Source organism: Cibotium barometz, chromosome 5, assembly GCF_041138505.1.
Source record: "Cibotium barometz isolate CiBa-2024 chromosome 5, ASM4113850v1, whole genome shotgun sequence".
NCBI lineage: Eukaryota > Viridiplantae > Streptophyta > Polypodiopsida > Cyatheales > Cibotiaceae > Cibotium > Cibotium barometz.
Window position 1 is genome coordinate 51,517,376 of NC_141050.1, and position 72,089 is coordinate 51,589,464.

The 72,089-nt window shown below is 42.3% G+C and overlaps 2 protein-coding genes and 1 pseudogene across 2 annotated transcripts; all 3 read left to right on the forward strand.

Moving 5' to 3' along the window:
* The first annotated feature begins 16,229 nt into the window (after positions 1-16,229).
* On the forward strand, positions 16,230-17,683 carry LOC147638618 (putative nicotianamine synthase 4). Its single transcript, XM_086796061.1, has one exon. The coding sequence runs from the start codon at positions 16,267-16,269 to the stop codon at positions 17,182-17,184; it is 918 nt and encodes a 305-aa protein (XP_086652187.1). The 5' UTR covers positions 16,230-16,266; the 3' UTR covers positions 17,185-17,683.
* Positions 17,684-25,784: 8,101 nt separating this feature from the next.
* LOC147638619 (putative nicotianamine synthase 4) lies at positions 25,785-27,034 on the forward strand (annotated as a pseudogene).
* A 25,624-nt stretch (positions 27,035-52,658) lies between these two features.
* Positions 52,659-56,408, forward strand: LOC147638620 (uncharacterized). Its single transcript, XM_086798540.1, has 6 exons — positions 52,659-53,115; positions 53,882-53,925; positions 54,000-54,163; positions 54,242-54,347; positions 54,576-54,745; positions 54,840-56,408. Exons 1-6 carry the CDS (start codon positions 52,703-52,705, stop codon positions 55,233-55,235), a joined length of 1,293 nt encoding a protein of 430 aa, XP_086654666.1. The 5' UTR covers positions 52,659-52,702; the 3' UTR covers positions 55,236-56,408.
* The last annotated feature ends 15,681 nt before the right edge of the window (positions 56,409-72,089 follow it).

Consider the following 72,089-nt stretch of genomic DNA (forward strand, 5'->3'; position numbering starts at 1 on the left):
ACACGTGTCTCCTAGTCAACATGTGTAATCTCCTCCATAGTTAAGATGTGCTCTCGATAAGACTACTGATATGCCACTGGGACTAGCAGAGCACTTGCATCTCATGAGCAATATCTCCTATCTCTCTAGCCATAGAGTGAAGTTAGGATGAACATGTGTCTCCTAAACACGTTGTCGTGACGTGGGCGGTATCGCTGGGAAAGTGCGAGACTTCTGGCTGTGAGAGTAGCTTCCAAAATCCCAACAAGAAAACAAAACATTTAGCTCTTCAAGGAGCATAAGACATCTCCATTTTTGTTTACATGTACATGTGACAATTCACTTCAATACATCCCCAAATTCAGCTTGATGATTGCACATAAATTGTGTGTCAAGAGCATGACCAGCTCCAAGCATAGATCTCCTGACTCTTTTTCCAAATGCCTCAATCATATCACATGTAGGCATAACACAATTTACAAAAGATTTCCATATACATGTGACCGTTCACATCACATATATCATATACTGCCAACTCCATCATTTCAAGATGTCTCTTCATCTCATAAAAAACCTGTTTTCAGATTCCAACAACTCACAAAGCAAAAGATGGCATATGGCATATGTACAACATTTTCACGTGATTTTAGGAAATTCCATGTCTAGAAAATCCAAAATCCAACCAAGTTGCTTTTTACCAATAAAATCCAAATCCAGGAAACTTTTTGTATTTTTGATGATTTCTTATTCCAAGACTCTCAAAACCCATAAAAAACCTTTTCCCTAAAACCTTCTTGTTCTCAAAAACCTTAAAGGGTTCCTAGACTATACGATTTTCGAAATCGTAAGTAACAACAAAAATAAAATCACTTATCTTAGAGTAAAAAAAAAGTAGCGATTTTATGGATTTCGCTATTCCCATATGGCTGCTTCACTGTCGTATGCGCCAAATTCTGAATTCGTCATGTGTTGTAGGATTTTTTTTGAAGATCATATCATTCAATAGCGCTTCATTTCATCTTTAATTCAAGCCCCAGGATGCCCTATACAGTAACCTTCCTCATAATTTGTGAATCTCTGGTCGAATTCCCTCTGGTTCTCTCCACTCCCCCGTTTCTGCATATTCCCCCTCGTAATCGGATTTTTCTGGTTCTTTCCCCATTTCTTTCCCGCAAGAGAATCGGGCTCCTTCGCTTTTTGCAGCTCAAAAATCGGATTTTCCCAAATTAAAAAAAACGCTGCGCTTCCTTTTTTCCCAGCTTAATACTCGGATATTCCTTTTAAAAAAAATCCATGCAAGCCACCACCTTGCGTCATCTTCGTTCTACGTGAAGCCGCCATTTCAGACTTGACTTTTTATCCCTGCCCACATGTAGCACTAGATATCACCCCTACATCTCTCACTGCACCCGAAGCACTTCTGACTAGCAGTTTATACAGGTAGCCAGCCGTTTCAAACTGAGAAAACGGAAAAAAAAATGGTGATAGACCTTGGCCATTTTCTCTTTAGACTTTCCATCTTCAAGGCTCAATGCAGATACACTTCATTGAAAAATCACAGAACTTCCAACCACCCCCTCTAAACCTGCACATCCTCTGGTATGTGCCAAATCATCATCAAGATCCACATATATCTGGATGTCATCTTCATCTTCTACATTATCAGGGAGATCATCCTCTTCCTCTTCAACCATATCCATGCTATCACTATCAAGCCTCTCATCCTGAGTCTCCTGTGAATCAAAAGGATCACTGTCATGCCTTCTTTTAAACATCTTGATCCTTTTGCCTGCTACTACAAGATTCTTTATCTCTGTTCCATCAAGCTCACACAGGGTATACGTGGCATTTCCATGCACATGCTTGACAATGTAAGAGCCAAACCATCTTTTTGCAAACTTCCTTTGCACAGTAAACTGGTTGTCAAGACTACTATCATACATTAGGACCCAATCACCTTCTTCAATAGATTTTGGCCGGAGTCTGTGTCTTCTATCAAATCTTTCTTTATTTTTCAACCTTGCATCTTTCAAACGAGCTTTAGCAAGCTCTACATCTTCAGGCCTCCTCTCCAGCTGTCTTATTCGCAATGCAAGGAGGTCTTCTCTATTCAATTCTTCCACCCAGGGTAATACATTCCAAGTTGGAACTACTTCTTCAACTGGCATTACCAAAGCTTTAATGATTGGAGGATGTCCTCGCTCACTTTTACCATTGCCCTCAGGGTTGTAAGCACATGTTAGGGCTAATTTGATGCCAATTCTAGAGAAGAATTCCCTTGCTTCTTCAACATCTAGCTCACCTCATGCCCTTCCACCTGATTTGTCAAATCTTCTCTTGTAAGTGCTATGTACCGCATCTGCCAAATTCCCAAAGGCATTGTAACTAGATCCACTACCCATTTGTAATGCATGGCAGGTGGGTAGGTTGGTTGTAAGCCATCACGATGTCGCACATTTGAGTACATTTGACATACCATGCATGTTTCCACATACCATGCATGTTTCCACATATTGGGAAATATCCTTGTACATTCCTTTCCACCAATATCTTTCCTTTGTTTTGGTAAAGGTGGCCCACACACTTCGATGTCCAACCCAGAGACTCTCATGGAATTCTTTCATGAGCTCCCTTTGAGTCTCTTTATCACATATGACTCTCTGTGGCATAGCATTCCTCTGCTTAGGATGCTTCCACAGGTACCCATCCTTTAGAAAATACCCATATGCCTTTCTGCGGATCCTCTTAAATTCTGAGTCAGACCAATTTTCCTGTCTTGTCAAAGTACTCAAGTATTGACTAATAAGCAACCAATCTCCTTCATACATTTCCTCAGTAAAAGACTCAAGTGCATTTGATAAGCAAGTATGGTGCCCTTTTGCATATGCAGTAGTATAGAACTTTGTACCTACATCATTAATGTCACTAATCATCCCTTCTTCATCTTCATACTTGGCTCTTGATAGCATATCTGCAACTGGGTTATCTTTTCCTGCAATATGTTCAAACTCAGGATTTAGTGACTTGATATAAGCAATCCACCTAAGCATAGCGATATCTGGAGTGGTGCAGCTTGCAATCATCCCAAGGAGTGGCAAGCAATCAGTTTCCACAAGTACAGATGCCCCAATAAGATATTCCTTTTCACATTTTAGAGCAGTGACTATTCCCCATAACTCCCTCTTGATCTGCGGATATTTTCGCTGACGAATGCTTAATACCTTTGCTCCAAATCTGATTACATACCTGTGATCATCCTCATCATCTTGCCCTACTGCCCATCCTATCCCAGTAGGACTAGTATCAACTGTAACAACCCACAGGCCTGCCACACTCATAATTTGCCTTCCTTAGGGTAGGTGATGATTGGAGCAGATATTTCAGCTTCCGCATAGCTTTAGTATGTGCTGCACTCCACAAAAATTTTTGATTTTTCCTCAAAAGTTGATAAAGAGGATCTGCTACATGTGCATAATGTGGGATCCATATAACATAAAAGACACATGCACCAAGAAATCTCCTTAGCTCTGTAACATTAATGCATATCTCTTTCATTCTTTGTATTGCATCTTTCTTGGCTGGACAAGGTCGACGTCCACTAGTACTACAAAGATGCCCCACTATTAGCACTTCACCAACCCCAAACACTGATTTCGATCCAGATAAAGTAAGATTCACCTCTTCAAGCCTGGATAGAATCATATCACAATCTTTTATATGATTTGCCACAAACTTGCGGCACCCCTTTGAATCCAAATCCTCATCTTTATTTTTCTCATCACAGCCTTTTATTGGCACATCATCCAGAAAAGGCATAGTTATTTGTGGTATGAAGTCTCGCAAGACTTTATTCATTCCATTCATCATATGCGCCACTGAGTTGGTGGCTCCCTGTGGTAAGGTACACATTCTTACCAATCCCAAAGGAGTTTTCATTGTGGTCAAGTCCCTGCTTTGTATATCCAGTTGAAACTGATCATATCCCGAATACAGATCACCCATAGAGTATATAGCTTTCCCTGCAAATGCTTCTACAAACTCGTCCACAATCGGACCTGCTCCCACATTCCTGATTGTGACCTTGTTTACAGGTTGCATGTCTTGAATGAAGCGCAATGTTCCATTTTTCTTTGGCACGGTAAACCATCTGTTGGAATATGGAGCGCATGATGGCTCCAAAATTCCCATCCTGATCTTTTCTTTTAGTAATTCCATCAGCTTTGGCAAGAGAGCCTTTGGTACTGGAATTGGCCCGCAGGTTCCAGGGCACATGTGGAACAGTGAAGATCACCATTGGTGCTATTATGCTTGGATCAACACAGCCTATCTCATGCGGCTGAAAAGCAAAGGCCTTCCCATGTTTTACAAGCATCTCCTCAAAGCATTTCCTTTCAACTGGCAACAGAAAATCCTTTTCACCAATCTTCATCTCTTTTAGGGTTTCCTGTGTAAACTTATGCCCAATTTTCTTCGGATCTCTGAGATTCGGTTGCATAGAGGCTTCATCTATTTTCTCCTTGCTTCCTGGTGGCAAGGGCAAGGCAACTGGTTTCACCTTCTTTGCAACCGTTTTATACTTTGTATCAACATGAGCATCCATCTCACAATTCATGTTTTTACATTCCATCCCTTCAAATTCCCGGATTATATCATACATCCCCACAGATGACACCTCTATCATCTCATTTCCACCCTGTAAGCATACTCTTTCCATAGCAAAAAGCACATCCATAGTATCCACAAATGACACCTCATCAAGCACCCCTGAAATAAACTCATTCTTCTCCAAAAGACCACACTGCTCAAGACTTTTTTGTTCATTTTGTACATGTCGACGCATGCCACGCTTTAAATCCTTGCTTTTTACAAAGACCAGTGACCCATAACTAGAAAATCCCTGAAAATTTGCTGAAAAGTTATTTACATTGATTGAGTCCTGCGAGAACTCATTTTCCTTTGTACCATTGGAATCCCGCTTTACAATGGCACCTGGCCAAAATCCCTCATCTCCCTGTAGTTCATGAATTCTCTGTTTATCTTTGGGAGTGACTGTGCTCGAAGAGACTCACGGTTCCTTTCATGGTTAATGCAAACTGCCAAGAACTGGACAGCTTTCTTGCCATCTTTACTCCTTATTCTTGCATATGCCGAGCCATCGTCCAAAACTTTTGTTTCCATCCTCACAGCTGTAATGTAGGGTTGCCCAAGGATGAGGGGATACGATGACATCTCCTGAACAAAGAAGTTCTGATCATCTTTCACATCCCCTATAGTTACCCTTACATTTGGATAGGCTGCATAGAGCTCTCCAGATGAGTTATTAGCTGCTTTAATCATCCACCCATGATCTACATCCATTGGCCACTTACATTTGTTGTAGAGATTTTTAGCCATAAGATTTATTTCAGACCCATGATCAATTAGAGCGACATACGGCTCTTCCAAGTCACCTATCTTGACAAGGGTTTCAGTGGTTGCCCTTGCCCAATGGCTCCTGGAGTAATGACTCTTTGTAAGAACTTCTTTTTCATCATCCTCATCCACAAAGCGCACTTGTCGTGCCCCTTCAGCAGAGTGATTACATTCCACCACATTCTCTCTTTCTTCCTTTTGCTGTACCTGTACTCCATGAGTCTTGGAAGTGCTTGCCTCCCCTTGTGATGGAATAGATTCAATTATGGACTGCCTTTTCCTTCGTATAATATCAATTATCTCATCATGGAATTCTTTCTTTGCAATCCCCAAGACTTCCAGTGTAAATTCCACCCTATTGTTTAGAATCCTCTCTTCAAGCACCTTTTTGAGGTCTGTTGCGGCTTCAATATCAGATTGAAGCTTGTAGAGTGGACTTTTCCCTTTACCCTTCTCCTTCTCATGCTTCATTTTTGCTGGCACTTCTTCCATTGATACTTCCTGTGGAGGTCTGCTATGCGGTGGAGGCATATGTGATGGCCCAGGATCCTTCTTTTCACTACCACGGGTGACCCTTTTATGGCCCTCCTTCCTCATTTTCCCTCTTATGCTTTTCCTCTACTTGTGCCTCATTATTCTGGCATTTTGCAATGTAGGCATGAAAAGATAAAGAATCCACAGGCTCTTCCCAGCCAGTCTCAAGATGTATACAGTCACTTGCCTCATGCAAAGCCTGCTTAGACACCTTCTTTGACGCAATTAGTTCCATTGTTGATGGCCAAAAATCTTCATTCTCATAATCTTCATCATTCTCAGATTCCTGCTTTGATTGACCAGCCTTTAACCCATAGGTTGCTGCCTCAATCATAGAGATGGCATGGCTAGCAGCCATATCCTCAACCATAGAGATGGCATGGCTAGCAGCCATATCCTCAACCAGCTTTTTCATCCCTCCTTTCCCAAAGTTTGTACTTAATGGAAGACCAGTCTCTGTAAGGTGGATTTTCCTATCTTTGAAAAATACAAGTTGGTTTTTGAGAGCTTCCTTATAACTAGCATAGTCTTTCTTCGCATGTTTTGGGTCATCACACCATATACATCTGAATGTAAACCCTTCTTTGCTTTGAGGCCTTTGCATAGAAGCCTGCCCTAATGGTAGCCCTTTTTCCTCAATCCTGGACATCTTCAGTTTTAGGTCTCGCATGCCCTTAATAAGCTCATCCATCGGCCCTTCTACCTTTGGGATTGCAGCAGCTGGTTTTGGTAGATTCTCAGGGGTAACAGCAGTTATAGGGGTTGGCGAGCTCATCACCATTTTATCCCTCCTTCGCTGTCGCTTTGCTAGCATGGTGACCGCATCCTCGACATCATTCCAATCATTCTTTAGCCCCTGCTCTGTATTCTTATCCTCAAGGAGAATTTCCAATTTTTCTTGGAGGTCTTTCCCAGCTGCTTGTAAGAAGAGCTCTGTTTTTTCCCTGTCCAAAGTTGTGCGCTCTATCCTTGACAACTGGGCATAGCGCTTCTCAAACTCTCTTAGCAACTCTGTGGCAGAAATTCCCATTTTGGGTTGTGTGACCCATTCCAAGAAAGTTCGTTTGGTCACCCGCTCGGAATCCTCCATGAAATAATCGTCCTTCAAAGCAAGCTTGAACTCCTCCCAATTTTTGCCACCATGTGCTGCCTGTAATCCTCTTATGCGCTCTCTTATTTCAGGAACACATACCAGCTCAAAGCTTCTAACCATATCCTCCTCAGTCACCCTGTTTAGCTCCATTTCCTTTGTGTAATTGCGTAGATACTTTGTGATGTCCTTACCATCAAATTGATCCACCTTTTTCACAATTGACTGCAGTGCTTTAGTCGTGGAAATTTGCCCCCTCTCAGCAGCTTGTTGCTGTTGCATATACATAGTAAACATCTGAAACATTTGCATAACCCCGGGGTCAAAATGAACCCTCTGACCCTCAGGATTCTCAGCCATAGCTTCCCTGTATATTTCACCACACTCTCACCCCAGCAATTTCACATCGGGATCACCAAATTGCTGTCGTGACGTGGGCAATATCGCTGGGAAAGTGCGAGACTTCTGGCTGTGAGAGTAGCTTCCAAAATCCCAACAAGGAAACAAAACAGATAGCTCTTCAAGGAGCATAAGACATCTCCATTTTTGTTGACATGTACATGTGACAATTCACTTCAATACATCCCCAAATTCAGCTTGATGATTGCACATAAATTGTGTGTCAAGAGCATGACCAGCTCCAAGCATAGATCTCGTGACTCTTTTTCCAAATGCCTCAATCATATCACATGTAGGCATAACACAATTTACAAAAGATTTCCATATACATGTGATCGTTCACCACATATATCATATACTGCCAACTCCATCATTTCAAGATGTCTCTTGATCTCATAAAAAACCTGTTTTCAAATTCCAACAACTCACAAAGCAAAAGATGGCATATGGCATATGTACAACATTTTCATGTGAAGGACATTCCATGTCTAGAAAATCCAAAATCCAACCAAGTTGCTTTTTACCAATAAAATCCAAATCCAGGAAACTTTTTGTATTTTTGATGATTTCTTATTCCAAGACTCTCAAAACCCATAAAAAACCTTTTCCCTAAAACCTTCTTGTTCTCAAAAACCTTAAAGGGTTCCTAGACTATACGATTTTTGAAATCGTAAGTAACAACAAAAATAAAATCACTTATCTAAGAGTAAAAAAAAGTAGCGATTTTATGGATTTCGCTATTCCCATACGGCTGCTTCACTGTCGTATGCGCCAAATTCTGAATTCGTCATGTGTTGTAGGATTTTTTTGAAGATCATATCATTCAATAGCGCTTCATTTCATCGTTAATTCAAGCCCCAGGATGCCCTATACAGTAACCTTCCTCATAATTTGTGAATCTCTGGTCGAATTCCCTCTGGTTCTCTCCACTCCCCCGTTTCTACATATTCCCCCTCGTAATCTGATTTTTCTGGTTCTTTACCCATTTCTTTCTCGCAAGAGAATCAGGCTCCTTCGCTTTTTGCAGCTCAAAAATCGGATTTTCCCAAATTAAAAAAAACGTTGCGCTTCCTTTTTTCCCAGCTTAATACTCGGATATTCCTTTTAAAAAAAATCCACGCAAGCCACCACCTTGCGTCATCTTCGTTCTACGTGAAGCTGCCATTTCAGACTTGACTTTTTCTCCCTGCCCACATGTAGCACTAGATATCACCCCTACATCTCTCACTGCACCCGAAGCACTTCTGACTAGCAGTTTATACAGGTAGCCAGCTGTTTCAAACTGAGAAAACGGAAAAAAAACGGTGATAGACCTCGGCCATTTTCTCTTTAGACTTTCCATCTTCAAGGCTCAATGCAGATACACTTCATTGAAAAATCATAGAACTTCCAACCATTGCCTCTCGAAGCGGGCAGAATTGCGGCAGGTCAATGAGACTGCAACTAAACCGAGTAGCATGAACAACACTACTGACTTGGCTGCAAGATGTGTGTTGATGCATAACTTCACAAGATCCCCTCCTCTTCTGATGACAGAGTCTCTGCAAATGCGTATTGCGTCAGGAGCACTCAAGACCTTTGAACACCAAGGTCTGGCTATCACATACATATATGCAACACACACGCACCCGATCACCAATCCAACTTTATGGCCTTGAATTCCATATGACCACCTATGTCCAGACACCTGGGTCTCACCACAGTATGCTCATCATTGGCATATAAAAGCTGCTTCAAACTAGCCATCTATCATCTGTAGCTATTCCGGATGAAAAGTACCCACCTTGGGTGCTAAAAAGATCTCAAACTATAGCTCCTCTGCAAAAATTTCCTTCTAGGAAGTTGTTCATAGCATGTCTGACCACAACTCTTCAGTTCATCACATACCCATCAGGCACTCCCAGCTCTTGCTATCTGCCCTCCAAAATGGCTCCTTATCAGCCTGTGCACTTCACAAAAACTCACACATTTCTCCACTGTTTGCCTGGCCTTCAAGCATGCATCTGCATAGCAAAAGACTGCCCTTTTCCTCCACTAAAAACATCACACTATCCAAGTGTTAAAACACCTACTACACCCGTTATGTACACAGGCTTTGAGACCTGACTCAGTCTCAGCTCGTCTTATTGAACCTCATTTACAATATGAACATATGTACTTAGGCATCATATAATGACTCAAGTCATGGCACTTAATCCCATGCATCTGGATTTGCATTTAATGGCCTCATATGCATGGTTTCACACCATAGACGTGCCATGGCACGACAACGTGCAATCTCCTTAGTAGTTACTCGCTCTCGATAAGACTCTACTAATGTGCCACTAGGACCAACACAAGCACCTCTCCTCTAGAACAACATGTAACGAGAACTCTACCTCAATCCACTCCATCTTTTCTAGCTCCCTCGAAGCTTTTTGGGATGGTCTCAATGCCTGATTGATGAGAAATAGCCAAAAATTTCTCTCGCATCATGTGAGAGACTGGTCTCCCTATCTATGGATCAATCTATGTTATGGTAGGGAAGAGATCATTACACTCGATAGGTAGCCAAGTCAATGTCATATATGTATATATTGGGCATCTATAGCACATTGCTCCAGTTGGAGAGAGAGATGCACAAAAGGTGGAAGAAATGTCCACATCCTAGTGTGTATGCCCATGTCTTGAGCATCGGGGGGATGAAAACAAACTGAGCACTCGCCCCATATAATAGTTCATCGATGGGTTTTGTGTAGCACAAAAAGTGTAATACAATTTTATCTTAAATACGCTAATCAAAAGCTATCTGTTACATCACATAATAATTGAAGATATTATACCTACCCACTCTAAAAAGTGGTACTTAGATTGTATCTCTCCTTGGTAAGGTGAGAACATGTAGTTCTCAACAAAGTCCACCACTGCGGTAACCACACCAATGGGAACTACTCCAAGCATGCAAAAAACTAGTAATCCTACCACTTGGCATAATAATTGTGCCATATTTACTCTCTAAAAGATGAAGTTCACATCCTAGTGTGTATGCCAATGTCGGGGGGATGAAAACAAGCTGCGCACTCGCCCCCATATAATAGTTCATCTATGGGTTTTTGTGCAGCACAAAAAGTGTAATATAATTTTTGTCCATCCATTTGGCTTCAACTGCTCACTTGTCAGCGTTCTCTTAATTACTGCTCCAACCCCATCATGCTCGCCCTTGCCATGTCCTGATCCAAAATAGTTATACATCATCTCAAGACCAGTGAGTTCGAAGTACCTTGCAACAAAGTAGAACGGACGCCTTGTTTTAAATTGCGATGTTGCACCATCTGACCACACCCAATGCTGCTTTAGATTGCTGCTCTATTCTTTCAACCCCCTATTATATGCAAAAGAAAATAGTGCTGCACAAATAAAGTGTCATGGACCTTGTCTCATCAGAGATATAGAAATGGGTGGTCTTTTTGATATCGCCCATTGCCGAGCACACATAAGAGATATGAACCAAGATGGTCACTAGGTTTGAATACCAATGCATTTATAGGATCTCATTCTGCACTTTGAAAGAGTAATTTTCTGCGAAGTCCACCACTAAGACCACCACATCATGTGGGAACTTTTGTAAACAATCTTTGAATTGGTCAACCTGCTGCCACATGTAAATATAGTTATGTTTGATAAAAGTGGTTAGCTTGTCCTTGAACAAAGAAATGAAACTTTTGCACCCTACTTGCCGAACTACAAGATCCTTTTTTTTTTGTGGCTCTCTTCATCCACTTCTTGTGTCTTCACATTAGCAAAAAGCGTGTATTTGTCATCATGCTCCTCTGAAGCACACAATGCCATCCTTCCTGTACCACATTGACCACACATTCCTAACAAGCATCTCTTTGAGTGGAATGCCGAATTCTGTGGTCTTGTACATAGTAGGGACTCCCAAAGAGTTGTGAGACTGTGAAATGTGGATTTTGTTGCTGCACATATAATACCACCTATTTCAGGAACACAGATTTTACAATTGTAGTTGCAAGCCAATCCATGCTGTCCAAACCTCCCTTGTCGCATTTTAAGATACACAACCTGCACATGATACTCATAGCAGCAAGTATTTCGGTCCTTCAATTTGCACACAAAATAAGGCTTGAGACCCTCAAAGCATCTAAGGAAAATCTTCACTTCAGGATGTTTGTCTTAAAATATTTTATAAAATTCCACCTGTGCCAATACACCATGTAAATTTATAGTTAAAACAAAGAGATCACTCTACAAGAGTTGTTTGCAAACAATTGCAGTTACAACTTACATCTAAGAGCACTCCAGATATTACCTGAGAGTACCCCAGAGTGTGCTTGGGAGTACCTAGGAGTACTTGGAAGTGCTTTAGAAAGAACCTAGGAGTACTTCCAGAAAGTGCTTGGGAGTGCCTGAGCCCACTTGAAAGCACTCCAGAAAGTGCTTGGGATCTTTTGAAAGTACTTCAAAAAGTACCTAAGAGTACTCCAAAAAGTGCTTGGGAGTTTGTGAGAGTACTTGGAAGCACTTTAGAAAAGAGTATTTGTAAGTACTCTAGAAAGAACCTAACAGTACTTGAAAGTACTTTAGAAAGTCCCTAAGAGTACTCCAGAAAGTGCTTGTCTGGGAGTTCTTGAGAGTACATGGATATAGTTTAGAAAGTACCTAAGAGTACTTGGAAGTTCTTTAGAAAGTATCTAAGAGTACTTGTGAGTAGTTGGGAGTATTTTAGAAAGTATCTAAGAGTACTTGTGAGTACCTGTGTGAGTAGTTGGGAGTACTTTAGAAAATACTTAAGAGTACTTCACAAAGTGCTTGGGAGTGCCTGATAGCACTCCAAAAAGTGCTTGGGAGTGGCTGATAGCACTCCAAAAAGTGCCTATGAGTACTCTAGATGGTGCCTGATAGCACTCCAAAAAGTGCCTATGAGTACTCTAGATAGTGCCTGATAGCACTCCAAAAAGTGCCTATGAGTACTCTAGATAGTGCCTGATAGCACTCCAAAAAGTGCTTGGGAGCGGCTGAGACCACTCCAAAGTAGTCCAAAAAAGTGCCTATGAGTACTCTAGATAGTGCCTGATAGCACTCCAAAAAGTGCCTATGAGTACTCTAGATAGTGCCTGATAGCACTCCAAAAAGTGCCTATGAGTACTCTAGATAGTGCCTGATAGCACTCCAAAAAAGTGCTTGGAAGTGGCTGAGACCACTCCCAAGCAGTCCAAAAAGTGCCTATGAGTACTCTAGATAGTGGTTGGGAGTGTTTGAGAGTACTTAGAAGGACATTAGACATTGATTGAGGGTTCTTAGGGGTACTAGGTAGGACTTTAGGAAGTACATAGAAGTCCTTCAAACTTAGAGCACTCTCAGGAAAGTTCTTTGAAGTGTGTTAGAGTACTTGTAAAGACTCCAAAAAGTACTTGAGAGCTACTAAGTGTACTTGAGACCTCCCACGCATGCTTAAAAGAACTCCAAAAAGTACTTAAGTACTTAAATGGGAGAAAAAAGTGGATAAGAAAGCTGTACGAGCTTTGCAAAGTGCAAAGTAAAACACAATGCCACCTCAGCAAAGTGTTTGAGAGGATTTCAGAGGTAACTGAGAGCACATTCAAGGATAGATTGCCTACCTGAGGCAAGTCAAGTAGATGCACTGGATGCATCACAAAAGCCTTTCTACCAATCCTCTTTCGACATATATCTTTTTTGTTTGGGGAGACACGGGTCTCTATTGCCTAGAATCTAATACAAGGTCTTTAATATCTGACATGATGCTGGTAGTACGATGCACCTGTCGTCGTTGGCATGTAAACAAGGGGAAGAGTCCATTGTCATCCTCACACTGCAAGCGTGAATTGGTAGAAATGATGTTCCTCCTATGTATACCCAATGCAACTCATTACTCGAGTGAGGCACCTTCACTTCAGACAAGGTTTTGCGAATGTTGGAAAAAATTGCTCTCTCCAGTTCCATTGTTGGTGGTCGTAGCCCACGAAATGTTGGAAGTAGGAAGAGTTGCCCAAGAATCTCTGTTTTAATTTTGTCTATCAATCCTTGTGTTTCCTTGCCCCAGCACTTGGCCACAGCTCTACAACTCTTCTTTCTTTGGATTTCATCAACCTAGTCATTTTCTCTCATCGTTTTGACATCCTTTGCACTGCTTCTGTGTTCTCTCCTCTTTGCAGCCCAGTAATCTCCATTCTTGGTATGAGTTCTTGTGGAATTTGTGCTGCAATGCTCACACGTGGACCCACGATGGTGAAACCTACAGAAAACAACCATCCATTAATGGCATGAAGCAATCATGACTCAAATGCAAAATTAAGGCTATTGACATCTCATCAGCTAAGTACCCAGCTCAGTCTGTAGCTGCAATGTGTTTACGTATGTACACCTCAGTATCCTAGAATCAATGTCTCTCCATTCTATTGAAACCTCTTAACTTTGTGACTCCGTGCACTGGGCTAAGTCCTTCGTACAGTGTAATAAAAGGATGTCACTAATCGCAACTCAAAGACTCTTAGTACTAGGAACTAGCTGAATATTTGGAGCTTGGGCTACGATAGACAATTGATGCCTTGTTCAAGAGTCAGGCCAATAATAATGAATGGCATCTAGGCATCGAGTTGTTCTACATGGGATACAGATGCATAAGGTAGGAAGATGACTGTTTGTCTTGACTCTACACAAGAGAGAGAGAGAGAGAGAGAGAGAGAGAGAGACGTATGACGATGGAATCTGTCTTGCCTCTGTGTGTGTGTGTGTGTGTGTGTGTGTGTGTGTGTGTGTGTGTGTGTGTGTGTGCGTGTGTGTGTGTGAGAGAGAGAGAGAGAGAGAGAGAGAGAGAGGGAGGGAGGGAGAGTGAAGGATGGTCGTTTACCAACAAGGAGGTCATGGGCACGAAGTTGCAATTATTTGAAGGCAACACTTTTTCCTTTTCTTTATGTCCATTGTTTCCCCCCAAATTCACTACGTGAAAAGGAATCTCCAAGACACCGCTTTTGGTAGCACCAATACATGCTTTGACCCCTATCTACACTCACCAATCCTAGCAACAATAACCCTACACTTGACTAGGTCATTGATGATCAAAGGGATGCGAGAACAATGGATTATTGTGACAAGGGTGTGAGATCCTTAAGAAAGGTGCAAATGAACCTAGACACATGACACTGTATGGCTAGCTTGCCCTTGCATCCACATTCTCACTAGAAGGAGGAGGAGGAGGAGGAGGAGGAGGAGGAGGAGGCTCAGCAAGTGTGGTGGAATTTCTCAATGCAATGAGCTATAGTGGAAACCACATGTTGTCCACAAAAGGAGTAACCGGGTATTTTGGGAAATCAAGGTTGGTGATGTACATTGGGATTGCATGCGTGTGAGTGGATCACAATCTTTGCATTGTGTGAATGGTTACTCAAGTATAGATAGGCATGCATTGAGATGTAGAAACTTGCCTTGTTTTTGTGATGCTTGTGTGCACGGTCAGTGGAGGAGATGCCAAAACCAGATGCCTTAAGTTTCCCTTGTATCTTGTGGAGGGTGAGCCAAATGTATACAGATTAACTAGTGAGGTATACGAGGACATATACAATAGCATGCCTTTTGAAGACATGCCATAGATGTAATCTACCTTCTAGTTGTGTAAGGGAGCAGATAATTAATTGCATGTGCCTATCAAGTTTACTTGTCATCGATGCAGTGGAATCATTTGTATTGTGGGCAGTATGCTTACTTGTCATCACAACATAGTAAGTTTACCTATCATCAGTGGTGCAGAAAGTTTACTACAAAATCAATTGTATCGTAATTCAAGGGGAGCTTAAGAAGCAAACAACAAGATCCACCCACTGAAGAGATCTTAACCATGTCTGGAAGTTAGTAAAGAAAACAAATGCGAGGACTGCGTGTAGCATCCATGTACAAAGAATACTATAAAGGAGAACCATTTTTTGACTTGCACCGAGACTACAAAGGAAAACCAGTAATATGCTGCACAAAAAGTACTACATCCATGTAAACAATTTACATATGTTCAGTGAAAAAGTGATGTAAAGCACTACATCCATGACAACAAAAGTATTCAGTGACTAAGATTTGGTGTAAACATGTTTTGATTAGTAGGTGTAAGTCTACATGGCAAGACACTGTTTTGAAAATAGGTATTTGCAACTTGTTTATAACTTTTAAGTATTTGACTTATAAAAGAGGCCCTAATAATACAACCTTGATTTGTGCGTACTTGTAGGAGGTTATATTTATATTTTCAAAGACTATTGATGAATGCAATAATTATTCTCAAAGGATAGATCATGGAGATTTGAAAAACAAAGTGTGGGAAACACATTGCTTGTCTCACTTTTTAAATCTAATCACACCAATTCCCTTAGAAAAGAATTAAATTTGAAGAGTCTACAAACAAGACAAGCATGTTGTCACACTCTATTTTGTGGTTAGATTTTTTTTAAATAAAGAAAGAAGCATTGATGATAGGTCCAAAGTGCCAAGTGTAGCACACTCCATCTTACTAGCTTTTTTTTAATAAAAAAAGTCAACTTTAGAGATAGAGAGAGAGAGGGGGGCAATTCGTTTCAACATGAACATCACCCATTATTGTATAGGACCCAGCTTGTGGAAGGCGTGTGGAGGAGGCGTGTATGAGAAACGGTATGCGGGCGTGTATGAGAAACGGTGGGCGTGTTTGAGAAACGGTCATAAGAAACGGTGGGCGTGTATGAGAAACGGTCATATGCGCAAATGTATGCCTCGAATGGCCACGATTATGCCACGCATGCCCTAGGGCTCCTGTTTCCCTTTATATGGGCGTGTGCTGCCGCACGCTCTCCACAAGCTGAATTACAATCACCATGATCATGGCAATAGAGAAACAAGAAGAGTTCTTGCTGTCGAAAGGAGAGGAGGAATCAGGGACTGGGGGACCGAAGAGCATTTCTCGTGAGCAGCTCGTGGAGCGCATCGTGGAACTCCACGGGCAGATTGCCAAGCTCGAGACCTTCAGTCCTTGTGAGCGGGTGAACACCCTCTTCTCGCAGCTGGTGGCGCTCTGCTTGCTTCCTTGCGACATTGACGTGAACCAGCACCTAGCACCGCACTTGCAGCAAGTGCGCCACAATCTGATCCAGATATGCGGCGAAGCCGAGGGCCTGCTGGAGCGCCACTATGCAGAGATGCTGGTGCGCCTCCCGCAGCCGCATACGCAGCTGCACCTCTTCCCCTACTACAGCAACTACAGGAAGCTGGCCCTGCTAGAGTTCAACCTGCTGGTGCAGGCAGCAGGAGAAACGGCCCCTAAGCGAGTGGCCTTCGTTGGATCCGGCCCAATGCCGTTAACGTCAATTGTGTTGGCGGCACACCACATGCAGTGGGTGGCCTTTGACAACTACGACCTGGACGGCCAAGCAAACGAGCTGGCGGCAGGGCTGATTGGCGGCCACGCGGATCTGGCCGCCCGCATGGCCTTCCACACGTGTAATATCCTGGACGTGGAGGAGAGCCTGGCGAGCTACGACGTGGTGTTTCTGGCAGCCCTGGTGGGGATGGACCGGTCGGCCAAGGCGCACATTCTGAAGCACCTCGCCCGCCACATGCGAGCCGGCGCTGCGCTCGTGCTCAGAAGCGCCCACGGAGCTCGCGCTTTCCTCTACCACGTGGTGGAACCTGACATGCTGCGTGACGCCGGCTTTGATGTTCTCTCCGTTTTCCACCCGTCCGACGACGTTGTGAATTCCGTCATTGTCGCCAGGAAGCGCATCCTCAATTCCTAGTGTCAACCCAATCCAAAACTTAGGTATTTTATTCCTCATTTCCCATTACATTATATACTCCTTTTGCTTGAGGTGCACTCTTCTCATACACCAATGAGGTATTTTAGTCCTTATTCCATTATGTGGATCCTACAATATATACTCCATTTACTTGAGGAGCACTCTTCTCATACACCACCTACTATCCATCTCCCCCGTTTTGCTTAGAGAGGAGTCTATGCCAAAGACCTCCATTGAAGCTACCCTACGGACTTCTTATTGCATGGAAGTGATCATTCAATGCATTGAAAACTATTGGTAGTTTCTTGTAAGAAGATAAATCCTAACAAAAGACACAAGTAATTATGCTCTTGGAAACATTTCTTTAATGGGATCTCTCGGATGTGTAAAAAAAAAACCTGTGCACAATTTCAAAAACACATCAAAATAGCTTGCTATGAAGTTCTTTTATTTTCTCATGAATGCTTCCATGTGTAGGATGGTAAATCCATCCACTCAACTAGTCCCAATAATAGCTTGAGCAAACTCAATTATCATGGTGCAAGTCCTTATGTATCCATATTAATGACGATCTCCTTCAAAGTGGATATGGAGGGGCACTCCTAAAGCATTATCTTGCAATGCAATGGTTGGCCCATTTGCAAGAATCATGGCCTACATACACCTAAAGCTCTTCTCTCTCTCTCTCTCTCTCTCTCTCTCTCTCTCTCTCTCTCTCTCTCTCTCTCTCTCTCTCTCTTTTGTGCACACGCCTCTTTCTAGAGGCAAATTTGACACAAGCTATTATTCCCACTAGACATTAATGCACATGATGCAAGATAAGTTTTTATTATCCAAGACAAGAATCTTGGGGTCTTTTTATATAGTCACATCTAGTGAGATGCATGGGGATTGATAGAAAGCATGATCAATACTTTAAAATACAATCTTGAGATTGCTTATTGACTAAATAAGCCACCAACAAATTGCATAAAAGAATTCTTTAAGATTTTTCCTATAACAAATAGTACAAGCATTAACTAATCTTGGCTAGAAACATATTCTATAAGAGAATATAATATATAATGTGTAAAAACTAGGATGATCCACAATGGACAACTTTAACTTCGGTGAGATGGAAGACAATACTATATTACTAATGTAATGCAATAAATGGTTGTAAGCTCCATACACATATGTTTTGATGCAGGGAGATTTCATGGATGATCTAGAATTGTAAAGATAAAGGCCATATTGTAGAGAAAGCTAAGCCTATACAATGAAGGGGGATAATGAGAGTGAATATGGGCTATAGCCACTCTCTAATAGCCTTTGTAGATCATGCCCAATCCTAGGAGTTCTATGTAGGTACTGTGTGGTAGAAGAAGACTCGAGCAATATCATTGTTTGATATCCACTAGCTAACATCAAGAGTGCTAACAAAATTGCATTTATAGTGAAACTTTCGGGCCAATTTAAAACCATCTGGATGCCTATTCAAACCCAAACATGTAAGGATGGAGTGTCCTTAGATAGTAAAGTCCACTCATCCCATGTATGGATCAATATGGGGGTATCAATCTCACAAAGTCAACTAATCCCATGTATGGATCAATATGAGGATATCAATCTACACAAATCACATAGCCTATTTTGTAGTGTGCTAGAGTTGCATAGATCATCTTTAACGATGTGGTCCCAAATGCCCTATGTAGTCTCCTAAAAAGCCATCCCCTAGGTGTCATGCTTACAACATGGCTTGTAGGATGCTCAACCATATTTTTTCCTCATAGTATAATCATTAGAATATATGAAAGTTGAGAATTGAAATCTAGCATCCCTTTCAATGTCCACTCAAATCTAGTGCCAACACCCCTTTTCCCCTTTTAATGTCCACCCAAAGATGAAATTCTTATGTGTTCCCATGCCAAGACTATTGATGAAAATGGCAATACATTTGATCTAACTAAGAGATGTTTGCACATGCCAGACTATTGATGAAAATGGCAATACATCTGATCTAACTAAGAGATGTTTGCACACTATTCACTATTGAGTAACTAGATCATAATGACCTCTTTGAATATGATCAGCTCTGCTCATACCTAAAGTGATTCATGTGAAAATGATTTTTTCTCATTGCTGGGTTATGTATTTTTTAGCGAGTTCTTGACTTAATTGTAATCATTGCACCATTTTCTATTTTTCCAAAATCTTGAGATGTTTGCTTCAAAGAATGCACTCACAGTTTCCTATTATAATCATGAAATAAAGAGAAATGATGAAAGAAAGGAGGCTACTCAAAGCATGGATTAGGCCAATGAAAGGAAGGGAGGGAGAAGAGACTCATTTACATGGAGTCTAGAGACATGTAGACATTGTTTACATGGAGTCTACGACATGGGAGAAGGTCTCCATAGAAGCTTGAAAGCTCCAAGTTAGATGTGTATTATCATCAAATGATAAAAGGGTAAAAGATATCAAAAGGTATTGTGAAAGTTACTGTAATAGCCTAGACCATAGTCACTTAGATAGTGTTTGGTCATTTCACGCTAGCTAATAATATGCCCATGCTCAAATCTATGCCCAAGAGACCCAACGCAATCCATCCCCTCCTACAATGATTTAGTCCTCAAAATTGAAGGGTGGGTGTGCATAAAAAGAGACATACACAAAGGCTATATACAAAAGCCAACAAGCACATCCGTGATTAAATGTTGATGTCTTCACCAAGGTGCCATGATCCCTCTCAGATCAAATGGAAAGGAATGTAGAGCAACACTGATGATGAGGCTAAAAATGCATCCTCTCGGATTGAACGTGAAACTAAGGAGTCACCTAATCATAACCATAAATCTCATGCCACCTGCATCAAAAGGGTAAGTCGTATCACCCCAAGTCACGAGCATGCAACCACCTAGATCAAATGTGAAATAATGCCACCCCACCATGAAAAGGTGGTTACCAAGGATGCCCAGATCAAATGGAAATCCACAAGATATGCTACTAAGATCATGGCCTAAATATCCGCCAAGGTTGAAGATGAATGTACTGTCATGATGGCGTGCCATATCAATAAGCACAAGGCTCTCAAGATGATATCTAGTAGGACAAAAAGTGAATGCCGAATAAATTGGATCCATATCAATGCATAGCCATGGCCCATCATGAAAGAATGCCTCATAGTCCAAGTCAAGGCCTGGACCAAAAGATGATGTATCATCACAAGTATGGTATGCCTGCATCAAAGGTGCCTCCATAATCACTAGATCTATGAGAATGCCTAAGTCAAATGCAAAGCTATCAGGATCCATGTGATATGTGTGTATAATCATGCCTCTCCTATGAGGTCTCACCTCAATGAAGTCATCACTATCCTCATGCACTATGCCTGACTAGTCAAACACAAGAACTATATCTAAATGAACACTACAAGGTATGCTATGAGAGCTAGGAGTAGTGGTCAAACCATATATATCCCCATATAAGAAAAGTCTAGAGGAATAGCCCAACACATCTAACACAAGAACCTTAGTCCTATGCTCATCACGGCCCAGCCTATGCTCATGGGTATCCTGCAGAGTATCTCTAACCCTGTGTGCAATGGATGCATCACTAATCAAATACTCAAGATCCTCTAATCGGCCCTCACGATCATCTAATGCATCACAGTCTATGATCTTTAGAGAATTAGGACCTAGACATACTAGACATATTATCATATATGATGATGGTCGATGTGCTAGATGTCATGCCTCTTCCCTCGAGATCATGTCCACACATATCAATACCACATATATCATCATCATGTGCATATGTGTCAACATCATCACCATGTGTATATGTGATAATATCATCATGTGCATGAGTATCATCATGCGCGCGTGTATCAATATCATCATGTGCATGGTGTGCATGATACATCATCATCATTTTTCACATCATAATACAATGAATGGGTCAGTCTAGGAGAATGGAAATCAATGCGACGATGGCTAGTAGATGTCATAGAAGCTATCAAGGCCCATGCAAACTCCACTGCTCTACGAAAGCAGTATATGTGTAAGCATGCTTGACAAGTGTCCTCAAAGGATCCAATCCTCTCGTTCCATGACTCGTAAAATGCCTCCCATGAAAGACCATCATGAACATCATCTGCCATGTAGCCATGTGTATCATCAATACCAAAATCATGACCATGCATGATCCAACCATCTCGAAACTTCTTATAGGTCATCATGCCTGTGGAATGCATATGGCAACGTCATCCACATCCTAAAGCAATTATAGGATGCCTCCATGTCCACCAATATGGACACTATGTATATGCCATATAAGACAACTCCAGGATGCCTCCAGGGTTCTCTTTTTTAAACTCTGCGCTGCTATGTTGCGCTTGCTTCCTGTTATGCTGCTATGTGTTGTGCACATAGTTATGTGTTGCTCTTGCTTCCTGTAACCATGGCCCATACTAAGCAGATCCCCCGCAAGCCCACTGGTGGGAAAAGGCTTCCCGTTAGTAGCTGTGACCACCAAAGCGTATGCTCTCTTTCCAAACAGGCTACTCATTGCTTTCAACAATGACCTTTGAAGGCATCGTGCTCTGAGCTGGTCGAGCAGTGATGATGAAGGTAACGAATAATGATATGCAGCAAGAAACAGATAAGCCCGGGAAGATGAATAAGCAGCATGCATCAGAATAGACCGAGAAGACAGTATCTGATGATGGAAACAACGCAAAGCTTCCCTTGCAAACCAAGGGTGTTGTTCCTATCATCTCGAAGGGAGGTCTGCCTTTTGGTCTGATGCCAAAAGCAGATGATGAAAATAAATCAACAGACTGACTAACCAGGGTAAAAAATAAGACACCAATAAAATAGTATGGATAACTAAAATTTTAGACAACTTGGGCAAATCTTTGAATTTTTTTATCTTATATGGTAGTATGTAGTAACTTTTGGCAAATTCGTCTCTAAAACCCATCAAAAACTAGAACTATTTGGGTAATTTTTCTTAAAAAAAGTTTTTGGTGAAATAGCCCAACAATATCAAACATCTTTTTAAAATAGCCCCTAATTTTTCCTTAGTTGCTAACAATCTTGTGAAGTCATTTGTTCATTAGAAGCTTGCCAAGAGGACCAAGGATTCTAACCCTTCTCCTCCTAGAAGGGGACCCTTTACATCATTTATCGTAGTGCATCACACGGAAGCTTGTGCAGTAGGAGTCTTGGAACCAAGGCCTCGTTTTTTTGCTCATGATTAGGTGGTTCCATGAATGCATTTTGAAGATCCAGAATCAATCCTTATAGAAGCTTTTGATGAGTTGCCTTTAACATAAGACAAAGATGCAAATGTTGAGCCTCCAGCTTTTGATGAGTTGCCTTTAACACAAGTAAGACACCAATAAGGGATCCCCACAAGTAGTTGTGCGTTCATACATAGAGGTGCATCCATAATCTAATAAATATAATGAGATTGATCCTCCACATGGCATTGACTAGATTGGTATGGTCCATTATATAAAGAAGGCCCTTAGTTAGAAGTTTTGTAATTGAATTGTATACATCAAAAAATAGGCTCCACGGATGATTGAGGTCAAAATTGTAGCCAAGGATTCATAAGGTTCTTTTCAAGATGATAAACGCATCAACACCTATCAAAAGAAACTAGAGGGGGGTACCACAAACCCAATAGTATAAGTAGATATATGGCATTAGACCCTATAATAGCTATCATTCTTCAAGAAAGGTTTCCTCTAGAATGGCGGGGGTACCACAAACCCCAATAGTATAAGTAGATATGGGAGTGCAACCATTCTAGAGGAAACCTTTCCTGAAGAATGATAGCTATTACAAGGTCTAATGCCATATATCTACTTATACTATTGGGTTTGTGGGGTGCCACAAACCCAATAGTATAAGTAGTTATGGGAGTGCAACCATCCTTGAGGAAACCTTTCCTTAATAATGATCGCTATTAGAGGGTCTAATGCCATATGCACGAAAGTATGTGCACATCAACCCATGTTTATGCCATACATCCAAGTATACACATTAACCCACATTTATACCCATGGTAAGGTGATGGATCTAGGTGTTTGATGAAATAAGGGAGAAACACCTAGTGTGTATTCAATTTTCCATATTTCCACAATCCTCAAGTGATGAAAGAGCACAAGATGCTATAATAAATGGCTAACCCTATCTCCAACTTTAAGCTTATATGGAATCATGTTGTCTAGGACTTTCTCCACACGTGATTGCTTATTTCTACAAGTTAAGGTTCTTGTACTTGATAACCTTTGAGTGTTGACAGAGACATGCTTCTATCCATATCTCTTTTACTTCAAGTAAGTGTTACACAAGTTTCTTATCTACCAACCCTCTACCACTACTCAATTCCAAGGACAAAATCTACATTAGTGAGGGGGGATGGTTAATCACTACGGCTAAAGTGTCTCTACGTATTGGTCAAGCAACCTTTATAAGTATGGTTGCATGATGAAATATTTTTTGCATTAACGCCTTTAAAATTTGTCATGATGATGGTGGGTACATATGATATATCAATGAGACAAAACCACTTTTTAAATGAATTTGAGACCATGGAAATGATAATAAGACACTTAGTCTTAGTAGGTGGTCACTTGTGTAAACATGGTCTTGTATATAATGTACTTTTTACTAATGGCTGGGCAAAATCCCATTATCCAATCTTGATTCTACTCTTCCCTATTCGCCTCTTGTATTTGCATGTGTGATGTTTGCTTGTTCAGTGTGGTAATGTGTGACTAGGATTGGAGGCTAGAGTGGGAGACTAGAGTGGGAGGCTACAGTGTGATCTTGTAGCATGGTAATGTGTGACTAGAGTGGGAGGCTAGAGTGTGATCTTGTAGCATGGTAATGTGTGACTAGATTAAGAGGCTAGAGTGTGTGACTAGAGTGGGAGGCTAGAGCTATGTGACAAGAGTGGGAGACTAGAGTGGTGACTAGAATGTATGACTAGAGTGGGAGGCTAGAGTAGTGACTAGAGTGGAAGGCTAAAGTATGAGGCTAGACTAGTGGCTAGGGTGGTGGTTAGGGTGGTGACTAGAGTGGGAGACTAGAGTGGGCGATGAAGAGTGGGAGACTAGAGTGGTGGTTAGGGTGGGAGACTAGAGTGGGCGATGAAGAGTGGTGACTAGAGTGGGAGACTAGTGTGTGACTAGAGCGGTGACTAGGGTGGGAGACTAGTGTGTGACTAGAGCCGTGACTAGGGTGAGAGACAAGTGGGAGGCTAGAGTGGTGACTAAAGTGGGAGGCTAGAATGGTGACTAGAGTGGGAGATTAGAGTGGTAACTAGAATGTGTGGCTAGAGTGGTGACTAGAGTGTTGTCTTCTTGTTCTAGTGTGGTAATGTGGTGACTAGAGTGGGATTTCTTGCATGCATCTCCATTTCTTTAGTTTTTAGGACCTATAGAAGAGTGACTCTCTAGCATAAGGGTTGCTAAAGGGGGTCTTTAGTAGGGTTGCATAAGGGTTGCTAAAGGGGATCTTTAGTAGGGCATACAAGATTTTAAGGGGTTTTCACTAGCTAGTTTTATAGGCAAATTTGTTTCCTCCCCATGGGTTGTTTTCCTTAGATCTTCGAGAAGTTTTTAGTGATAATGGTGACACTAATACTACCATCTAAAATACTTGTGACCTCTTGGTTCTTGAGCAGCGCTGTATTGGTTTCAACACTGTCTCATAGTAATACCCCAATTTATTGACCTCTTAGTTCTTGAGCACCACTATATTAGTTTCATCACTCTCACTAATACCCCAAATTTATTGACAAGCACTTTAGGTAAGTTCCCTTTATCTTAGTTACTAGCCTTGTTTCCTCGCTTTCTCTATAATTAGATGTAGATTACCTTCTATCCAAACCTTTAAATCCCTCCATAAGTTTGCATCACATTTGTTTCCTCTATCATTGGGTAGTTTTCCCTAGATTTCCAAAAAATGTTTAATGATAATTGTGGCAGCATTACCACCATTTAACATGGTTGTGACCTCTTGGTTCTTGTGCACCACTAGTATTTTATTGGTTTCATAACTCTCATAGTAATTCCCCAATTTGTTGACATGTACATTAGCTAGCTTCCCTTTTTTGTCACTAGGAGGAGTTTTATCTTTTGTAATTCCCCAATTTGTTGACATGTACATTAGCTACCTTCCCTTTTTTGTCAGTAGTATAGGAAGAGTTTTATTTTTTGTTCTTTTGTCTTTATTTAGAGGCCTTGGGTCGATGGTTTTCTCTATATGTACATCTCCATAATTTCACATTACACTAAAGTAGAGTAAAACTTCGAACTTAAGACCTCCATTAATAAGAATGTTGCAAGTCCATGCCCAATCTGACTTGTTGGTAGGACCGGGCTAGGTCGACCTTGTTCGTTTCAACACGAACATCACCCATTATTATATATAGGTTGTATAGGACCGGGCACGTGTGGAGGGCGCGTGTATGAGGAACGGTCATTTGCGCAAACGTATGCCTACGATGTTGTCACATGTATGCCACGCATGCCCTAGGGCTCCTGTGATCCTTTATATGGGCGTGTGCTGCCGCATCCTCTCCACAAGCCATAGCCCTCTAAACCCTACAATCACTATGCTCATGGAAATACAGAAACAAGAAGAGTTCTTGTTGTCGAAAGGAGAAGAGGAGAGCATTTCTCGTGAGCAGCTCGCGGAGGGCATTGTGGAACTCCACGGGCAGATTGCCAAGCTCGAGACCTTCAGTCCTTGTGAACGGGTGAACACCCTCTTCTCGCAGCTGGTGGCACTCTGCTTGCGTCCTTGCGACATCGACGTAAGCCAGCACCTAGCACCGCACTTGCAGGAAGTGCGCCACAATCTGATCCAGCTATCCGGCGAAGCCGAGGGCCTGCTGGAGCGCCACTATGCGGAGATGCTGCTGCGGCTCCCGCAGCCGCATACCCAACTGCACCTCTTCCCCTACTACAGCAACTACAGGAAGCTGGCCCTGCTAGAGTTCAAGCTGCTGTTGCAGGCAGCAGGAGAAACGGCCCCTAAGCGAGTGGCCTTCGTTGGATCCGGCCCAATGCCGTTAACATCAATTGTGTTGGCGGCGCACCACATGGAGTGGGCGGCCTTCGACAACTACGACCTGGACGGCCAAGCAAACGAGCTGGCGGCAGGGCTGATCGGCGGCCATGCGGATCTGGCCGCCCGCATGGCCTTCCACACGGTTAATATCCTGGACGTGGAGGAGAGCCTGGCGAGCTACGACGTGGTGTTTCTGGCAGCCCTGGTGGAGATGGACCGGTCGGCCAAGGCGCACATCCTGCAGCACCTCGCCCGCCACATGCGAGCGGCGCTGCGCTCGCGCTCAGAAGCGCCCACGGACCTCGCGCTTTCCTCTACCACGTGGTGGAACCTGACATGCTGCGTGACGCCGGCTTTGATGTTCTCTCTATTTTCCACCCGTCCGACGACGACGTGAATTCCGTCATTGTCGCCAGGAAGCGCATCCTCAATTCCTAGAGTCAACCCAATGTTATTCCTCATTTCCCATTTATGTGGATCGTACAATATATACTCCTTTTGGTTAAGGTGCACTCTCAATGCAACACTTAGGTATTTTATTCCTTATTCCATTATGTGGATCCTACAATATATACTCCATTTACTTGAGGAGCACTCTTCTCATACACCACCTACTATCCATCTCATTCTCCTGTTTTGCTTAGAGAGGAGTCTATGCCAAGGACCTCGATTGAAGCTACCCTAAGGACTTCTTATCGCAAGGAAGTGATCGAAAACTGTTGGTAGTTTCTGATAATAAGAAGATAAATCCTCTTAAATAAAAGACACAATTAATTATGCTCTTGGAAACATTTCTTTAATGGGATCTCTCGGATGTGTAAAAAAACCTTGCGCATCATAATGACCTCTTTGGATATGACCACCTCGGCTCATATTTGAAGTGATTCATGTGAAAATGAATTTTCCTCCTTGGTGGGTTACGTAATTTTTTAATCTAGTTCTTGTCTTAATTGTAATCATTGCTCCATTTTCTACATTTCCAAAATCTTGAGATGTTGGCTTCAAAAAATGCACTCAAAGTTAATCATAAAATAAAGAGAAACAATAAAAGAAAGGAGGCTACTCACAGCATGGAGTAGGCCAATGAAAGGAAGGGAGGGAGAAGAGACTCATTTACATGGAGTCTAGAGACATGTAGACATCGTTTACATGGAGTCTAAGACATGGGACGTCTCCATAGAAGCTTGAAAGCTCCAAGGTAGATGTGTAATATCATCAAATGATAAAGGGTAAAAGATATCAAAAGGTATTAAAAGGTCCTGTAATAGCCTAGACCAAAGTCACTTATATAGTGCTTGTCCATTTCACACTAGCTAATAATATGCCCATGCCCAAATCTATGCCCAAGAGACCCAAGGTCCATGTGCCTAGGCCTAATAAACCCATACATGTGCATGTGCATATAAAATTGCTTCATTACAAACCATTGTTGGGTTTCATAGTCTGCCCTTTATGTGTGTGTATGTGTTCCAAATAAATAACCCTCGTATAGCCCTAATCTTATGAGTAAGTGTGTATACATGGGAACACCCTCTTAAGCCTTTAGTTAAGTAGTGATGTCAGCACCTTTGAGGTAGATATTATCTCCTGTGATTTAGGCCTTTAATTTAGCCAAAGGCTTAGACAAGCCTATAAAAAGAAGTACTTGTGCCAATCATTGTTGTGTTTTTACTCTCACACACACACTCTGAGTCACTATCACACTCTCCACAGTCTTCTACTCCTGCGCACCATGTGAGCTCCAAGACTTCAACATGGTATCGAATCCCGAGGCTCCTCCTCTACCCACCAAAACTCCTCCTCTACCCCCCAAGGCTACGCATATACATTTTTCTCTACCTGCTTGTGTCACCTTCCCGTCTACGGCACATTGGTGTTAATTAGCACCTGCATGGTCTAGGCCTGTGCAGCCTACTCCACCCGATTGCGCCACCCACCAGACCAACTTCACGCGTTTGCCCCTCAACAGTCGTGCACCTTGCCAACTTCACCAACTTTTTTGGTCGGGTACATTTACTTTCTTGGTCGGGTTTCCTTTCTTTGAATTAACTGTCAGAATCAGCTCGAAGCTTGCTTATCAGAATCAGATGTTGCTATGGGCTACTGCACCTCCCAAGAAAAGAAACTCCACACAACCGCAAAAGAGAGAGACAACAAACACAACAATCGTTGGGTACTTACCAATGCTTTGAGCTCACGTCCCTTGAGGCTCACTTTGGAAGCTCCACCCCTCCAAACTCCACCTCCACACTATCACCACGAAGTCGCTTGTACCACGAATGCAAGGCAATCAACCTCTCACTCTCTGACACACATGCATGCATGGAAGAGGCACACACACGCATGCATGGAAGAGGCACGTGTACTCGAGCTCTCTCTTTCTCTCTCTCTCTCTCTCTCTCTCTCTCTCTCTCTCTCTCTCTCTCTCTCTCAAGACAAAGAGCAAGAGTTTTCATAGCATAAAGGGGGATTGTATCATTTCATTATGAGAATTGCCTTTAATACAACTGGCCCTTATTCACACTTTGGGTGCCCAAAACTTACTAGCTAAGGCCTTGGGTGGCCAATATCTCAATACAACTTTTATAGTGCCTTTACATGACACTTAGCTAGTAAGTTTTGGGTGCCCAAAACTTACTAGCTAAGGCCTTGGGTGGCCAATATCTCAATACAACTTTTATAGTGCCTTTACATGACACTTATTAATGTCCTCAATTGGAGGAGCATCTTTGTTAATCCAAAATGGGATTAACATCCCCCCTACGTGATGTAGGTTCTGTCCCCCTCAGAACCTGTTATCGAGGTTGAAAGACTTGGTCGTCGAACTCGTGTCTATAGAAGTTTTGGCATGATTGAATCTTTTTTAGGGTTCTTCTGAATGCTGAGTGGGATGTCTAGAACCCAGTTTCCACCATGTCTTCAAACGTGATGTGCATGTAGCTGGGAAGACACCGTAGGGCAATGATAATATAGCATCATGTCTCTTTCATTGGGCCCTGTGTTCATGTCAAAGCGAAGTTGTTCTGCTTCAAATCCATCATACCTTTCCCTTGGTTGATCAATAAGGGCTACGATTAACTTTAGGAATTTGACAACCAGCCACAATGTCTGGATCAAGAATTTGGCAGGCCAAGGTCTTATCCATGTGAGCATTTGTTGTCTTTGGCTTGTAATATCTGGGAAGGTAGATGGCAAGAAATGTGAAAAATTATAGCAAACATGAGAATCTCTTCGCTTTACATCATAAAGTTGTAGCGGGGTGAGCCTTCGCTTGATAGACATGTAGAGTGGATCCACCCTGTGATGAGTTGGCGGAGAACACTAGTGGTACTGATGACTATACTATGGGATCATCAGGTATTCTTTTTGCCAATGCGGTTGTAGACCAAAATCCTCGATGCGAGGATTGGTATCAGCTGTTGTGATGGCTATGTAGCCTCCCCTTGTATGAACCGGTTGTGCCTTGCACCACCTATGGAAATAGTAACCAATCATGAAGGTTGTTATGTGGATTTCCAGCAAGTCGGCTAGATGGGGGTTTGCTAGCTTGGTGTGCTTTGCCACGTTCTCCCATAATGTACCTTCACCCCCAGTTGTTGCGCCACCTACGAAAATAGTAACCAATCATGAAGGTAACAATCTGGATTTCCAGCAAGTCAGCTAGATGGGGGTTTGCTAGCTTGGTATGCTTTGCCACGTTCTCCCATAATGTACCTTCACCCCCACGTTCTCCCATAATGTACCTTCACCCCCAGTTGGTGGAGAACACTAGTGGTACTGATGACTATACTATGGGATCATCGGGTATTCTTTTCGCCAATCCGGTTGTAGACCAAAATCTTCGATGCGAGGATTGGTATTAGCTGTTGTGATGGCTATGTAGCCTCCCCTTGTATGAACCGGTTGTGCCTTGCATCACCTACGAAAATAGTAACCAATCATGAAGGTAACAATCTGGATTTCCAGCAAGTCGGCTAGATGGGGGTTTGCTAGCTTGTGCTTTGCCACGTTCTCCCATAATGTACCTTTACCCCCACTTGGTAACAGCTCCTCTAGATCTGGCATTGGTGCATGGAGAGGGTAAGGCACATAAGGCTGCCTTCTTGATTCCACTACAGAGAGGAAGCATCGGGCATGAGTTCAAATGGTGTGATTTGCATTAACACCTTGAACATGAGCTTTGGCTTTAAGAGTGGGTTTCCTACTCTGATGAACCCCTCATATTCTGCAACAGCTGTTAAGGACTCAAGGATAGTCATGTCAGTAAAATCTTCAATGTTATCTTGAGGTTGGATATTACGTACCTCATCAAGTGGTCATGTTGGAGACAGGTTGGGTGCCGGCATCTCCTCGGGGGCTAGAGGGTTAGTGGGAATATTGATAGGGATAGAAGGTACGCAAGAGAGTGTATTTTGCCTCAGATTGGTTAGTAGGAGCTACCCTTGGAAAGGGGTTTAATAATTTACTTGCTATTGAAGAGAACACGGGATAAGTAGCTGAGATAGAGGAGCCTTCCTAAACTAGGGGGTGGGTGGGTTGGCTTGTTACTTTTCATAAATTCCTGGAGTTCAGTTATATCTTATGGGGTTATATCAAGATATGCAATATGTTGTTTATTAAAATTATAAACCATAGTGAGCATAGAATCTAAATTTTTATGGATATTTTGATAAAGCTTTATAATACCAAAAGGATGATATAAAGAAGATTCTGAAAGATTTAGATGTTGATGGGTATTATAATACCAAAAGCTTTATAATACCAAAAGGATGATATAAAGAAGATTCTGAAAGATTTAGATGTTGATGGGTATTATATACTTCCACCCAACCATGGCTTATGACCCATTGATAACTTCTTGCAACAACCTCGTAGTTGGCCGATGTTGTTGGGATATCATCTAGCATGAACAAGTTGAGTTTATCACTGTTATCCAAGATGTCTGATTGTTGTAGCACATGGCACCAACTATGAAGATTGAGCACTATGGGATGTAAGGGGTAGAAAAAGATATTAGCTGGGTTAGTTAGTACTATATCCACCCGAAAGATTCCCATGATGATGGTGGGGTCGGCATCTCTTTCTATATTCTGATGGATAAGTGTAAGGTTTCCTAGGATGAGATTAATCTCATATTGAAGGAGAGAGAGTGTTAGTGTAGATAAGTGTAAGGTTTCCTAGGATGAGTTTGTATGTGAGGTTAATCTCATATTGAAGGAGAGAGAGTGTTAGTGTAGATAAGAACAATGTTAGTGTTTGAGGAGGGGCACGAGGAGTTACCAGCAAAACGAACCTATCTCTAGCGCTCGTTCGATGAGGAGTCATAATTCGTCAGTTGTTTCCATCCTCTGAGCCCTTTGTTACATGGTGAGTTGGCATTCTAGTTCTTGTATCCTTGAGTCATTTGTGGAAAGGAGGTTGGAAATGGTAGCTTCTTAGACCTCTCTAGCAACGGCCAACTCATCATATCTTCTTGTGGCTTCTTCTTGTTCCCTTCTTGCAGTTGTGGCCTGTGCATGAGCATCTTCAATCTGCTTCAGCCTTTCAGCTGTGCTAAACTCTAGCTACTGCTTGAGCATCTTCAATCTGCTTCAACCTTTCTGCTGCTAAACTCTAGCTGCTGATGTACATGTTCAAGCACTTGCTGGTGGCTAGCCGGTATATGATCACTTTCCAAAGTCTTTGCTTGGATTACCTCATTTAAGGATTTTAGTTTGTCAGCCTGGGCTTTGTTTATTTGCTCCCTTTCAGTTTGAAGGATGACCACTCTTTGTTTGGCTGCAGCAATGGCTTCATTTAACTTAGTGCTTAGCCCCGTAAACCCTTCTTGGCTGTGAACCTTTGGTGGGGGAAACTGTAGAGCGTCACGTATCAGCTCCTCTGTGATGAGGACATGCTCAATTGTGCCATCTGACTTTGTTATTGTACCCCTCTTGATAGATTTGTCATAAGTCTTCAAATACTCCACACATAAGTTTGTGTTGATAGTGTGGGGGATGATTTCTGCCATTAGGCTGAGGCCCATCGGCCGAGGCCCACCTTTTCTAGCTTGTCTTTGACCTCTGTATCCTCTAATATCTGTAAGAACTCTAAGTTGTGGTACTGGAGAAAAATCTTTCCGTGTGCTATTTGTATATCTGTGCTGATTACAGAGCCCTCAAACTTCTGCACATATGGCCCAAGATAGCTGAGTTTAGTGCCTCATGATGCTCTCTTTCTTCTGTCCACTAGTGATCCCGTTGTACTGGCCTAAGTGACGACTAGATTTCCTTCTACTTCACGGTCTGACGTAGCGGAGGAAGCCATCTGGAACATTGAAAAGAGTGTCAGTTGTAATGACTGGTAGGAGCTCGTGTTCCTCCCTTTTTTGGGGTGTGTGTGTGTTTGTGTACTGATGTAAAGAGTGTTAGTGGGGTGAGCAATAAAGGGTGTGTGTGGGAATAAGCTTTAATTCATCACAGGTGCATGTCATAAAATAGCAGTGCTGCGTGAGGCGTTAAACCGTGAGATGCTTAAGTCATGAAATGGTTTAAGATGTACGATGCTTCAGCCCACCGTGAAGAGCTTAGCACGCGAGATGCTTGAGCTATGAAATGGTTAAGATGTGAGATGCTTAAGCCATGAAGGGCTTAAGATCCAAGATGCTTAAGCCATGAAGGGCTTAGCGATTCAATATGTACCCATAATGATTTATTCATACAAATGAAACAAACGAAGGTGGATAACGCGCTCCTACCTGAGAGTGACGGTCGCAAGCAAGGAGGAAGTGACGCACACCGACACAGACGCAATTCAACAGGCGATGAAGAGAGATGAAGATCGAATGCAGCAAGTTCACACGAAGGAGGTCGAAGAAGAATGCACAAAAAAAGGGAAGAAGCAATATTTATGATTCAGCCGGTCCCTTTCATGACCCTTTGTTCTACCACATCCCCCCCCATTCCACGAACTTTTGTGGCGGCAGCCTACTTAAATGGGAATGCCACATGTCTGCTTGTGATAGGTGGAGGGCTTGTGACCATTTCATGGCATCAAGTGCTAGAGTCGATTCACAACGTGAACCATTTTGAAGTGTCTCACGGCGTGAAATAGTTCTGAGTGTTTGACGGCGTGAACTAACCCAGACCAGTTCATGGCATGAAACTGTCTGATCCCTTATTCATGTAAATTTTGATACCCTATGGCTTCCTATATGATCAAACACTCAAGGCCACACAAAATGCATTCAAAGAAGAAGAATAGTACATGCGAAACGAATGAACATGTTTAACAACATGAAAGGCATACTCTTTTACCTTGTACCCACTTGCTTTTACCTTGTACCCACTTGCTTGGGGATGGGTACCTATTATGATCCTTCTCCATTTATATTGCCACGTAAACCAATGGGGTACTTTGGAACCTATGGCTATTTGTTGTTGCAATCGCTTCAGTTCAGAGTGAGAGCTTCGGATTTTTCCCTCCATCCAATTGAGGATTGCATCCACTGAATCCTAGTGAACTTGTTCTGTTTCTTGTGCATGTGTAATGGCAAAGGTCATTGCCTATTTTCCTTTATTTAATGGACTCCGTAATGGCACAGTGATGGTGTCCTTGCCATCATTGAGTTACGCTACCCGTTCTTCCCATTGGATGTGATAATTACTGGCACAAATCCAAGATCGTCTAAGAATCATCTCTTCCTCCATGGATCCTGTAGGCATGGCAAATACCTTTCCAACCAAGGGATTATTTCTGATAGAAATATTAACATTCTAAAATCCCACGATTTTTGTAGTTAACAAATGCACACTAGGAACTTGTGCATTAGAGCCTCGAGGTGAGGTTTTCCTACAACTTCCCATGTTTCATAGGAGATCCAGTCATGACTTGATCCCGTATCAATTAATGCAATGCTTTTAGTGTGGCTCTTTTTCATAGAAACTCGTACACTAAGATGTGCATGCTCAATGTCTAGGTCTTCCTCATCAAGCAAGGTGAGTGAAGCCATGTTCACATGTAGAATTTTTCCCTAGATTCTCTACTTTGCCTTGGCTTCTTCTAGAGCTTGTTTGATTTTTTCTTTGGCTAGCTCCTTCTTTGGTTTCAAAAGATGCTCTTGTGCGAGCATTTCTTGGGTTAGGGTTCCGTAATACTTTATGAGTTTGCTCCCATTAATGTAACCTTCCATTTATACTCCCTCGATGGTTGAGGGGTGATCTCAGACACTCTAAAAGGTCCTAACCCTCTGTATTTGAGTTTCTTTTTCTTGGTGCCTCAACTCCATATAGGAGGATGAGGTCTCCCATTTTTAGTTCCTTGTGTTTTAGGTTATCGTCAAACCAATGTTTTCTTTGTAATTTCTCGACCATAACCTCATGTGATGCAATCAACCCGGTTTCATCAAGTTTTTCCAAATCAACCAATCTCTTGGCTAGTGCATTTTCAATAAGCCTTTCCTGTATTGCAATTCACAGGGTTGGAACTAAAAACTCCATTAGCATCGCAGCATCAATGCCATAAGCTAGGCAGAAGGGAGTATACCCCATCACTACCTTATACGATGTACGATAAGCCCATAGAGCCATAGTCAGCTTGTGTTCCCAATCCGTGCAATTGGCTTCTAAGGTTTTCATCAGAATAGCACATAGAATATTGTTGGTACTCTCTGCTTAACCATTTTCTTGTGGATAATAAGGCGATGATTTGCGATGTACTACAAGGAATCCTATAAGTAAGTGTTCAATCACCTCATTAATGAAATGTAAACCTTGGTCACTGACTATTTCAAGAGGGCAACCAAATCTAGAAATGATCTATTCGTATATAAGTACTTGGCTGTGGTTCCAGCATCGGCTCGTTTAGAGACCCTCGCCTCTGTCCACTTTGTGAAATAATCTGTGGCCATGATCACATATCGGGCTTGTGTGATGAATGTGCTGCTGGACTAATGGATCCAACAAAATCAATCCCCCATTTCTCAAAGGGTTATCTTACAATTACCGGGGTGAGTGGCATCCTGTCTTTTTGTTGTAGAATAGCAAATCTTTGACATTCCTTGCATCTTTTCACAAACTCTATGGTGTCCCCGAATAACGTAGTCCACCATAGTCCCACTTGAAGCACTTTGAGAGCTATAGCTTCTCCAGCGAAATGTCCTCCGGCTATTCCTGAGTGTGCTTCTTCTAATATCATGACAAATTCATCTTCTCGCATTAAGATATCATCTTTGCCTAGCTTATATAATTCTCTAGCAATCAATTAATAAGGTGCAGCCAACTTAATGAGCCGATGCATTTTATCCTTGTTCAAAGGTTGATCTTTTGGAAAACCATGAGCTAGATAGTTCAAAATTTCCTCGCTCCACTTAGGCACCATGTCAAGTTTGAACAAACGAGCATGAGGGAGATCATTATCAATGCTAATTACAGATTCTCCATTTGGAATTCTGGACATATGGTTAGCCAACGCATGTTGTGTTCCTTGTTTTACAATAACCGTAAAGTCGAATTCCGAGAGTAGAAGTAACCAGCGTGTGATTCTTCTTATGGTGTAAGGTTTGTTCACCAAATATAATATAGGGCCTGAGTCCACAAAGAATACAAACTTGTTGGCCAGTAGTAGGTAATGTCAATATTTCTTTACAGCATAAACCATGGCCAACCCTTCACACTCCGTAGTGGTGTAGTTCATCTCTACATCGTTTAGTTGATGTTATGGGCTACCACACCTCCAAGAGGGAATTTAACGCATTCACCTAGGGAAGAGCAATAGAACACAACCGTCATAGGGAACTTACCAATGCTTCGAATTTGTGTCCCTTGAGGTCTCCAAGCTCACTTGAGAAGCTCCAATCCTCCAAGCTCCACCTCTACGTTGTCACCGTAGAGTCGCTCACACCATCACACAAGGCAATCACTCTCTCTCAGTCCTCAATACAAGCATGCAAGTTACAAGTACTCACCCACACATTCAACACAATTTTTTGCAATTTCTTCTCTACCATTCAAACCTTATCTACACAGTTTCTTCACCTTGCACCTTCCAAATGCAAAGGAAATGGTGAATCTTACATAGTGGGAGCTGAAGCTCTAAGAGGAGGGGGGAAGAAACAAAGGTGTTTCCCCGGCAGCGGCACCAAAAATGTTATGGGCTACCGAGGAACTCCACACAACGGCACAAATGAGAGAAGCAACAGACACAACAATCATTGGGTACTTCCCAATGCTTCGAGCTCACGTCCCTTGAGGCTCCCTAAGCTCATTTGGAAGCTCCACCCCTCTAAACTCCACCTCCATGCTAATGTAAGGCAATCAACCTCTCACTCTCTCACACACATGCATGCATGAAAGAAGCACATGTACTAGAGCTCTCTCTCTCTCTCTCTCTCTCTCTCTCTCTCTCTCTCTCTCTCTCTCTCTCTCCAAAGCACAAGAGTTCTCATATCATAAAGGAACATTATGAGAATTTTCTTTTATACAACTGGCCCTTATTCACACTTGGGCACCCAAAACTTACTAAGGCCTTGGGTGGCCAGTATCTCAATACAATTTTTATAGTGTCTTTACATGACACTTATTAATGTCCTCAATTGCAGGAGCATCTTTGTTAATCCAAAATGGGATTAACAGATGTCGGAGTTAACTGTATGAATTAGCTATCAAAATCAACTATATCAGAGTGAGATCAGAGTCAGCTCTATCAGAATCAGATATCAGAGTCAGTTGAGAATCAACTACTGTCAAAATTCACTATCGGAGCCTGCTAGAATCAGTTGTCTCAAAGTCAGTTGTTGGAATCAATTGTCGGAGTCAGCTATCGGATCCACTTGTAGTAGGTGAATGCACTTACATTATTTGTTTAGAAGGCTTGAAGAAGTCTGCAGGTCATTTTGAAGAACACATACCAGAGCTGCAACTATATATCCATCACTTATAGAGCAAGAGCAGTATAGTCCATCCTATCCATTAAGCACTCATGGATTCTTTCAAAGCTTTGGAAAATCTTCTTTCTCTCACTACACCAGAATGAAGGTCTAGAGGCAGCGAAAATAGCAACGCTTTTCTAACTACAAGGATACGGAGATGTCAAGCCTATTTTGCTGCTAGACATGCTGCTATTTTTACTCTACAAATGGGATCACTACTCAGCAAACGAATTTTTTCTACTCAGTAGCAATATTTCGCTGTTATTTTTTATCGCTGCCAAAATCAGTGTGTGCAAAAAAAATCAGTGTGTGCAAAAAAAAAAAGATGGGGTAGACTATGGACTCAGCCTACCCCAACTCTTTTTTTTATACAAATAGTTTTTTGATACAAACAAAAACTTGAAAAGAAATTAAAACTGGGAAGAATGCAAATGAACAAAATATATATTATATTTCTTGATTAGTAAGGCCTTTGGCCATATACAAAAAAAATCAAGGAAGAGGAGGAAAATCGAAATCTTCATCAGATTCCTGTGGCTCATTTGTGTCTTCACTTGCTTCACCCACTTCATGCTCGTCAGTCAAGATCTTCCTCTTCCTCTTTCTCTTTATCCTACATACATGCAAACAAGAGTAATATAAGTATAAAATAATAAAAGACAATTACATATAGATAAGAGAAGGGCTTGGCAGCTATTACCTCGTCAGCTTGAGTCCCCAAAATGGACTCGTTCAAGTGTACACCTTGCATACGTATCCAAGCCCACAATTGTGGACTGAGTGCTCTATATATATAATCGTACTCTTATTTTGTTGGGTCATACCCAACACCCTTCCTCTAAAAAATAAAAAATGAAAAATGAAAAACAAGATACAATTAGCTAAAGGAAATAATATAGTTTTAAATGAAATGAAAAAGGAGAAGGAAAATTTTAAAAAAAAGATATAATTAGTTAAAGGAAATAATATAGTTTTAAATGAAATGAAAAGAAGAAGGAAAATAGTAAAATAGATACTTACAAAGTGAGCAATGAAGGAGCATTTTCCTCCCGAGCCAAAGTGTGACGCTCCTCACTTCCGTAGGTTGTGAAGCACTTGCCGCCGCCGCCGCTTGTTGTTGAAAAGCACTTAGATGCTTCCTCACAAAGCTCTGTGCATGCCTCCACTCCTCTTGTGAGCAAACGCTTGGCTTCTCTATGTTGTTCTTAGCCACTCTGTTAATGTTTTCTCTCCAATTAGAGAGCAAAAGCTTTATCCTCAATTTCATCCAGTCCTCCAAGAAGGCGAGACCCGCATGTGGAACAGCAAACTCAACCTTGAGTATATCGATATCATATTATTAAGCTCATCCTATGCTTTCCACTTCTTAAAGGAGTTTGTCAACTCCAGGTTAGCAAGTACAAGCATCTAGTTGATGACTTGCTTCCCTCTAGAATCCATCATGAGGGCCCTATTGACATCCACATTATATGGTAGGGTTCGTGGATCAAATGGTGGGATGGCTCTCCCTCGGGGGTGGCTCAAAATGAGCAGATGATGAACCCCCCCATTGGGAAGATGACTTGGGAGACCTAGTGTTGCTTTTACCAAAGCAAAAACACCCTACTCCGCCCTACTCACTACTACATCTACTAGAACTCCCAGACTCTCTATGACTTTATGGTGAAGATGGACATGAGGGAGCAAGGATGAGTATAGTTCACGTTGGCAGTGTAGGCTGCGCCTATCAATGGACTGGACTATCCCCATGGAGACAACTGGCCATATGGAGTAGATTGCCCATATGGAGTCGATTGGCCTGATGATATGTTGGCCTTGGCATATAAGATTAAATGAATTGACCTACAAAATGCATAAAGGATAAACTCTATGTACGTGAAAAGGGATGTCAAAACATACATACCTATATCTATGAGAACTGAGCCCATGCCTGCTACCCATATCGTTGGTTGATGATATTGAGCAAGTTCAAGATATCTGGGTCCTGTTATGGGTCGATCAACATTCCCTATACATATAACCCAAACCAAATACATGTATGAGACTCAATTGCTCAATTGCTCAAAGCATAAAATACATGTATAAGACTCAATTGCTCAAAGCATAAAACACTCATAAATAACTATGCGTAAAGGCTTTATGCATAGAGCCTATGCATAAAGCTTTGCATAGAGCCTACACATCAAGCTATGCATAGAGCCTATGCATAGATCTTTATGCATAAGAGTCTATGCATAGAGCCTACACATAGTGCCTACACATAGGCTCTTATGCATAAAGCTCTATGCATAGGCTCTATGCTCTATGCATAGAGTCTATGAATAAAGCGCTATGCATAGGCTCTATGCATAAGCTTGCATACGTGCTATGCATAGAGCCTATACATAAAGCTATGCATAGAGCCTATGCATAGGCTCTTATGCATAAAGCTCTATGCATATAGCATAAATCGATATGCATAAGCTTGCATACACGCTATGCATAGAGCCTATGCATAGGCTCTTATACATAAAGCGCTATGCATAGAGCCTACGCATAAAGCGCTATATGCATAAGCTTGAATATGCAAAGCCTATGCATAAGCTCTATGCAAGCCTATGCATAGGCTTGCATAAAGCTTCTTGCATAGAGCCTACACATAGAGCCTACACATAGAGCCTATGCATAGGCTTGCACATAAAGCTTCTTGCATAGAGCCTACACATAGAGCTTATGCATAAAGCTTACAATCCTATGCATAAATCCTATGAGCCTATGCGTAGGCTTTATGCATAGAGCTTGCAATCCTATGCATAAGCTTGCAAGCCTATATATAGAGCTTTATGCAAGCCTAAACTAAACCTAAACCTATCACCCAGGGGAACAATAAATGTAGAACTTGCATAAACAATTAAAAGAAAAAGAGGACTTACCTCTTTTTTATGAAGCCGAAGGAGAGGATTATGCATGTAGAAGTCCTGATCTTGCATATTTCCCAGAGAAGATGATTTACTCCCGACATTCATATCCTTAGTGATAAAAGGGATATAATATCCTCGAAGTTTGGGAAGTTTTCACGAGTTTGGATGTCCAAAATTGGTCATACTCTTTGGCCAAGCCCATTCAATGTGACTATCGACACCAAGTTGTTTGTCATCCACAAGAGCTCTAATAGACTTAAGGGTATCTGTAAGCCCATACTCTTTGGCCAAGCCCATTCAATGTGACTATTGACACCAAGTTCTTGCATCCATAGAAGCTCTAATAGACTCAAGGGTATCTGTAAGCCCTTTTACGTTCAATGAGTAATCACTTATGCTTATCTTATTCTTGTACACATTATGTAGCTTTTGCTTCAAATGCATCTTTCTGTCTTCCAATCTACAATCTTCAACATAGAGAAGCCATAAACTTGGTTATGTTATAGCTATATATCCACCAACAACTTGCAAATCTTATATTCTTTGCACAAAGTGTCTTACAACCAAATTTTTACTGCAACTTTGCACTAAAGTAGAAATTGGGCATACATAATCAAAATTGACACTTTCATCGTGTGCCTGTGAGAAAACTTGTAGAGTTAAAAAAACGGGGCTAGAAACGCATTGAAACACTCAAAAACTTAGTTAATTGAACATAATAGGGTTTTCTTCCTTCACCCCAGGAGGATGCCATAATCTAAGATAGTGACTTCCCATTGTATCTATAGCTCTCATAGGTACCCAAAGTTGTTGCTCCAAAATCAAAGAGGGAAAGAGATGGAATTACCCTTACCCATGTACCGCTTCCTTACTTGCCTCTTGAGCTCTTCACACAAACTAGAGCTCTAATACCATGAGAAGAATGTGGGGGAGAGGATGAGGGTTATGGTGGCTTACCCAAATCCCCTTCAAAACATATCCAATAAGAAGATTACCTCGCGAACCGCAACTACCATGGGGATCTTTCCATTGGCAGAGCTCATAACCCTTGAGGTCTCCAAGCCCCACAACTCCTTGAGAAGCAATTCCACCACGCCTCCCACAAGCATTGTTTGAGGTCTCCAAGATCCACAACTCCTTGAGAAGCAATTCCACCGTGTCTTCCATGTTGAGCGTTGTCACACCACCATGTTGCACTATGTGTACTCGTCCCTCCTCTTACTGCACTTCACTTATACACACTCACTAGCATGGATTAGAGAGAGATTAGCAAGAGCAAGACTCTATTGCACAATGGGAGAGTTCTTTGTATTATGAGAGATTTTCACTTATATATATGGCCATAAGTGTTCACACTCACTTAAATTGTGGCCGGTTGAGCACTTTAGGCTCATAGGCCTAATACTATTACAATGACTACCCTCATAATATATCCATGAAGTACTACCACACGCTCTTAAATCAAAAATCACAATAAGCATTCCGTCGGACCGTTACGGGTGCCTGCCAAGTTGTGGATTTGGACACCATTGCTTTATATCTTGAATGTATGACCTTTTGGTGTATCTACCTTGACTCCTTGATTTAAGATAAAGGTAGTAGCTCTTGTTAACCCTAGAAATGGGTTAACATTCCCCCCTTCCTAATGTCGATCGCATCCTCATAATCGTGTTGAAGACCTTTGTGTGGGGAGAATTGACAAGCTTTGTTGATGGCTTTTGATGTTGAGTGGCGTTCAATGGTCCTTGTTCCTCTGGAAGAAATGAGAAAGGAAAGTTAATAAATGAAAAGGTTAGAGATTAACGGGAATTCCTAATGGGGTGGGGGTGGTGGGGGGTTTTCAAGTGATTGCATTGTTATATTTTTGTGAGTATTTTTTGGGTATATTTTTTGCTCACTTTGTTTTTGGCAATCACAAACAAAGTTATATATTATTGGTGTTAGTGGGGAATCTAAGAGATGTTAATAATGGGGGAGAATAAGGAAAGATCCAGAGGAGGAACGTAGACAAAATCATCAGAAAGAGATTGTGATTCTCAGTTCCTCATTTGATGTCCCTTTGTGTGGCAAGATTCTTGTCAAATGTTGTTGAGTAGGACTTGTTCCTGTAGGCTTCTTCCCATGTGCTTTTTATGCTTTTATGTATATTTAAGTATTCTATGAAGTAGATAATCATGAAGTATATTAAATGAGTCAAATAGACTCTTATTGAGCTGCTACTTATTGAAGTAGCCACTTATTGGCCAGGTATGAAAGAATTGTGTACCCTTGCGAGGCTAATATAGACATCTTTACTAAGGATTAGAGATAAATGTGTTGTGAAGACTCTAGCCTCATTTGGAGAGGTTTGGCGAGGTATGAAATAATTGATACCCTTGCGAGGCTAATAAAGACATCTTCACTAAGGATTAGAGATCAATGTGTTGTGAGAAGAATCTAGCTTCATTTAGAGAGGTTTGTGATTTGAAGGAAAATTCCAGGCGATGGGTTGTACCATTGACCAGGCTTTTGTCCCCCATCCAGAGATATACCTGGAAAGTTGTCGATGTGAGGTTCTGGTACAAATGTCTTCAAGTGCATGAGTATGGATATATACTCATGGAACATCTACTACATTAATTTAGCCAAAAGAATAGTAATCTATAAGCATAACAAAAATGTATTGGTGGCTATTGAAGATCGTTGGGAGTTGCTTGTGATATTCTACCATTTTTAGGTAGGCCATTTGTGTCTCTCTTGTGTTTTTGTCTTTTCTTTTCTTTTTTTCTTTTTTTCTTTTTTGGGTTATGGATACTCTCCTTTTGAGAGAATAGGTTCTTATATCTGCCGCGTAGCTTCTATACTCATGTTTCTCATCCATAGGGGTGAAAAGAGCATTGTGAGTTTGTCCTTGATGCGTGCATAAGTTTCCATTAACAGACATGGGGATTGATTCTTGAATTTATGTCTCAAGTATTATCGAGGTGGTAGATACATCCTCTGGTTGGTTGCCATTAGTGTTAATTGAACATGCAAGCTCTTGTGTATGTGTTGTATGCACGAGATGGGTGGAGTCTCGATGGAGTGGCTTGCTTGGTGTTGCTTAGGCCTCTATTCTTGTCGAACTTTAGGTGAAGTTTTTGGAATTAAAGTCGGTGGTAAGGCTTTCTTCACTGTATTTGATCCCAGTAACCATATGATGGGATTTCCATCATAAAAATATCCTTGTTCTTGAAGCACGTGCACAAGCATCCATCTTTGATGAAAATTATAAATTGGTCGCTCATGCTTTTGGTTTTGAGGTTTCTTTCTTTGTGTAGGCTTAGGGGACTTCTTGATGCGCTTAGCAATCCAAGCTTTGGTATTACCTTGGTAGTACCCTTGAGCTTGCAGTAATCTTTTTAGTACCCACACTTGTTAAGTGGCCGGAGTTGTTTGAGGGACTTACATGGGTTTTTATGGACAATGTCATGGAGTACTTTTATTTTTCTTTGGCCTTTGAGTTTTTTGTTTGAGGATGAGACTTTGTTTGTCTATTATGGCTCACCCTAACCCCCTTGAAACACATCTAACAAGAGATTACCTGCAACTGTCGTTAAGGATCTTTCCAATGGTCGAGGTAGTAACCCTTGAGGTCTCCAAGCTTTACAACTCCTTGTTGAGAAGCAATTCCAGCGTGCCTCTCACGAGCGTTATCACACCGTCGTATTGCACTACGAGTACTCGTCCTTCCTCTCACCTCACTTCACTCACACACGCTCACTAGCATGCATTAGGGAGAGAGATTAGCAAGAAGATTAGCAAGAGTCTAACTCTATTGCACAATGGGAGAGTATCCTTGTATTATGAGAGATATTCACTTATATACATGGCCATAAGTGTTCACACTCACTTAAACTGTGGCCAGTCGAGCACTTTATGAAAAGATGCAAGACACTTTAGGCTTATAAGAGGCCTAATACTATTACAATCACTACTCTCATAATATATCCATGAAGTACATTACTTTTAGGACTTCATCCTAACTTACTACCACGTGCTCTTGAAGTGGGAATCGCCTTAAGTATTCTATCGGACCATTACGGGCGCCCATCCAAGTTGTAGTTTTGGACACCATCACTTCATATCTTGAATGTTTGACCTTTTGGTGTATCTACCTTGACTCCTTGATATAAGATAATGGAGGTAGATCTTGTTAACCCTAGAAATGGGTTAACATTCCCCCCTTCCTGATGCCAATCACATCCTCATGATTACGTTGAAGAACTTTGTGTGGGGAGAACTGACAAATTTGTATATGGCTTTGATGTTGAGTGACGTTCAATGGTCTTTGTTCTTCCGAAAGGAATAAGAAGGGATAGTTAGTAAATGAAAAGGAATAAGAAGGGATAGTTAGTAAATGAAAAGGTTATTAGTTTATTGGGAATTTCTAACGGGTGCGTGGGTAGGGTTTTTTTGCGAATGATTACATTTTTTATATTTTGTGTGAGCATGTTTTTTTTTGTCTTTTTTGGAAAGCATAAGCAAGGTTACATGTGATTTGTCTTAGTGGGGACGCGAAGAGATGTTAATAATGGGAGAGAAGATAGGGAAGGATCTGGAGGAACATAGAAATAATCATCAGAACAAGATGGTGATTCTCAATTTCTCATTTGATTCATTGAAGCGACATTCATCATTTGAAGAAATGGCCTTCGATGATGTCCCTTTGTGTGGCAGGATTTTTGTCAAATGTTGTTGAGTAGGACATGTTCCTACATGCTTCTTCCCATGTGCTTTTTATGCTTTTATGTATATTTAAGTGCTCTAATGAAGAAGATATACGAAGTACAAGAATTGAGTCAAATAGACTCTTATTAAGATGTTGCTTGTTGATGTGGCCACTTGTTGGTGAGGCATGAAAGAATTACGTCGACTTGCAAAGTTAAGATTTCTTCACTAAGGATTTGAGATCATTGTGTTATGAAGATTTTTGTTTCGAGAGGTTTGCAATTTGAAAGAATATTCCAGGCGATGGGTTGTACCATTGAGTAGGCTTTTGCCCACCATGCCCCCCCCATCCAGAGATGTACCTGGAAAGCTATTGATGGTGAGGCTTTGGTGCAAATGTCCTCCAGTGCATGAGTATGGATATGTACTCATGGAGGAGCTGCTACATTAACTTAGCCAAAAGAATAGTAAGCTATAAGCTTAACAAAAATGGAATGGCTATTTAAGATCCTTGGGAGTTGTTTGTGATATTCTACCACTTGTAGGTAGGCCATATGTGTGACTCCCTTGTGTTTATGTTTTTTTTCTTTTCTTTTCTTTTCTCTCTTTTTTTTCTCGCTCTCTTCTATATTTTTTTTTGCTACCACCTTGCGTTTCTTCCCTATTTTAGAGAATAGGTACTTATGTTTTCCGCTGCATGGAGCTTCTACACTTATGCTTCACATCCCAGAGAGGTGAAAAGAGCATTGTGAGTTTGTCTTTGATGCACTCGTAAGTCTCTGTTTACAAACGTGGAAATTGAATCTTGAACTTTTGGCGCAAGTGTTGTCCAAGCGGTAGGTACAACTTCTGGTTGGTTGCCATTCGGTTTGAATGAACACACAAGCTCTTGTTTATTTATTGAATGGCAAAAGAAAACACTTCGAAATGTGGGTAGAGGAGCATGTTTTAAACTAGAAACAAAAAGAGGAAACAAAACCAACTAAACCCAAGAAAAATAAGGGTAATCCAACTGTCAAATCCAAGGTTGAAATAAAAGACGAGAAGGAGCCTGTGGTGGTCCTAACCACAAAAGAGCCAAAAGATACACATAATGCAGAAGCATCCACCTCAAAAGGCTACCACACAAACCACAACACTCACATGTGCGACACAGGATATAAAAGCCCGAAAAAAAATTTGTTCTCGTCGCATGGACAAACATAATGAAGACCTGACAATCCAGAGAAAGTCAGAAGATAAAACAAGTTCTAGTACGTCACTAAGTGAGGATGAACCAAGTTCTGATTCGTCACTAGATACACCTCATAGATCAAGAAACTAGCACCCGCCCAACCACCCCGACTTGAAAATCATGATCATAGGACATATACGTAATGCAAAAAGCAAGCTCAGGAGAGCATGCTTAGTATTGTTGAATGTCATACAAGATCACTGGTTATGATTCAACCTTATAAAGTCAAACCTGAAAAAGCAACCAAAATACAAGAACTGGAGGAGTATTGCTTCCCCTTTCAAGAAGACGTACTCTCTACATAAGAGTCATTAGAGGCAAATTGCACGAATTATGCGATTGAAAAAGCACGTGAGGAATTTGATGAATGTCTTACAAAATTTGGAGGAGTCAAATCCTCATTTGGAGGAGTCAAATCCTCATTTGGAGGAGTACTCTTCTCTCGTGGGCGAAGCCAGAATAGCATCAGCACTTACAACTTTAAAGGCTAAACATGAGTTATACCAAGACATCAAGAGCTACATAGAACAGGATTGTGAGGATTCACAAGTTTCCAAACAGGCCTCACTTAAACTTGTCAAAGGATCGAGTGTGCCATTGTACACATTAGGTACTATTGAAAAAGCTGAAAGCCAAGAAGAGGATGAAAGTGAATGGGAATATGAAACCGAAATAGGATCTGAAGCTGAAACAAAAACTGAAACATCCATGGTTCCTCTTGAAGATTCTATCATGGTATGGTTAGATTTCCCTATGGGCATTGATGTTAAGCACAAAATCGTATTAATTAGCCCTCGAGCTAGTCATTACATCATTCACAATAGACACTTGGGTGTCATTGGGACAACCTAAAATCATCCCTAAAGATAATGGTCTTACAAAACAACAAGAGGTGCCAATGGACAAAACATTGAGGTTCCAAGTTACTTTAGCTATGCTACTCAAACAATCAATGGAAATGTGGAATTTAGATTCCATGTTACACCAGATCCCCTTGAGTATAATGTCATCCTTGGTGGAACTTAGATATGTGACTCGTTGTATTCAATTGATGAATCCATGCAAACAATCACCTTGAACTCTCCTGCAAGCATTGTGCAATTGCTATTATGGGAGGAAGAGACCTTGGAGGAGCTGGAACTTCCAACACATCTTACTGAGAATATACCAAGAATTATGGTTGGGTTAGAACTTTCCACTAGACTCACCACAATTCAAGCACAACTTTATCCACAACAACGAGAGCAAAATCTCATGACCCTCAAGTTATGGAATTTGTTAGGTCAACTAACACTCACGGCTCATCCTGAAAGAATTCAATTTACACGACTTGAACATGCCATGTTTGGGGTACTTTGAATATATAATGTATATTGAAACTAACCCCCTTACTTGCAAGTTTTTTGTGGGGTTATGTGTTGGAAGAAGATTTGATCTTGGGGCATAAATGGAGTATTACTGCCCAAGCACCACTATGCGTTGCTAGCGATAGGGTCATCATGATGGTTAACGACACAAAGTTGACAAGCATGGAAGAGGATCTAATCCTAAAAGATTTCTATGATGTTGAATGTAAAAATTACAAACCTCTTCCACGGAAGCTCCTCTACACAATGACCTACCATCTGCATCAATGACCGACTTCAATAAAGCATTTACCCTCCATTTACCCCTTCAGCTCCATCCTCTCCAACAAAGTCCAATACCACAACCTCGCATCAATCAGCAGCTATTCTTGAAAAAGTTCCCCAAGCGCAACCATCTATCTCTAAAAAGGAACTCAAAGAAAAATCCTCGACCTCGACAATTCCTTGTTCACCACCCTCACCACAGGAGACAGCTGCATGCTCAAAGGCCTCATCATCGACAGCCACTCCACAAGAGACTCTAGCCTCATCGTCGTCAGCCACTCCCATGAGTCTCAAACCCGTAACCTCAGTGCAAGAAGGGCCCAAAACCTTCCACTTTAACCAAAAAGAAAACTCCACCAAGATAACCAAAATCAAGGTATCTTAATGGTATCAAAATGTGGGTGGAAAAGCAGTTACTTGTAGCTCAAGGCTACTATGAAGGTGCATGCCAATCAAGGTATCTTAATGGTATCAAAATGTGGGTGGAAAAGCAGTTACTTATAGCTCAAGGCTACTATGAAGGTGCATGCCAATCCAATTTAGGTGCCTCGGCAATCAAATCCTCTTCCTCAACGCAAAACTCAGAGGCCAAGGAAGAATAAAAGTATTGCATAACATTGTCCACAAAAGACTAAGCGAGTTCCTCAAAGAACTTTGGCAACTCAACAAGTGTGGGTACCAAAAAGATTACTACAAGCACAAGGACACTACCAAGGTAATACCAAAGCTTGGATTCCCAAGTGCATCAAAACGTCCCCTAAGCCTGCACAAAGAAAGAAACCTCAACACCATAAGCATCAGCCCCACCAATTCATAATGTTCATCAAAGATGGGTGCATGTGCACATGCTCTAAGAACAAGGGTATTATGATGGTAATACCTTCATATGGTTGCCAAAATCGAACAAAGTGAAGACACCTTCACCACCGACTTCAACCCCAATAGCCTCACCTAAAGTTTAGCAAGAATGGAGACCCATGCAACACAAAGCAAGTGCCACTCAACCCATCTCGTGCATACAGCACCTACACAAAAGCTTATATGTTCAGTCAACCCCAATGGCAACCAACCAAAAGCCTTACGTACCACCTCGACAACAATTGAGCCACAAATTCAAGAATCAATACCCACGTCTGTAACAAAGACTTATGAGTGCATCAAAGACAAACTCACAATGCTCTTGTCACCCCTCTGAATGAGAAGCTTGAGTAAACAAGCTACGCAATAGACATAAGTACCTATTCTCTCAAAAAGGAGATTAGACACAAGAGCCTATTGCTCGCAAGGTGGTAACCCAAAAAAAAACACTTCACGGGTTAATCCCTTCACGGCTTAAGCCCGTCATGCCTTAGCACTCCATGAATTAACACTTCAAGCCTTAAGCCTTTCACGACTTAAGCCCTTCACACACTAACACTTCATGGCTTAAGCCCTTCACGCCTCAAGCCTTCATGGCTTAAGGCGTGAAGGGCTTAAGCCTTTCATGGCTTAAGTGCTTCACATCTTAACAATTCACAAACTAACCTTTCACGTCTTGCTACTTCATGCCCTGCTACTTCACGGATTAGGACTAATTCCCAACAAACACTAATTCACACACATCCCTTCTTGATTCATTGCTCACCACACTAACACTCTTCCCATCCAACACCCATGCAAATCACATATAATTACATTAAAAAAAACAAAACAAAACAAAAAGGAGTCATAGTATTGCCTAACTCAAAATGGTAGAATATCACAAGAAACTCTTTTCACTAGCCAATATATTTTTGTTAATTTATAGCTTACTATTCTTTTGGCAAGTTAATGTAGCAGCTGTTTTATGAGTACATATCCATACTCATACATTGGAGGACATTTGCACCAAGTCCTTATCATCAACAACTTTCCAAGTACATCTCTAGATGGGGGGGCATGGTGGGCAAAAGCTTGGTCAATGGTACAACCCATCACCTAGAACTTTCCTTCAAATTGCAAACCTCTCCAAACACAAGTATTCACAACACATGGATCTCTAATCCTTAGTGAAGATATCTATATTAGCCTCACAAGAGTCGACGTAATTATTTTATGACTCACCAACAAGTGGCTACTTTAATAATAGTAGCTCAATAAGAGTCCATTTGAGTCATGTATCTCTGCTTCATAGAGCACTTAAATATACATAAAAGCATAATCAACACATGGGAAGAAGCATGCAAGAACAAGTCATACTCAACAATATTTAACAAGAATCTTGCTACAAAAAGGGACATCATCGAAGGCCAATTCCTTCAAATGATGAATGTATCTTTAATGAATCAAATGAGGAACTGAGAAACACAATCTTGTTCTGATGATTTTGTCGAACCTCCGGATCCTTTCTTCTCTCTCCCCCATCATTAGTATCCCTTGTTTTCCCAACTAACATAAATCACATGTAACTTTGCTTATGATTGCCAAAAACAACGTGAGCAAAAGAAAAAATAAATTTAAATATGCTCACAAAAATAAAAATGCAATCACTCACTCTCCCCACCCCATTCGAAATTTTCACTAATTTCTAACCTTTTTATTTACTAACTAGCCTTTCATATTCCTTCTAGAGGAACAATGAACATTGAAAGCCATCAATAGAGCTTGTCAATTCTCCCCACACAAAGGCCTTCAACGCGATCACGAGGACATGATCGGCATTAGGAAGGGAGAAATGTTTAACCCATTCTTAGGGTTAACAAGATCTACCGCCATTATCTTACATCAAGGAATCAAGGTAGATACACCAAAAGGTCATACATTCAAGATATGAAGCAATGGTGTCCAAATCAAGGTAGATACACCAAAAGGTCATACATTCAAGATATGAAGCAATGGTGTCCAAATCTACAACTTGGACGGGCGCCCGTCATGGTCCAACGAAACACTTATGGCGATTCCCACTTCAAGAGAATGTGGTAGTAAGTTAGGATAAAGTCCCAAGTGATGTATTTCATGGATATATTATAAGAGTAGTCATTGTAATAGCATTAGGCCTCCTATGAGCCTAAAGTGCCCGACCGGCCATAGTTTAAGTAAGTGTGAACACTTATGGCCATGTATATAAGTAAATATCTCTCATAATACAAAGAACTCTCCCATTGTGCGATAAAGTCTTGTTCTTACTAATCCTCTTACTAATCTCTCTCTCTAATGCATGCTAGTGAGTGTGTGTGAGTGAAGTGAGGTGAGAGGAGGGAAGAGTACACGTAATGGAATGTGACAACGCTCGCGGGAGGCGCGGTGGAATTGCTTCTCAAGGAGTTGTAGAGCTTGGAGACCTCAAGGGTTACGAGCTCACCCATTGGAAAGATCCTCGATAGTTGCAATTTACTAGGTAATCTCTTGTTGGATGTGTTTCAAGGGGGGTTTGGGTGAGCCATAATAGGGAAATAGCTTCAAAGATCTTGTTTGAATCACTTTCAACGGTTACAACGTCATCCTTCACAAATGATCATGCATTGGATTTTTGCATGCTCTTTGGGATCTTCTTCTTTTGAATCTCTAGTTCTAGGGCTACCACAACCTTTGGTAGGGCTTGGGCCTCATGCTCTTTTGTTGCTTGCTTCAAAGTCACATCTTGGACTTTTTGCTTATTAGACTACTTGGATCTTCCCTTCACATTGCACAAGGCGTTCTTGACCTCGATAATCCAACGATTTCATGGACGAACACATCATCCGCTATGTTGACCAAGAAAGATTTTTCCTCATCATACCTAGCTAGCATTCTCGTGTTGAATATTGAGCACAACGCCATCGCTAAAAATTACAAGATCAATGTATCCATGCCACATTTGTCACACATCAAAAGCATGCATACTTGCAATCAGTACATTTTTAGCAATGGGTTTGAGGTTTGAGGAGGGGTAGGCTTCTACTCGTCAAGGATGGGTGAAGTTACTAGCCATTCTAGAAAGGAAGGGCGCAACCTTAACCTTAACCACCTGCTATTATTCTCACCTGAAGATTTATTTTGTAATATAACGTTAAGACTTGCCTTTGAAGGTATTTTTTTAAAACAACCTTGCATTAAAGAGTATATATATATATATATATATATATATATATATATATATATGTAGTTTCTTATTCAGTCTTTTTATTAGTGTTGCTTTGATTAATGCCCGCTATGCGTGGGGATTAATCAAAGCAACCTTAATTCCTTAAAGTCCTCCTCCGTATGCGACCATGGTTGCCCCTCCTATACGCCTCCCACTGCCCCTCGCATTAGCACAGGTACCCTCATCGCCATAACCATGAAATCAGCCATGTTACCCTTAGCACCATGAAGGCTTATTCACAAACACTTAACGCTCTTTAATTAGCTTCACAGATAGAACGGGCACAGAACTGCTCTTCAGTGTGAGTTCTCGATATCTCTTTCCCACCTTTGTTTGCCTCCTTTTTGTAGAGAGAGAGAGGGGTTTATAGCCAAGGAAATTGACGTGGGCGAGCAAGGTGAGGATCCGATATACCTTGAGGAAAAAAAAGCAAAACTGCTAAACCTTAGAGACGAGCTAAATTGCAAACAATTCTCACTAAACTAATTATTTTCACCCACCAAAACGTTGTGGGTGCATATTTGGTATACTATATTAATTAATTAATGGGGCTCTTACGAGCCCCATTAATTAATTAATGTATTAAGGTTCAAACTAGTAAGAGCCCCATTAATTAATTAATGTATTAAGGTTCAAACTAAGGTTTGAACCTTAATACATCTGCCCACCAACCTCCGAGGAGGAGTAGAGCAAGAGGGAGACGAGAGGCGAGACAATCATCAGGGTAGAGAACTTGAGAGATACTTGCGCCAAGAGTAGAAGAAAAGAAATACTTGCAAAAAGAAGAGACGAGAAGAGAAAAGAAGCGGCGCGAAAACTCCAAAACCAGCCCCACGTGGCATATCCACATTAATTAATTAATTAAGATTCTCCCACAAATTTCCTCTTTTCTAACTAATTAATTAATGTGAATGAGAATTTTGGTTCCATATTTGGGCGGACAATCTGTTCGCCTTCTGAATTCAGCCTACTCAGTCTTCCGTGACTTTCCATATTGCCAGCTGCCATGGCCCCCGCTGCGCTTAAGGGCAAGAAGGCCTCGGTTGCTGATGCCAAAAAAGAGGAGCCTGTGCTGCATCAGCTGCAGCAGCAGCAAGAAGAAGAGGTTGTCATGAAAGAGGCCGAGGAGCAGAAACAAGAAGAAGAAAGGGGGGAGGAAGAGAAGGAAGAAGCAGTAGCTGAAGCAGGAGGTGAAGATGAGGACGAAGCAGCAGCAGAGGAGGTGGTTGCAGAAGATCTAGAAGAAGAGGAAGAGGAAGACTTAGATGAAGAAGAAGCGGCAGATATTTCGCACAAAGACCAACCAGGTGAAGAAGATGTGGCGATGCAGAACGGACATGCGGCGTCCCATGGCGACGACTCAAAGGAAGCAGTTGCCACAGCAAAGGATTCATCGGACGGCAATGACAGGGCTTCCGGGTTAGTTTTTACCCTACTTTTCCTCTATGCACACATGGTTTGTTTTTCCCCTTGTCTGTTCAAGTCCTTTGCACCTAACCTCTAAATTGTTCAAGTCCTGTGCACCAGAATCAGTGTCACCCCATTTTTGTGAAGTCCTGTGCAGCAGAGTTTATACAACCCTAGGTTTGGCTCACGTGCCTAGTTATTGGGCCTGTTTCTGTGGCACATATTGTGTTTTTTTCCTGTTAGGGTCAGGTTTGCCCTAATTATTACCTGTGCTCTGTGTATTACAGAGCTAGTTGTTTTTGTATTTTAGAGCTAGTTTTACCGTAATTTTTAAGTTTAGGCTCACAGGATAATTTTGCCCAAGTTTCAGCGTGTACATTTCTCTTAGCCCTGTGCTTAACCTTACTTCGTCTGGTTAGCAGTGTCTACAGAGTTAGGGTTGCCTAGTCCTGTGCTTAACCTTATGTGGGCTGGTTAGCAGTGTCTACAGAGTTAGGGTTGCCTAGTTTTGGTTCGTTTGTTACCCCTCTCTTCCTTCTCATACCAAGCTTGACGGCTCAATTCCTACTATGCCCTCTCACAGAGTCAGGTTTATCTTGTGTTTTGTGTGCTTATAACATGTCTTGTATAGCGGCCTCATGTGTCTCAGTGCTAGTTCCCCCTTAATACTGGCCTGTTTACTATGCCTTCTTTGAGAGCGCCACCCTTGTAACTGGGCTAGATTTTCCCTACCTTTGCACTTTCGAGCTGAATTTGTGTTTGTGCTATGTCTATGCAGAGGCAAGATTTTTATTGGTGGTCTGACAAGAGAGACAACCACAGGTAGGTATTTCTTCTCCTTCTCTCTTTCTCTTTATTGAGACTCTTCAGCTTGACTTTTGTCCCTGTTTGTCCAGAAATGCTGACTGGCCATTTCAAGAAGTACGGAGAGATAACGGATTCTGTCATCATGAAAAATCGAAGTACTGGACATCCTCGAGGCTTTGGTTTTGTCACTTTTGCCAAACCTTCCGTTGTAGATTCGGTTCTGCAGGACACTCATATTCTGGATGGGAAGATGGTAAGTTTTGTTTTGAAGTGGGGGACACTTCTATATGTGTGAGTATGCCTTGATGAAAGAACTTTTCTTACATTTCAGGTCGAGGCTAAGCGGACTGTACCTCGTGAAAACATGTCTGCACCAAGCAAAGGACCAAAGACAAAGAAGATTTTTGTTGGGGGCCTTAAGACCTCCACTACAGAAGGCAAGCCTAACATCACAGTAGTCACCTTTCCAATGTTGTTAGGCTCTTGTTCTTCATGGCCACCCCTAGAAATTAGGGATGGAAGACACATGACCCTTATGAGGGGGGTGGTTTTAGTGTGGAGGTCAAAAGCAACTGCTATTCAATTTAAAGGCCTGTGGCATTGAGGGTTTCACTTTTTTCAAGGTCAAGGTCTAGTCTCTACTTATCATTCATCATGTGATGCAGAAGAATTCAAATTGTTTTTTGAGAAGTTCGGTAAAATCGCTGAATACCAAATAATGCAAGATCACAGCACTGGGAGGTCTCGTGGATTTGGCTTTGTTACTTTCGAGAGTGAGCAAGTAGTAGAGGAGATTTTGGCGCACGGCAAGATGCATGAACTTGATGGAAAGCAGGTAAAACAATGTTCAGAAGGCAGTGTTTGCATGCGTCTGCGTTGAAGCTTTACTTTACTAAATACATTGTATGTACTGGTTGGCCTTTTATTAGGTTGAGATTAAGAAAGCAGAACCAAAGAGAGCGGAAGAACCTCCTTCAGGCCATGATAGGGGTGGTCATTTCGGAGGCAGAGGTAGTGGTGGATATGGCGCAAACACAGAGTTCTACGGAGCCTTCAATGGAGGTGCTGCTCCTTATTATGGAGGAGAAGATGGCAATTACAACAGGGGTGGAGGAAGGCATGGAGGCCACCTGTATAGTGGTGCATATGGGTATGCAGGTTTTTATGGCTCTGGTGATGTTGACGATGTTTATGGTGGGATGGCCTACAATTATCCAGGCTATGGGTCTGGATCTGTATCTGGATCTGGATCTGGTTATGGCTACAATTATGGTGGTAGTAGCCGCGGTTATGGTAATGGGCGCTACCACCCTTACAATAGGTGATTTAAAAAAAAAACAATGTAGAGAGATTAGAAAGACCCAGCTTATTGTGACTGGCCTTTACTTTGCAGAGACACATAGATACTGAAACTGGCTTAAAGTGTCTGGTGGTTTGAGCAGGGTCTTAATATACACTGTCGGTATGCTGGCCATTTGCTGGAAGTACACTTATGCATTAGGTTGCCTCATGCAAGGTCTTTTTATCTTAGATTGGATCCCCCTGGATTGGATGTAGTGTAAGCCAATGCTTCAGAAGGGTTGGAGGATTTCTACCTGTAGGACTATCCTTGTTTTTGGTAGTATAATCTATAATCTTTGTCTACAAAGAATTTCAGTACCGCTTTTTCTTAGCTAGTAGCATCCCTACTAAATGCGAGTCCACGTGGATAACCATGTTAGAATAGTCTATCTTTTTTGAGGCCATTGCATTTACTTTTGGAATGGTGGCTCTTGATTACTGTTTTTGATGATTTTGCATGCTTCTGATAGTCTTTTGTTTCCAAGGCAATGATGATCCCTTACTATACAAACAGCCCTTCCAATGTCTAGTGGTTCCTGTCGTGACTACAATGTGCCATGAGTCTGCTCAAGCCAGGACTTCGATTCTTGGTAAAGCCAATTTTTGAGTACAACTTTTGGTGGAGGAGAGCTGGGTTATATTTTGCGGTAAGGTTGGGTTTTCGTCTTCATTCCCGTCACTTACGGTGAGTATGATTAATAACTCACTAAGGTTTTTCCACTTGAAGTGATGGTTAATGGCTTCACAGATTTTTCTTGTGACTTGTCAAACCTTGCAGATGGCAGTGACATTAAGAAATTTGAATCATATATTTTGTTAAGTTGATCTCACCATCTTAATTGTATTGCAGAAGGCAGTAATTATGGAGGATGGGAATGGAGGCATCAGCATAAATTTGAAGGACTTCGATGCTTTTATGAGCTTTAGATGTTTTAGGAGTGGCACTCTTGTATGACTTGTGATTTGCTTTCCTGGCAATCAACTAAGGCTATCCAACTAAGATCCCCTCCACGCTCCACTACCTTTATATACGTAGTAAGTACATACGCATGCATGGATATAGATATGTAGACATCTAAATATGTAAATTGTTTTTGCGCTTGCTGTTTACATTACTATTAATTAATGCAAGTTGAACCTTTGGGTTTTTCCTGGTTTGTTTGCTGTCTCAGACATTCTTTCAGTTGTTTTTTTTGTATATGTTCTGGAAGTGGACTGCATGTTAAAATGTAATCAATGTATGGCAATCTTTTCTCACCAATCAACATGTGACTCATCTTGGCCCTCATTTTCAAGGATCTAGCCTATGTTTGCAGCTCTGGACCAATTTATCCTTAGTTAAGGTTGCTCAGCCGTTAATGCATCGTGGAAGTTGGTGATTAGGTGTGCGTTTAATTGCAGCGCTTCACTTTACTTAAATTCAACACTTTGAAGATAAGAGATAAAAGGAGGAGATTGCATGGACACAGTATGGGGCCCCAATAATCCATTTTTGGGCTCCCGACTCTTGAAGTAGAATCACCTTCTTCTTACTGGGTTTGCACAGCGAGAAAATTCCTGGTTGAGGTGTCTGGATTAGCTAAGGGACTCCTATGCAGCAGCAAAGTGCTTGTTTGTAGCAAACGTTTGGGGGAGTAGCAAACACAGTTGAAAGGGGGAGCATGATTAATTAACGTTGATTTTTGCACAGGTGTAGATGGAGCAGGAAAGCAATCTGAGGTTGGCTGATTGAGAGTGAGAGCTGGGTTTTCAGGGTCGCAGGAAGATGAACGCACAGGGCTTTAGCTTGTGTTTTGCAACATAGGGGTGCACACATGAGACTCATGGTATGCTGGGATTGCTCAGCACCTTTGTATTGCAGGTACCCCCTAAATTTAAGTAAGGCACCAAAACGTTTTTTTTGACGCATTACACAATTAATCAGCACGAAGGTATCTTGTACTTTAGTTTTGTTGAACTTAAACTAAGTTTTAGAACTTTGAGAAACCTGAAAAAGTATATTTCCTTTTTCAAAAGATCTTGCATGTATTGTGTCTCCCTCTCTGCATTTCTCTTTATGTCTCTCCCTCTCTCATGGTTACAGGTTATGTAAGCTTTGCCTTGCCTCTGTCATATATTTCAAGTTAATTGCATTTGGTCCTTGGATATTTTGCACTCTTCAAATTATGTGGGTTACTATTGGTGCGGGAGTCGGGACTACGCTCGGGTGCACAATGCGAGACTTCACATGGGTTGCTGACTGACCAACCATGGTCCTCAGAGAGAGCAATTTTCGACGACTCCTTAGACTAGGTGGCAGAACATGCACAACTCCCATCTCTAACTCAACTGTCAATCATGCTAAGTGCCACCCCGGTCCCCAAGTTGTTGCATGGCGTCCAAGCAGTCTGTCAACAATGTTGGGTACACTTGAAAGAATTCCGCATCAAGCCAAGCTCCTTCGTGTGTACCGTGGTCCTTGAATGTGTTGAGATACTAACGTTTTTTGTATACTGCGGTTCTCGAATGTGGTGATATACACAGGTGCTGTTGGTGACTTGTGCCATGCTTGAAATGGTGAGGATCATCACTGTGTTATCAATACTTAGGCCTTGTTTATGACTTTGCATTGGGGCTCATCTGGAACAACTGTAGGAGGTGTTCCCACGTATGGCTTCAACCTTCTAACATGGAAGATGCTATGTACGGTCTATTTCAGCAGAAGACGGAGGGCTTATCTGGAACAGCTGTAGGAGGTGTTCTCAGGTATGGCTTCAACCAGCTAACATAAAAGGGGCTGCGCACTGTCTAATTCCGGTAGAAGATGGAGCTTCTTTGGGACGTAATTGATTTTTGACAATGGGAAAGCTGTGGAAAGATAATTTTGGGCAACATCTTCCCATTAGTTTTAACCTGCACTTTATTATTAAAGGGAAACCTAATCACCCCCGGCATACTTGATGTCCTTTAATAATTCTAAGGTAAACCTTGACATCAAGTATGCCGACAGTGATTAGGTTTACCATAGAATTTGCAATGTTTAATGGTATGTGCAATGTAGGCCGCCTCATGTCATAATTCTAAGGTAAACCTAATTATTTGATGTCCTTACAATGCTCTATGCCACCACAGGTGTGTCAGGGTCAGTCGTGCTACTCCCGCACACAGATGCAACCCTCTTGAATGATGTATTAGTGTCCCGCACGCTTCTTAGACCCATTGGTTGGGTAGGTTTACCTGTTAGTGTCAAATGTCTAGGTCCAGGGAGCCCTAGTGTGCGAGAACCCATATGAGGTATGAAAACCAGCAACACCAAGTGAGGATCAAGGCTGAGGGGCTATGAGCTGTTTAAAGCTCATTGGCCAGCCCAATTGGGAGGGCAGAGGGTCAAGGAAGGCGCCTAGGCTTCGGCGTCCAGCATTGGAGGGTCTGTGCGACAACCTGCCCAAAATGGCCATCTATAAACAGCCCAAGAAGGCCCTCATTAAAAAGGTTTTTCTGACCAGGTTGGCCAGGCTGGCCGATTGGGCCAGCCCACCTGGTCGGGTGGGGGACCAGCACTATATAATACTTGCATGCTATGCTGTCCCTCTTCATCAGCACATATGATCAACACTGAAACCGATCCCGTCAAGTGGGAAGACAATGTTGGACACCCACACGCGTAATAGCACAACTTTAAAACCACAGTTTGAAATGGACAACTTAATACAACTTGAAATTGAAATGAAATGAAATGGAAAGATGGACACCAGCACTGGGGCCGGAACAGGCCGACCCCCCCTCAATATATGATATATTTATTGGAAGTATTTAACAAATACAATGCTCCATGGGTTCCAAGAACCAGATGATGTCCATGTACATCTGAAAAACAGTACCAAACAAATAGGCTCGAAGTCGACGTTCGAAGCAGATACTCGAAGCAGAACGACCACTAGCGTGGTCCAGTCTCTACGGTCCTGTGCTTTCACTGGACTCCGCGGAGAGCGCCTCACTGGTGTTCCGAGACCACGCACAAATATGCGCTTTCGTACTAACGCCTGGCTCTCCCGATCTCAGCACCTTTGGACCGAGGTTCTCCAATAGAGCTTGGACTACCCGGCACTGAACGGGTGTTGGCCGTATAGGGAGTCAGGAATCCTTTATCAGATTTAACACAAAATACTTTTACTTAAATCTGAAATTTACTAGAGGACCAATACCCGTGGTATTTGTGTAGAAGATGTAGCCACCCAGGAAATGTGAAGTCCTCTCGTAGTTGCCAGTGGAGAAGACGTGCAACCTTGTTGAGATGGCACAGCCGTCTCATAGAGAACTTAGCGCAGCCACCAAGATAAGTACAACCGCAAAGACCATAGCCGCCTGCTGTGAGAGAAGGAGTACCCTCTTGCAAGGGAGGAGATGCATGGCTGCAGCGTGGAGGCACCGGCTGATTTGAAGAGGCAGCCGCCTTTAGAGAGTGGGCAGTCCTGTTGGAAGACAAGCGCTGCACGTAAGGTTTGCAGCTGCCAGTAGATGGTGGGCAGCTGCTTATAGATGGTGGGAAGCCTTAGTGAAGACAGGCGCAGCACGTGAGCACACAGGCGCCCACAAGAGCAGCACCATCTGGCGGCAGCCTGCTGGGAATATAACGCAGCCTGTATAGAAGGGGAGATGACTGGCTGTAGAAGTGCACACAGCCGCATGTATGAAGAGGCAGGCGCAACAATTCTTGAAGTGGAGGCGGCGGCGCACCCGAAGTGTCTATTGTAGACAGGCGCAGCCTGATGTGCAGTCGCTTGAGAGCATTAGCGCAGTCTTCAGCAGAGATGGAGCGCAGCAGTACCAAAAGTGATGTAGGCGCACCAAATTCGTGTACGTGCGCAGCCTGAAGAGATGGTCGCCGGTTGTCTTACGTAAGGTGGTGAAAGCGGATCGCCGGATTGTTCTACGCTAGAGGTAAAAGCTTTTTTTATAAAAAAATAAGGTGGAGTTAACACATGGTACTTGGCTGGCTCCCCACGATTGCATGTGGGTGGCCAGTTCCAAGGTGGGTTGGGTAGGTGCCCATGCACCCACCCCCACACACACTTAAGTGGGACTCCCCACCTTGGTCCCTAAGTGGGTGCCCAAAGGCGGTTGAATGGGAGAATTAGGGTTTCATGTGAGAGACAAACACACAGAGAAGGGAGGGAGAGCGAGAGAGAGAGTTGTGGGGATAAGTCAACTCATCAAGTGTATGAGTGTGTGACTCCCCTATCACACATGTATATTTGCACTAGTACACATAGTGCACTTAGTACATTAAAAGTATTAAGTGTACTATGTACTATAACTTATGGGCTAGTACACACTATAAGGGTGGGCATAATGCCTTTACCCCAACAACCTCCCACTTAAAGGCAAAGTGCCCTTAAATGAAGGAAAAGAAAAATCAGCATGTACATGATAATATACAAGGCCATATCAAGGCTGAAACTGGCCTCATCCAATGCCCATCAAGTGTCTGCAGTGAGCAAACCGCTCTAAGGGCAAACTCTTTGTCAACAGATCAGCCGGGTTGTCATCCGTATGAATCTTGACAAGCTGAATTTGCTTGTTCTCTATCACCTCTCTGATGAAGTGATACTTCACATCCACATGCTTCGTCTTTGCATGAAAGACAGGGTTCTTTGCCAACTGGATGGTACTTTGACTGTCACAATGCAACAATGGAATATCCCCTGTATAACCCAAATCAACCACTAACCGAGATAGCCATAATGCCTCCTCGCAAGCCTCTGTGGTTGCAATATACTCGGCCTCTGTAGTAGATAAGGCAACTGCCATCCAAAGCTTTCTTGGTGTATAAGCAGTGATCTATGTCACTTCTCCTGAAATCCTGGGATTTCATGAATGTATCAAATTTATGATACCATTCCCTTGGTGCCTGTTTGAGCCCATAAAGACTCTTTTTCAGCTTGCATACAAGCTTCTCCTTTCCATTCACTGCATAACCCTTTGGTTGTTGCATATATATCTCCTCATGGAGATCACCGTGAAGAAAAGCAGTCTTCACATCCATCTGAATCAAATCGAGATCATCATGAGCAACCAAAGCTAATACAGTTGTAAGTGTGGTCATTTGGATCACTGGAGAGAAGATCTCATCAAAGTCCACACCATATTCTTGCTTGAAGCCCTTAGCCACTAACTTGGTTTTGTATCTTGGCTTTGCATCAGGTGCAACTTTGAGCCTGTAAACCCACTTGCATGGGAAAACCTTCTTGCCTGTAGGCAAATGCATCAATTTCCATGTTCCATTTTTCTGCAGAGAATCCATCTCTGACTTCATAGCACGTTCCCAAAGAGCCTTGTCTGCCCTCTATAAAGCCTCCTTATAACATGAGGGCTCCCCACAGTCAGTGAGCATCAAGTAGTCAACCCCTGGAACAAACCTGTCAGGGGCTCTGGAGGGTCTTGTGGACCTCCGTACCCAATGACCATCATTTGCAGGTTGCTGTCCAGCCTGCATATCACCTATTGGTGGCTCCTGTTCCATGCCATAAGGTTGAAAGATCATGGCTGGTATTTCCTCTAACTGTGGGATATCCATAGGGATATCTTCTGCCATCTCAGGCTGTCCATTTGGACCATTTTCAGCACCATTTAAGGGCTGGTTTTGCTGCTGTAATGGCTGATTTATAGCCCTTGGTTGTTGTCCATGATGTCCATCATCATCAAAGATGACTCTGCCAGGCTCCTGTTGCCTTGCAGGCTCCTTATACATGCATGTTTCATAAAAAATGACATCATTGCTGCGTATAATCTTTCTATTTGATGGGAAGAAACCTGAATTAGGGTTAGGTTAGAGTTCATTCATGGGAGACATACATAGAGAAGCAAGGGAGAGAGAGAGAGAGAGAGTTGTGGGGATAAGTCAACTCATGAAAAGCATGAGTGTGTGACTCCCCTATCACACATGTATATTGCACTAGTACACATAGTGCACTTAGTACATTAAAAGTACTAAGTGTACTATGTACTATAACTTATGGGCTTGTACACACTATAAGGGTGGGCATTATGCCTTTACCCCAACAACCTCCCACTTAAAGGCAAAGTGCCCTTAAGTAAAGGAAAAGAAAAAATCAGCATGTACATGATAATATACAAGACCATATCAAGGCTGAAAATGGCCTCATCCAATGCCCATCAAGTGTCTGCAATGAGCAAACCGCTCCGGAGGCAAACTCTTCGTCAACAGACCAGCCGGGTTGTCATCCGTATGAATCTTAACAAGCTGAATTTGCTTGTTCTCTATCACCTCTCTGATGAAGTGATACTTCACATCCACATGCTTCGTCTTTGCATGAAAGACAGGGTTCTTTGCCAACTGGATGGCACTCTGACTGTCACAATGCAACAATGGAATATCCCCTGTATAGCCCAAATCAACCACTAACCGAGATAGCCATAATGCCTCCTTGCAAGCCTCTGTGGCTGCAATATACTCGGCCTCTGTAGTAGATAAGGCAGTGCACTTCTGCATCCTGGATATCCATGACACAGCACCTCCTGTGAATGTAAAGACATAACCGGTAGTAGACTTCCGGTTATCTGGATGACCGGCATAATCCGAATCCGTGTAACCATGCACTAATGCATCCTGTTTGGCAAAGCAAATGCACAAATCCTGTGTGCCCTTCAGGTATCTCATGACACCTTTCACTGCTTCCCAATGCTTCTTGCCAGGGTTGGCCATGTATCTAGAAACCACTCCCACTGCAAATGCAATGTCCGGCCTAGTAGCAACCATGGCATACATGAGACTGCCACAAGCTGAAGCATACGGAATTTTGGCCATATCAGCCCTGTCTCTATCTGACTGTGGGCTGTCCATAGCACTGAGTTTCACATATGGAGGCAAAGGAGTACTAGCTTTCTTCCCCCCGTCCATATTGAACCTCTGCAAGACTTTGCCAATGTATTCCTTCTGAGACAAATACAACACATGCTGATTTCTGTCCCGAAGTATCCGCATACCCAAGATGTGATTAGCATCATCCAAATCCTTCATATCAAAGGTTTGATGCAGCCTCTGCTTCAAAGCATCCATCTCTTTACGAGATTTCTCGGCAATCAACATATCATCAACATACAAAATGAGAATCAATAGACTGCCATCCAAAGCTTTCTTGGTGTACAAGCAGTGATCTATGTCACTTCTCCTGAATTCTGAGATTTCATGAATGTATCAAATTTATGATACCATTCCCTTGGTGCCTGTTTGAGCCCATAAAGACTCTTTTTCAGCTTGCATACAAGCTTTTCCTTCCCACTTATTGCATAACCCTCTGGCTGCTGCATATATATCTCCTCATGGAGATCACCGTGAAGAAAAGCAGTCTTCACATCCATCTGAATCAAGTCCAGATCATCATGCGCAACCAAAGCCAACACAGCTCTAAGTGTGGTCATTTTGACCACTGGAGAGAAGATCTCATCAAAGTCCACACCATATTCCTGCTTGAAGCCCTTAGCCACTAACCTGGCTTTGTATCTTGGCTTTGCATCAGGTGCAACTTTGAGCCTGTATACCCACTTGCATGGCAAAACCTTCTTGCCTGCAGGCAAAGACACCAACTTCCATGTTCCATTTTTATGCAGAGAATCCATCTCTGACTTCATGGCACGCTCCCATAGAGCCTTGTCTGCCCTCTGTAAAGCCTCTTTGTAACATGAGGGCTCCCCACAGTCAGTGAGCATCAAGTAGTCAACCCCTGGAACAAACCTGTCAGGGGCTCTGGAGGGTCTTGTGGACCTCCGTACCCAATGACCATCATTTGCAGGTTGCTGTCCAGCCTGCATATCACCCATTGGTGGCTCCTGTTCCATGCCATAAGGCTGAAATATCATGCCCGGTATCTCCTCCAACTGTGGTATATCCATAGGGATATCTTCTGCCATATCTGGCTGTCCATTTGGACCATTTTCAGCACCATTTAAGGGCTGGTTTTCCTGCTGTAATGGCTGATTTACAGCCCTTTGATGTTGTCCATGATGTCCATCATCATCAAAGATGACTCTGCCAGGCTCCTGTTGCCTTGCAGGCTCCTTATACATGCATGTTTCATCAAAAATGACATCATTGCTGCGTATGATCTTTCTATTCATGGGATCCCAAAGTCTATACCCCATTTCACCTCTGTCACCATATCCTAGGGACGGAGGCTTCCCTGTCCATACTTCCTCTGGCGCTTTCCCACCAAGCCTTGTGTTAGGTGACCTGTTTATAAGATGAACAACTGTCATAACAGCTTCAGTCCAAAAACCATGAGGTAACGCAGCATGTGACAACGTAGAACGGACCTTCTCCTGAATGGTCCTGTTCATCCTCTGCTGTCCCGTTTTGTGGAGGATCATAAGGAGTAGAGAGCTCTCTCTTGATGCCTTTAGCATCACAAAAGTCCTGAAACTGTTTGGACATATACTCTCCACCATTGTCGGAACGCAAAGCCTTTAGTTTTTTGCCAGTTTGATCCTCAACAAGAGCAACAAACTTCTTAAACACTGAGAATGTATCACTCTTCAAACGAAGAGGATAAACCCACACCTTGCGTGTGGCATCGTCAATAAAAGACAAAATATTTTGCCCCTCCCAAAGAAAGCTGAGGCATCTCACATACATCTATATGCACAAGCTCTAACTGAGCATCTTTCTGTCCAAGAGCTTTCTTGTGGGGGCACTGGAGTTGCCTGCCATATATACAATGCTCACAAAACTGAAAACTTGAGAACTTTAGAGAAGGCAAGTAACCAAAACGAGACAATTGCTCCATTCCTTTGACACATGTGTCTCAACCGGCTATGCCACATAGAGATTTTCGGCAACTCGGTTGCATTTACATTAGCATGGTGACAAACACCAGCATGCATGAAGTAAAGAGTGTCCACCTTAGAGCCTCTGGCAACAACCAGTGAGCCCTTACTAATCTTCCACTTTCCACGACCAAATGTGGTAACATAATCAGCATCATCAAGTTGTCCAGTAGAAAGCAGGTTCTTCTTGATCTCAGGCACATGCCTGATATCATGGAGCATAAGCTGTGAGCCATCTGAAAACACAAGCCTCACATCACCTCTGCCAAGAATCTTGCATGCATGGTTGTCACCCAAATATACTACTCCTTCATTGCCAGCAGTATACCCGACAAACAAGTCTCTGCAACCTGTGACATGAAAGGAGGCACCTGAATCAATGATCCATGAGTGTATACCATGACCATCTCTTGCAAGAATTGAATGGGCATCAAGTGAAGACGTGAATAGGACTTCATCCTCACTGTCTCACCTGCATGTGACACATTGACTTCTTCAATCTTGACTCCACTTTTGCTCTTTGGCTTTGCATCTTTGGCTTCATCTTTGTCTTTGTCTTTGCCTTTGCCCTTTTCCTTTTGATCATTCTTCCATTTGTAGCATTGCTTTTTGAAGTGTCCCTTCTTGCCACAATAATGGCATTCCAAGTCCTTTTTGGAGCGGGAGTTGCTCCTTCCCCGTTCTTGGTTTTTACCCCTTTGCTGGGATCTCCCACGTGCATTCATTGCATTGGACTTTCCAACAGAGTTGTTTTTCCTGTTCGTCTCCTCTTGAAGGAGAGCACCCTCCACATCTGCATATGACAGCATAGCATTTGAATTGCTAGTGGCTGTCCTGAATGTGTCCCAACTCTCCGGCAAAGTGCATAAGAGAAAGGTGGCTTTGAACTCATCGTCCATTGTCAACTTTTGATTGATTACCTGGCTGACAACACCATTAAACTCATTTAGATGGGCTGTCATAGACGCCCCTTCCTTCATTTGAAGACCTATGAGTTTCTTCAACCAATACACTTTGCTTGAGGCACTTTGTTGGGCATACAAGTCCTGCAATCTCTGCCACATTCCCCAAGCTGTCTTCTCTTCACGTATGCTGAAAAGTAAAGTGTCTGATAGAGACAACATGATAGTGGATCTTGCAAGCTCATACATATCTTCCCATTCTTCAGTAGTAAGAGAAGCGGGCATTACATTCCTTTCTTTGATGGGCTTGTGCTGCTTCTTCTGGAGCAACACATTATAGCACTGGGTTTGCCAAATGTCATAATTATGTGAGCCTTCAAGCTTCTTGATGTGAAGCAATGAAGAGCTCACCTGTGGTTGCCATAGCAATATGCAACCTGTCAATGCCTGACTCCTTGCAAAATGTGCAAACACTGCACCAAAGCACACAAAGTGCTCACAGTTGTTCTCCCAAAGTTTATCTCCCACTGCGGAAGCACGAATGCAGCTCTACTCCCACTGTATGTGATAAAATCACCAAAATCTGGTTGCTGCAAATTTAGGACAGCACCTTAAATGTGCTCTGTTCCCCTTCCAAAGTAATGTACAACAGTACTAAGTGCTCACCAATGATGTATCAAACTTGTACCGGCAAGTACAGCAGCTGAAAATGAGCCTTTTCCTCAGTCAAATCTGTGTATGAGGCTTTTCCTCAGTCAAATCAGTGTACAGCCATGCCAAAACTTGTACAAAGTTGTACCAAATCTGTACCAATAAGTACAGTAGCAATAAATGCTCTCCTGGTTGTCCAAATGAGTGAAAATCAGACTTTTATAGTCCCCACCACTGCATACAACAGTCCCGAAGAGAAATTGGACAAAAGCCCCTTGATTGCAAGTGGATTTCTAAGGATTCAAGGCATAAAAGTCTTGCCTGTTGCTTTGCCAAGCTCAACAAGCGTAAAATCTTGAAAAGCTCCTTGATTCAAGATCAATTTCTGATCATACATGGTACATTCACGCACATGAAGGCATCCAGAGTCTTCACAATGCTTTCCCCTGGTCACATATACATCCAATACATAAAAGCCCTTTGATTTACAGGCACATTGAGTGCTTGACAGGCATCAACACATTGCCCAAAGCATCAAATGCAAGTGCCTGCATGCAAATCAACCAAATTAGCATAAAAGCCCTTTGATCTGCACTCCAATTTCGTGCAATTTTGCCCCAAATGTGAGATTGCTCACATCATACAACATGTATGAATGCCCAATGGCACAATTACATCAAAAGCCCCACATCCAATTTCCTGCAAATTGACCCTGAATGTGACCAATGTCACCCAATTTTGCCAATTTTGCTCAAAATTTGAGCAATTTGGCACCTGTATCTGCTCAATTGCAAATCCCAAAAAAAAATTGAAGCATGTACCTCTGAAATTTCTGATTAAAGCTGCAGGAAAAGGGGGGTGTCAAATTGATGACTCATGAAGGAGCTGTTGCTGTGCAGGTGGGCGATAGCTGAGGAGCTCTTGTGGCGCAGAGGACCGGGTTGACACAATGAAGCCACTGGATGGCTGCGAGGTGTGCGACTGGATGCAGCTGGATCAATTCCCGACGCCAGGATGTGAGTGGTTGTTGTTGTGTTCGTACAGGTGTAGCGATGGCCACTGACAAGTGGTTATAGCGATGGCCACTAGGCGCACAGACTGCGCCCAGCACACGAGAACCAGCACACACCTGCCTGCGTTTGCCTGGTGGCAGGGCGACGCTAGTGTTGCGAACTTTGTAGCCGCTCGATTTGGCCTCCCGTTTGAGGTCCTGTCGCCCACGAGGAGAGTTTCGCACGCATACGAGCCAAGCTGGCGCACTTCTCCAATATCTTAACACGCACAGGCTGTCGACCTTCAGCCTTGCCTGCTTGGACACACACCTGCAAGCCCTGTGCTTCACTTGATATCCAGTCGCTGAAGTGAAGGGGCTGCAACGCGTGGCCAGTTCTGCACACAGGTGACTTCCAGCGCTGCAGTTCTGCCCATAGCTCTTCCAGGTTCGCCGGCCCACTGTGCAGCTCGAGAGGCAGGATTTCACAAGCAAACACAAGCAAGTCCGTCTATCCACAGTAGCTCGAAGGCGGGCAGGTCCAGGCAATTTAGCTCTGATACCAGTTGAATGGGAGAATTAGGGTTTCATGTGAGAGACAAACACACAGAGAAGGGAGGGAGAGAGAGAGAGAGAGAGAGAGAGTTGTGGGGATAAGTCAACTCATCAAGTGTATGAGTGTGTGACTCCCCTATCACACATGTATATTTGCACTAGTACACATAGTGCCCTTAGTACATTAAAAGTACTAAGTGTACTATGTACTATAACTTATGGGCTAGTACACACTATAAGGGTGGGCATAAAAGTACTAAGTGTACTATGTACTATAACTTATGGGCTAGTACACACTATAAGGGTGGGCATAATGCCTTTACCCCAACAGGGGTGCCCACTTTTAAGTGAATGTGAACATTTAACCTTATAAAACAAAGGGTTAGAATATAAAATATTAAAACAACATGTGCAATATACTTACCACCTGTTCACATGCACAAAAACTCGTCAGAAGATAGAGCAGACTTCACGACTCATTGGCAGGCATCCCCGCTCAGTAAGTAACACGTCAAGCAGGCAAACACAAAAATACATGTCATGCGAAAACAGTTTCAAACATGCAAAACATGTGTGCATGTGCAAATAGCAACATGGACATATCTCCCGTTCATGGAACAAGTACAAAATATTTGTTGGCACAAAAATGGCACGACGTAAAACATAAAAACCTGGTCTTCCTATGGAGTGACAGTCCCATAGGTAAGACACAGTTCCAGGCACGAGTCTCCCTATGGTGTGACAGTCCCATAGGCAAAACACGGCACGAATACTGGCTCTTCCATGGCGTGAATCCCATGGGTCGAACACAGTCCAGGTCATACACGGGTGGCACCAGTCTGGCTCCCATCCATACGACACTATCTTGCTAACACACGGGTGGCACCAGTCTGGCTCCCGTCCATGTCAGCAAAATACTAGCCTCTTCACATGAGACACCGGCCTGGCCTCAAGTGAACGAGACGCAAAAACTGGAGATGGACTAAATGGTCGGCCAATTGGTGACATCTCCCGGGCTTCTAAAGAGTTGTCCTCAACTGAAAAGCCTCAAGATATGCCTACAGCAATTGTGGGTAATCAACAAAATAATCCTCATTTACCCACTTGGCATCAATAGGCAGATAATTCTTAAACTTCACAAGGTATCTCCTGGAAAGCTTTCCTGCAGGTAGCTTTCTCTCCTTGTGAAAAACAATCTGTTGTGGCTGGAGGATCTCGTCAAGCTCTTCAATCTCTGGCGGATCTTCTGTGACAGGCTCATTAGGATCTGGCCCCACATATTTTCGAAATAGACTCACATGAAAAGCATTGTGAAGCTTCTAGTGACTAGGTAAAGCAAGCCTGTATGACACTTCATCGATCTTGTGAATCACCTTGAAGGGTCCATAATAGCGAGGGGAAAGCTTAGGATATGATCCTTCTCGTCCTGGCCTCTTCCGAAGCCTAGCCTTCTCAAATTTCAGCAAAACCCAATCACCTTCTTTGACTTCCATGTCTCTTCTGTGCTTGTCAGCAGCCATTTTATGCTTATCGTGAGATCTTGCAATGGCTGTCCGCACCTGACCAAAGGCAACATCCAAGTCACGAACATATTCATCAGCTGCAAAAATCTCATCCTTTGTACGAAGGATGGGTGGCAAGACCACTCTGCCATAAATAATCTCAAAGGGAGCTTTTCCCGTGGAGGCATGGATTGTATTGTTGTAGGCAAACTCAACAAGTGGAAGATACTTTTCCCATGCAGTCTTTTGATCTGCCACATAGCATTTCAACAAATCCAACACGGCTGAATTGGTAGCTTCACTTTGGCCATCCATTTGGGGATGATAAGCTGATGAAAACTCAAGTTTAGTACCCATATTATCAAGTAAAGCCCTCCAAAAGAGGCTTGTAGTCTTGGGATCTCTATCCCCAATAATGGATTTAAGCATACCACGATGCTTGAAAATATTTGCAAGAAAAAGCTTTACCATATGATCAGCTTTAATGGTTTTCTTGACGGGCAAGAAATGAGCTTGCTTGCTAAACCTGTCCACAATGGTCCAAATAGCATCATTCCCATGCTGGGATCTAGGCAAATCCATAATAAAATCCATAGTAATGCTTTCCCAAGGTTGCGAGGGAATAAGCAATGGCTGAAGTAAACCTGGAGGTTTTTGCTTATCAAATTTCACCTTTTGGCAAGTAATACATGCACGTACATAAGCTTCAATGTCTTTACGCATGCTCGGCCAAAAGAAATATCTCTGAATCATGCGTGTAGTAGGCATGATACCTCTATGACCAGCATAAGGTGGAGCGTGACATTCATCCATAACCTTTGGACGCAAATCCTTCACCACACATAGGCAATTATCCTTCATAAGATAACCCTTGTTGATAACATAAGAGGCATGTGAATGACCAGCCATTAAATCAGTCCATATATGGCAAAATTCAGCATCCAAATGATACAAATCTCGCATAGCAGATAGGTCGCCATGAGAGGCCACTGAGACTGCAGCTACATAAGGCCTCCTGGATAATGCATCGGCCACCACATTTTTCTTTCCTGGAGTATGCACAATCTGAAAATGAAACATGGAAAGAAAATTTGCCATTCTCATCTGCTTCTCTGAAAGCTTTGTTTGAGATAGAAAGTATCTCAAGCTTTGATGATCTGTCTTGACTACAAATTCAGCCCCAAGAAGATAATGTTTCCATATCTTTAAGGCGTGAATTATAGCCAAGAGCTCTTTCTCATAGATATCCATATGAAGCTCAACATCATGCAAATGACGGCTCTCGTATGCAACTGCATGCCCTTCTTGATTTAGAACAGCTCCTATGCAATCACCACAAGCATCACATTCAACTACGAATGACTTGTGCAAGTTAGGAACAACAAAAACTGGACCACATATGATAGCATGCTTGAGCTGCAAGAAAGCATCTTGTTCCTTTGAAGTCCATTTGAAAGTGATTTTCTTCTTTGTGAGATCATGTAAAGGAGTGGCAATCATGGCGAAATGCCTTATGAAACGCCTGTAATACGAACATAATCCCAGAAAACTACGTACTTGATGTACGTTTTGCAATTCCGGTCAATTGCGAATGGTCTCTATCTTTGCAAGATCCATTGTTACTCCTTGCTTGGATACAATGTGTCCCAAATAATGAATCTTTGAAAGGAAAAACTCACTTTTCTTGGCATTGATGAAAAGTTTATGCTTCCGCAACTCTTCGAACACTGTGACCAAATGAGTTCTATGTTCCTGCTCATTCTTAGAGAAAACCAAGATATCATCAAAGAATACTCCTATAAATTTGCGATGGGGTTGGAATATCCTATCCATTAAAAGTAGCAGGAGCATTGGGAATCTATTCTTGATGGTAAGCTTGTTCAAAGCTCTATAGTCCACACACATACGGAATGATCCGTCTTTCTTTTGAACAAGAAGCATGGGAGAGCAGTAAGGTGAGGAACTGGAATGAACCAAACCTTTCTCTAAAAGCTCATTTACCTGCTTCATGATTTCTTCTTGTTGTGCAGCACTTACTCGGTATGCGGGTTTGTTAGGTGGAGAACTACCTGGCACAAGATCTATGCGATGATCTTCGGGCCTTTGGGGAGGTAATTCACCTAGCAATGAATTAGTAAAACAGTCGTTGAATGCATAAAGAAAATTCAGCCTATCATTAGACATAGCATCCACATTTTGATGATTTGGCACAAGGCTATCACGAACAAAACCAAGTACGCTGAAAGACTCTTTTTTATTGCTTTATTAATTTGGATGTGTGATACAAGTGGGATGGAATTCCCTTCTTTGCCAGCATCAATAAAATGCATGCGGCCTTTATGCATAAAAGAAATCATATTAGACTTGTAGTCTTTGCACGGCTCAAGCCTATGGTGCCACGGCTTGCCCAATAAT

Bases quoted from the DNA above. Each gene is read 5' to 3' on its own strand.
- LOC147638618 (XM_086796061.1), top strand. From the start codon at position 16,267: ATGATCATGGCAATAGAGAAACAAGAAGAGTTCTTGCTGTCGAAAGGA.
- LOC147638620 (XM_086798540.1), top strand. From the start codon at position 52,703: ATGGCCCCCGCTGCGCTTAAGGGCAAGAAGGCCTCGGTTGCTGATGCC. The intron at 53,116-53,881 runs GTTAGTTTTTAC...ATGTCTATGCAG, and splicing joins GGCAATGACAGGGCTTCCGG to AGGCAAGATTTTTATTGGTG. The intron at 53,926-53,999 runs GTAGGTATTTCT...CTGTTTGTCCAG, and splicing joins GACAAGAGAGACAACCACAG to AAATGCTGACTGGCCATTTC.